At 35.8% G+C, this 72,089-nt stretch overlaps 3 protein-coding genes across 3 annotated transcripts; all 3 read right to left on the bottom strand.

The window, feature by feature from the left end:
* Positions 1-10,018: 10,018 nt before the first annotated feature.
* LOC129279674 (misshapen-like kinase 1) lies at positions 10,019-25,629 on the bottom strand. The gene is made up of 3 exons (XM_054915779.2): positions 25,156-25,629; positions 17,880-17,945; positions 10,019-12,163 (listed from the first exon to the last, which is right to left on the bottom strand). Exons 1-3 carry the CDS (start codon positions 25,201-25,203, stop codon positions 12,050-12,052), a joined length of 228 nt encoding a protein of 75 aa, XP_054771754.1. The 5' UTR covers positions 25,204-25,629; the 3' UTR covers positions 10,019-12,049.
* Positions 25,630-28,346: 2,717 nt separating this feature from the next.
* On the bottom strand, positions 28,347-38,300 carry LOC129278498 (PCI domain-containing protein 2-like). The gene is made up of 6 exons (XM_064111151.1): positions 38,229-38,300; positions 36,757-36,898; positions 35,987-36,087; positions 34,927-35,126; positions 34,173-34,296; positions 28,347-31,768 (listed from the first exon to the last, which is right to left on the bottom strand). The coding sequence occupies exons 1-6, from the start codon at positions 38,268-38,270 to the stop codon at positions 31,676-31,678; spliced, it is 702 nt and encodes a 233-aa protein (XP_063967221.1). The 5' UTR covers positions 38,271-38,300; the 3' UTR covers positions 28,347-31,675.
* A 5,117-nt stretch (positions 38,301-43,417) lies between these two features.
* Positions 43,418-59,985, bottom strand: LOC129266916 (PCI domain-containing protein 2-like). The gene is made up of 10 exons (XM_064111296.1): positions 59,885-59,985; positions 54,777-54,818; positions 54,142-54,263; positions 53,357-53,422; positions 52,242-52,283; positions 51,497-51,551; positions 49,588-50,600; positions 47,446-47,702; positions 46,644-46,946; positions 43,418-45,920 (listed from the first exon to the last, which is right to left on the bottom strand). Exons 1-7 carry the CDS (start codon positions 59,966-59,968, stop codon positions 50,376-50,378), a joined length of 636 nt encoding a protein of 211 aa, XP_063967366.1. The 5' UTR covers positions 59,969-59,985; the 3' UTR covers positions 43,418-45,920; positions 46,644-46,946; positions 47,446-47,702; positions 49,588-50,375.
* Positions 59,986-72,089: the final 12,104 nt, after the last annotated feature.

Below are 72,089 nucleotides of genomic sequence, written 5' to 3'. Positions count from 1 at the left end.
CAAAGACAAACAATTTTCACCATTAAACATTGAGATAAAATGATAATTCTTTGGTATGTTTTCATAAAGATTTTATAGTCCTTTTCACTAAAACCTAGGAAATCTTGGAATTTATCTAATCAATTGCTATATTTACCAATGATGATCATTTTTTTTCATTGGCACATGTAGCACTTGATGGGACAATATGTTTTTCTCTTGGAATCTAAAAATAAAGATATGGATCCATCATCTTAAACATTCAATCACCATACTCGATAATGAATATGCATTACATACATAATTTTTTTTTCATGTGAAAACAATGTTCAGTTTCAGTAGGTTATAAGAAATAGATATGTAGATGGGACAAGTAATTCGTGGGACAATGTTTACATTGCTGTTTAAATATTACATTTGCTAGAGTTGAATCGCAAAAATGATGAACACAGTTTTTGTTTTTTTTACCATCAAAACTGCCAAACAGTGCATATACATTGTGTTAACAAAGGCAATTTACAATTTACTTTACTTTTCATGATAATGGTATTGTCCATGAAAATGTTTTGATTGATGGATAACACTTGCATCATCATATAAAATATTCAAATTTGCAAAGTATACTATTCCAAGTAATTAGAATAATGGCATGCACAGATGTGTCATCATATGAGTGGGTTTCCCTTTGTGCTGAGTACACATGCATGACACAGTGAATTGTATTGTGGCATACGGGTCAATGGTATCCATAACTTCAAAGTTCAATAAATTTGTTTTTGTCAATGCACATGGCAAAAAATTGAATGCTAAAGCAATATACTGCATTGTATTGTGCCATTTGACCTGAATAGGAGTCATGTATACATGGACAGTATGTATATACTAAAGCAGGACTCCACCTTTTTTCTACTGGTCCAACCTGTTCATGTCTGACCGTTATATACAGTTTTTCCATTTTTTACTAGTCCGAACCTTAAAGGTCAATTCCACCCCAGTAAAATTATGACTTGAATAAATATAGAAAATCAAACTAGCATAGTGCTGAAAATTTCATCAAAATCGGATGTAAAATGAGAAAGTTATGACATTTTAAAGTTTCGCTTATTTTTCACAAAACAGTTATATGCACAACTCAGTGACATGCAAATGAGAGATTCGATGATGTCCATCACTCACTATTTCTTTTGTTTTTTATTGTTTGAATTATACAATATTACAATTTTCACCAATTGGACATTAAGGACCAACTTAACTGAGCCATAAGATGTTATAACAACGGTAATACCACGTGTTCAGGGAGGAATAAAACTTTGTCTCACTTGACAATGAGGAGAAAATTAGAATAATTCATATTTCCTATAATAAAATACAAAAGAAATAGTGAGTGAGTGATGTCATCAGTTCCCTCATTTGCATACCGAACAGGATGTGCATATAACTGTTTTGTGAAATTAAGCGAAACTTAAAAATGTCATAACTTTCTTATTTTACATCCGATTTTGATGAAATTTTCGGTGTTATACTTGTTGGATTTTTCTCTTATTATTCAAATCAACTTTTTGCTGGGGTGGACTTGTCCTTTAAATTTACTGGTCTCCAAAATAAAGAAAAATATTAAAAAGGACTCTAGTTAATTTCGCTGTTTTTTTTTTTGCTTTTATTGCCCCCCCCCCCAAAAAAAAAAAAAAATACAACAAACAGTTCATATACACACACACAACATCATTCATAAGAGCCATTTCTTAATTTTGGAGAACCATTTTTATAATTTACAAAAGAGGAGAAATATTATTTGTATCAGTTTGATATATATTTTTACTACAGTCACTGCTACAATTACTGTGGTCATGTCGGACCAGTAAATCTGGCTTTTTCTGAAAAGTTACTGGCCTGACAGCAATTTTTACTGGTCTGGGACCGTTGGACCAGTGCCAGTGTTGCACGCTGACTAAAGGCCCAGCGTTGTTGAGGCAGTACAAGGTGGCCCATAATTTTCTTAAAAACAGGACCTGGTGTACACTGTACAGTGTAGGTCATCTGATTGCAACAATTTACAAGTATAGTTTTAACAATGGCTTCCAGAATACCATAATGAAAACATGTACCGGTAACTTGTGCTAATCAACTACAAAAAAATGCTGAAATACGCTTTGACATTTAAATTCTAGCCCAAAAAGACGATAAACAGACAATTGATTGACACTATGGATGGCTCAATATATGCCACAACAGGTGATCTATGAACAGCCAACCTTGCCCGTCATAATTTGCAAATTGAATTAGTCATTCTATTTGGTGAACAAACTTGGTTGGTGATTTCTATGAAACCCTACAATACGTTGAGACAAATAGACCCCAAGTGCTTGTATGACATTGGGTCATATGGGTGATCAGAGTCATGATCAATTGCAGATTGCTCTAGACCCACTTGGTCTACTTTCCATTAGGTATCACACCCTACATGGTTTAATCCTACTTTGTCTAAGGCTGCGTTTATGCGACCTCAAGCCAGAATCACAATATCACAGAATCAGCGTTTAGACGACCTTCATTCCAATGCTGTTTCTCCTCAGATTCGGGCCAATCCAGTGCGCAGTTTGACAGAGGAAGTTTTTCGCACGTGTTTCGGCTCTCGAAAAATCTTTTGCTTCCAGAATTCAGTCTATACCTCATTTTGTTTACTTCTAGCATATAGCTAGGGTCCATATGCTTCTATTCATCTTGTTAGTTTATCGAAAATGGTGTTCGGAAGTGAATTTCAGCGTAGATCCAATTTAATATTGATACTGTATACTCAACAACAACTGAGATCATTGTCTGTCCAGTTAATTCATTTACTAGAACTTGAAGTTGAAGACATGACCAAAAAATGAAAAGTAGTGGACGATGCGATGACCAACACAGAACTTGAACATGACAAGAAATGCATGCGTAGTACATAATCATGTACATACAATGAGCATATAGAGCGCCTTGAGCTTGGCAAGAGTCAAACCGAAAGTAGCCCGACACAACAGTGAGGTCATAGAATCATGATTGTAATCACGATATCGTTTATTCGAACATTTTTTAACGTGATTCTGCAGAAACGTCTTTCCAAACGCCCCTTTTTTCGTGTTTCATGTTTGTGATTCTAATCATGATTATATTCAATTTCGACAATAAAACGCAATCGTGATTCTGCAGAATCATGATTTGAATCATGATTCAGATCATGATTCTAGGGTAAAAAAGTGGCGGATAAACGCACCCTGTATGTACTACCAGTTTCATTTTTCTACTAACAATTTGGTCTAATTGGTGGCATTTACCATTTTGTATACATGTACATGTAGTTTCCAGTCATTTAGGTTATGTACAATGTAACCATTTCATAATAATAATTGTACATTAATATTGCGCAATTTCTATACTCAACTGCGTATTACAATAATGTTACTAAATTACCCCGGCTATAGCAATGCTGCCTACAGGCGCTCTGGCATTCAAGGAATTTCTTCCTGCAGGGTACCCATTCACCTCACCTGGGTTGAGTGCAGCACAATGTAATCATTTCTTTGAAAATCGGATCGCATCAAATCGCATAGTATACAAATAATGAATGTTAATATGAGTGCAATGGACAGAATACTTCATGAGGTGAAGGATGAAATGATCCATTTAACTCGGCTACGCCTCGTTGAATGGATCATTATTTAATCATTCACCGAATGAAGTATTCTGTCCATTGCACGAATGAAAAAAACATTCATTATTTGGTTTATAATATGACACCTAAAAATTGTTTTTTTTTTCATATGATATTGATGAATTTCGATGCAAAACATGCTCATGCAGTGCGAGTTCGGTCTGTTGATTGTTACGTCATTACAACATGCGCACTGCTGGTGCCTGCAGTTCTACAGCTGCAGTCTCGGTGCGCGCGTGCAATGGACAAAATCGTATGGATCAAAAATTGCACGATGAATGGATCTAAAGTTGCACGGTTGATGACGTCATTGCAAAAGGGGCTGAATGAACGATATTAAACAACCAATCAAATCACAAGGATCTACATGTATCTAGGTGTCATATAATGTGTGCTGGGCTTAAATGAGAATTAGATTAGAACATCATGTCCATGCAGGCCAATCAGCAACTACATTGTACATGTAAATTGATAATAGACCAAATGGGTTTTAATATCTCAAGTGATAAACTTTATAGGAAGCAGATCAACAGCATGTATAAAACAAATAGGCCTACATGATTTGTACATGCATGGTCCATTTATTGACACTGTGAATTGTTGAGTTTACCAAAACACAGGTGAATGGCCATCTGTGGCTGTCATGATATATATGCAAATTGTATTAGTCATTCTATTTGGTGGATAATGCGGTTGATTTCTAAGAAATCTGTTGTTGAGATTGATACATGTCGTATCTCTGTGGATAGATACCTACATGTATTACATGTATATCAATGGGTCACACAGGTCAGCTAGCAGAAAGGAAAGTTCATGCAAAGGACAATATTTCATTTTCAACTGATAAATAAACTATGGACCCTAGTAGCTAGGGTACATGATTTCACTTGCAATATTGCATATTATGTTAATTTAAAGTGTATATATGCAAACATAAAAAAGTATAATTTTTTTCCATCTGTTGTCAGATATATGTATTTTGTCATCAGCCATACAGTACATGTACATACTACATGTATTATCTTTGATCTTGTTTTCGTCTTTCCCCTCTGAGAGGCTGTTTGTATACATGGAGGCCAAATGATGATCAGGGGCCCATAACACACAGCTTAAATAGCAATCATCATAGAACACTTTTATGACTGATTGCATTGACTACAATGTACATGTACAATTAATCGTGAAAATCAAGCATACGATTGATCGGTAACTTTTGCGTTTAATACTGGATCCAGGGTCGGAATTCATTTGTAGGGGCTAATACTGAATTGGGGGGGGGGGGCTATTTCTTTAATTTGAAGGGCTACATTTTCAGCACAACAAACAATTACGAAGTTAAAATGTCATGCAAATATCATTAGTCCTGAATTGATCGTGGCAGATCTTGGGGGGACTCTAGAAAAGATAGTCACCCTAATGCTTTCTTTCAAGGGAATTTTAAGGGCAATTTGGGCTGCAGTAAGGACAAAGTTGCCGGTCGACTTCGTTTATTTCCTACACTATATTACATGTCATGTAGAATCTCTACTGGGTACTGGTTGAGCAATCCGGTCTGGCTTAATGACCGTCTGTCATTACAGCTAATCATGCACAACTGATTGGAGGTCGTTGACCTGTGACGCATGGGTTGGAATAGAGCAAAGCTTCACATAATGTTCGGGCATTACTCATCGAAATAATCATAAATTATCTGGGTGCTCGATTCCTGAGGGAAAGAAATAATGAAGAACATTCAGCCGTCATAAGGCCTACATGATGCATGGCTGTCAATGGGGAGGATATGAGATGGGTATTTATCACTGCAATTTGATGAGAGAAATATATCAAGGTGCTTCTTTATATCAAGATGGAAAGCAAAACAAGCTTTATATAATTAGAAAAATCTGGAGTGGGCTCCACTTATACCTTAAAATTACATTTCAGTCTCATTCACATGTATGTACATGTATCTAACCTTTAGCGGACATGGAGCATGGGATAGGCCTACAGTAAATGTACCAAACTGTAGCCTGTAGCATAATTAGCCAAAATTTGAAAGGGCCAGCCAGACATGGCGTATGGGGCAAATTTTCTCCAAAGCGAGCAAAAATTGTTACCCTTTCAAGACAAAACTCACATTTTGCGAGAGACTTTGACATAATACAGATCGTATTTCACTTTTTCAGCCTTTTTCCCTATTCTTCTTGGTCATGAAACTTTTTGGGGGGCATGGCCCCCAGTCCCCCCATCTGTACGCCAGTGGCCTAGATGTAGGAATAGGGGACACAGTACATCATCGGAGAACATCTTTATTTTTTAACCAGCATTACTTTTGGTACTGCTGAAAATTAATTTTTATGTTTCCATTGACCAATCATGTCCTGTGGGGTTCAAAATTGTCAATTTTGGCAGCCATCTTGGAACTTTCATGACAATCATTTTATTTCTTTTTTTACTAGACAAGGGATAATAAATAATTATAAATGTAGGGACAGTGATTTTCCGCGATCGCGGAAAACGGACGGAATTCACGGAAAGGGCCTTTTGAAACGGAAAGTGGCATTTCAAACGAAAAATCACAGAAAACGTATTTTCCCTCAAAATACACAGAATAGCAACATAAATTACTCCAAAATCACAACAAAATGAGAATATTAAATGGCCACAAAACCCCAGACAACACGAATCTCACTTCGCTACTATCATGACAATTCAAACATCGTGACTGCACTCGACATCAGCACACTCGATTGTACCCCGCACCCGTACCAGGCCGGCCGGGTTGGGCTTCACATGCACACATATCGTTCAACTACACGGTCGTGTGTTGCTGCCCTCTACGTTTGAAGATGTAACAGCACGATATCGTGGTCTTAAAATCCAAGATGGCGGATTGGCAAAAGCCGTTGACTGATGATAACGATGTCCAAAAACCCCCAAAATTATCGATGAAATATCATTTCACCGTGAAATAATGCTAATAATGTGAAAGGTGAGGATGTATGCATGCTATTGGGTTTGTACAAATATTTTATGCACCCGCATAGATCCGATTAGAACGGATTCTATTGTGTTGTTGGTACAGTAGCAGATACAAATTTTGACCAGTGCTAGCCTAGTGTATGTGTTGTGATTTTGCTATTCAATGTGTAAACGCAATTGTCACTTTTCCGTGTCTACAAAGTCTATGGGGAAACGGAATTTCCGTTTTCTGACATGCTGAAACGGAATTTGAGATTTTCTGAAACGGAAAAGGCAATTTTTTTAAACGGAAAATCACTGTCCCTATAAATGGTGAAAATTTTCCACATGATTTTGAATTTTGGATAGTAGAAACTGATTGCAATCATTAACTACACAGCCTGAGATACAGTTTTGAGAAAAAATTGGATTTTCATTTTATACATCATGCCAAAATATGCATGTTTTATTCAAAAATGTAAATGAAATTGTCATTTTATCTTTCTGTTTCATTGTGAAACAATGAATGCAAAATGTTATACATGTACATGTAGCTGTTTTGACATTCATGCATAGGCCTACAGTGTATAAAAGGTTCAACCCCTGGCAGGAGATACATGTTCATGCATTACCACATGATATTGTACATGTAAGTTCTAATATAACTTCAAGTCCAAGACATGTACATACATGTATTTTTGAGGACCTAGATTTGAGAGACTTGGACCCCATTCCCATCTACATGTACGTCCTTATTATTAAATAGTTTTGTGGAAACCAGTTTAATGGAAACTAGTTTAACATGTTTAAATGGGAATGCTCGAAGCCAACTTGTACATGTACTGATCTTAAACTCTTCCAAACCAGTTTGGAAAACCACTTTGAAATATTCGAAGTGGCAGGATACATATAGGCGGGCCCCATATAGGCATTCTACACACAGTGTGTACTGAGGAGCGTGCACACATTCCGTGCGAAGATCACTTCCCAACAGTTGTGCCCTCGTCTACGCTTAAACAAGTTTAACGAGGCAATGCATGAAAACCACCTCACGATGTAGTTTTTCAAGACCGCTTTGCCTTGTTTTAAAAACTTGTTTAAGCGTAGATGTAGACACAACCGTTCTTCGGGAAGTGATCTTCGCAAGGAAAAAAGTACAGGAATGAGTGCATGCTCCCCAGTACACACTATGTGTAGAATGCCTACCCTGCGGTTTCGAATTTCGTGCGAAATGTTATGTGACTCCACTGAGAGTGATCCCACGGCAACAATACCACTTTACATTAAAAAGTGGTTCTGGAAACTGAATCAAGAGATAGAGATGGACACCGTTCTTACTACCGTACCTTCCTAAAACTAGTTCACTAGAAACTACATGTAGTTTAGTGGAAACTAGTTTAACTTGTAGTGAGAACGGTCGAAGCGATCTTGGAAGCAATCTTCCAAACCGGTTCAGAAAACTACCTTGCGATGTAGTTTTTAAGATTGCTTTGCCTCGTTAAACTGGTTTTAGCGTGAGGACACAACTGTTCTTCGGAAAGTGATCTAACTGATCTTCGAACATTTTGAGCGCGCTACTCCACACAACAGGTGTAGAATGCCTACGGTACGGTTTCAAATTTCGCGCGAAACATGTCACCCCACTGAGAGCCTTTCCATAGCAACAAGATCGCTTTACGTGAAGTGATTTTGAAAACCACTTTGGTGTGATCAAGTGGGAACGCTAGCAAAGCGATCTTCCAAACTGCTTCCCTGAATCGGTTTCCAGTAAACTAGTTTTAGAAAGCGTAATGAGAGCGGCCTCACGAAGATGTTAGCAAAGTGATCTTCTTTTAACTGGTTTAAGGGAAACCAGTTCAAGAAAGTAGATGAGAACGGGGTCATGTTTTAGCGCCATGACATCTTTCCAAATCAACATTGCCTGGCTGGGTATCTGATTCCATTATGATGGATAGCTCCAGCTGCTTATCATACGTGATCTGCATACTGTACACACACAAAATAGAAGCAATATCATCCAGAATATGGACTGTGTACCAAAAGAAAGTAAAAAGGAAGTGCACTCTTGCATCAACTTGATCTCTAATATTCAAAGCAGAAAAATGCTTTCAAATATATGGATTTTAGACAATTTTGTGATGTCACAAGCAAGCAACTTTCTTCCCCTGTTTGTCGTACTGAAAATTTTATCAAATTGAAAATGAGAGACTTGTTCAGACAAGTGAATACTACATGTAGATACACATGTAAATAACACAGAAATTCTGTTTGGTTCTTATACTTTTCATGTAAAAATTCATGGAATTCACCTTTGCAGAACGGAATTTAGGTTTTTGCTGTCTACATTTTCAGTGACAAAACGGAATTTCCATTTTTAGATCAAGTTGAAACGAAATTGCAGATTTTCAGAAATGGAAAAGACCATTTTTGAAACGGAAAATGACTGTCTCTACACATGCATGGAGAATAAATACATGTTTATTCAGACATCATTAGCCAATTATGAAAAATTGACATACACCTGTATGCCAATTTATGGAATAAAACTAAAGAGAGACATTCGTAGACACAGGTACATGTACATTATTAGGCAAGAAAATAATAAAAGCAATGCAGCATGTACATGTACATGTTTTCTTCTACATGTACATTATCGTTCAATATTAAGTGAGAACAACCTGTGATAGAAATTCTTTAGCATTAGATCCCAGTCTTATGGCAATGTCATTTTTCATTTCAACTGTGTATTAAAGTTGTTGCAAGATGATGCGCACCTGCGCCCTGAAGTGGCAGTTAAACTATGGGTGCGTTCAATGTCAGTTTCCAAAATTAAACGGAAACATGGATCATGATTGAAAACTCAATTATGAAACATCGAACACAAACACAATCAGTGGTGCACTGCTCAGTGTCGAAAATATAAAGCCGTTTATATGCTGATTGTCTTTAACTTTCCCGCTTTCGTTAGCGCAGCTTTAGTGCGCAGTTTGACCCATCACAAGAAAGGTTAGTTCTTGCACCTGTTTGTGTAGGCTTCCACTGCAAGAGAAAATTTAAACATGTTTCAAAACTCAATTGTGTTCAATGTCACATTCGCGATGCTCAAGGTTGTAAAATGCTGATCGCGTTTACAAACGCATCTTTTTCGATGTTTAATGTTTCCTCCGAATCGTGATTTGAAAGACGTTTACTTTTACGACCGGGAGTAGAGGACATTGAACACACCCTTTGTTTCTCATTATCCATGTTTTGTAACCACGTTTTGAATCATGATTCATGTTGCCGTTTATATAAATTCGAAACCGTCATTGAACACACTCTACGTTGTGTGGCCATCACATGTAGGAATCAATCCTACTAATATGTACAATGTATGTGAATTGAACTTTTATATTTTATTCATTCTATTTTATAAATTTGATGACTATTCCATATGCCTTTATATACACAAGTCCACAGATGCATTAATTTAGAAGCCTATATGTAACATGAATGATACCTGGAGTGGATATAAACTCTACATGAACTTTCATACACGTACACCTTTTTTATGTCTCTCTTCCTCCAACATACATGTACTTGTTGTTGGAAGAATCCTTGCTTTAATTACAATCATGTGCCAAATGAGAGTGTTTACGGTACATGCACTTCCTTTTACATGTACATGCTGATCTAGACAAGTTGCACGTAGTATGATCTACAGGATGTACAATGTACTCCATGTACCAGTATTTTAACATGACAAGTACTTCGAGTATTACACATGAACACTGTATATTCATGTCTGTGTATATGTACGTGTAGGCATTTGAATCATGATACTATATTGTACATACATGTACATGTACACATCCCCTGTACAGTTTTATAGACTATGGTACTGAAAATAGTTGATTTTTATTTTCCCTAAATCTGTGCGCTCAATATTGGGAAGAATTGCATTTTGAAAAAAAAAAGGAATGCACGGCCCAATACACATTGACACCAGTCTGATGGTCCCAGACCAGTAAAATAAAAATCCAATTGGACAAATAACATACAGAAGAGCCACACGTACCATAAAATAAATCATAATCGCAGGCGATTGCACCAGCATTTGTTTTGAGGCCTGTTATTTTTGCGAAACCTTTTGTGGGTGATCTACTTATGAAAAAAAATTTACCGACAGTTCTTGCTAGTGTGGATGGCAGCCAAGTTTAGCCAGCGCAACACAACCAGAACAATCCAGCAAGAAGCCCCCCCCCCCCACACACACACACACATATACACACAAACAAGCAAAATCATCCCTTTTATGGATATTAAAGAAAATTTAAAATGCAATCTCTCAAAAAGTATTAAAAATATTCCAAGGTGAAATGAACTGTACATGAAATTTTAGTCAGTGTAAACATACAGAAGGGGTAGTCTTGGAATCGCTATTCTCGAAGTATCATGTCACAAAATTCAATATGTACGAACACAGCCCAGGGCCTTGGAACCAGGGTTAACCAGAGTAGGAAATACTGGTGTTAAATACCGGTAAACACCACCTCGATAATTTTTGAAGAAAATGGGAAATACGTCTGTAGTAGGAAATGCAGGGAAATACTAATACTACATGTATGAAATATAATTCTTGAATATTTTCAGGTATCGCCCAGGTGTTTATCAAGCATATTTATGTATTCTAGTACCAATTCCCGCTACCTTCCTGTAAAACGTACATGTACACCTTAAATGACAAACCCACCTCAACAAAAAGTTGAATTATGAAAAGAGAAAAAACCAACAAGGAAAAAAATGAAAATTTCATCAAAATCGGATGTAAAATAAGAGTTATGACATATGTCAGTTTTGCTTTAATAATTTCACAAAACATGAAGATCTTGATCGGTATGCAAGTGGGGGGACTGATGATGATTTTCTCCTCATTTGTCGTGTGAAACAAAAGTTTATTCCTCCCTGAACATGTGAAATTACCATTGTTTTAACATTTAATGGTTCAGTGAAGTTGGTCCTTATTGTCAAATCTGTAAAAATTGAAATATTGTATAATTCAAACAATAATAAAAACAAGTCAGGGACATCATCATCTGTCTCATTTACATGACAGTGAGTTGTGCATATCTTGGGAAAATAAGCAAAACTTCAAATGTCATAACTTTATTATTTTACATCCAATTTTGATGCAATTTTTCAGCGTTAGGCTTGTTTGATTTTTCTATATTGATTCAAATCCAATTTTTTCTGTGGTAGACTTGACCATTAAGTACTTTAAGGCATTAAAAAATTTCCCAGTATTTCCCACCTGGGTGGATGATAATACCTAAAGGCTAAATTTCCCTGGGAAAATGCCAACCCTGCCTGTACGCTTTTAGTGATTGACTGCGGTGCTGATTCCTAACATTGATGATATTGATTATTAGAGTTCGTCAATCAATCATGAAAGTCAGCCTAAAATCAATCACTACGCTTGATGATTACAGGACCCATGATATGAATAGATATCAGACTCACCTCGGTGACATCCATCACTTTGATAGCAGCAAGTTGACCAGTCTTGACATGCCGACCCTGGAGACGACAGCAAAGACAATAATAATAGAAAATGCACATTATTAAAGGGTATCGTAAAATACTAAACCCTCTTCTGACCATATTTCTATAATGCTCAAACCTAGTCCTCTCGTGGACCACTGTTATATTTAAAAATACATGTATTACAATAATGATGTGATGCAAATATAAAGCGTAACAGGGCCCGACATTAGCAGTGGCCCGGTGGCCCACGAAAAAAGAGTATACTAAACCCTCTTCTGACCATATTTCTATAATGCTCAAACCTAGTCCTCTCTTGGACCACTGTTATATTTAAAAATACATGTACTACAATAATGATGTGATGCAAATATAATCAATGTGCCTTGTACTGGGCTCCAATATTACCGGTACACGTACTGTAGGGGCCAGGGGCCTACATGTACATACAAAATAACCATGTCTTTATTAGTTCGTTTACATGTAAAAGATTGGATTCCATTCGGCACTAAACGGTAACCGTACTATGCTTGCAAATTACATGTATTCCACACTGTTACAAATGTGATGCCTTTCAGAGCCGATCCAGAGCCAGCTCTGCACCCACAGCTTATTCTACATGTACATGTAGCCTACATGTTTCTTAAGATTTGAATCCCTGTTGCACATGGCTGGGAACCTGAAATTGTGTACTATAAATGTGTATCTTATCCAGACCAATAATTTTGCTACACACATTTGATTTAATAGCATTTTGGACATTAAAGATAAATTCCAGTTGTGGGAATGATCTCAAAATGACTTTTACAGAATTTAATATAATGATCACCAAAGTGTCTGTTTGTATGAATAAAAAATATGTGCCAAAGGATTCTGGAAGAAATTGTGTAATTGCTGAGAAATAAGCAAAATAAGCGCGGATTCGGTCACTTCCGTCGGGTCTTTATTCCAGCAATAATAATACACTGTCCCACGTGTGCCTATCTGTGTTGGCAATCTTCAGTGTGATCGTTTTTTAGCTAGATATTATGATTTCACAAAGTACAGTTTATGTAACTGTACCAGATCTAGATCCACGATGATATATCAATACTTTACCTTGGTTTTACAGACTTTCTCACGAAATCAGCGTTTTACTGCAACTACGTTCATTTAGCTTTAAAGATAGCTAAAAGCTCTTGAGCAACAATTTCTGTATACATGTAGTGCTACATGTACAATACATATAAAATCTGCTACACAAGAGAAGTTTTGTGTAGCAGTCTTTCAAACAAGTGGAGCAAATTGTGATGCGAATGATGTGATACCAGGAAAATAATAACTTATTCCCAGTTAAACTGAGAAAACATCCATGATAATGTAGGTCTCTACACACGTCCATGTACATGTAAGCCTATATTTTTTGCAATGCTTATGAATCCCAATTGGCAACACACAGAGAGGTGAATTTTATTTCCTGTTTTGTTAGATTCTTAAATTACAATTTTTATCAAATTACAATATATGTACATGTAGGCCTACCTGTACATGTACATACATGTACATGCACCATGTAATGTCATTGAAGAATTTGTAGGGCCTGCATGTGCATCATTGCCCCTTTGAATTAAAACAAATAATGTACATGTTTGATGGGGGTTTATTTCTTAGAAATTTCCTTTCTTTATAAATTCAACTATTTACATCTCTAAATCATTTTGGTCCGTATGTGAAGTCAGGTTTAAAGCTAAATGAACGTAGTTGCAGTAAAACACTGATTTCGTGAGAAAAGTCTGTAAAACCAAGGTAAAGTATTGATATATCATTGTGGATCTAGATCTGGTACAGTTACATAAACTGAACTTTGTGAAATCATAATATCTAGCTAAAAAACGATCACACTGAAGATCGCCAACACAGATAGGCACACGTGGGACAGTGTATTATTATTGCTGGAATAAAGACCCGACGGAAGTGACCGAATCCGCGCTTATTTTGCTTATTTCTCAGCAATTACACAATTTCTTCCACAATCCTTTGGCACATATTTTTATTCATACAAACAGATTATATTAAATTCTGTAAAAAGTCATTTTGAGATCGTTCCAACAACTGGAATTTATCTTTAACTTAGACCATGGTCTAACTCTGTGCTAAAATTATGGGGAGTCAAAAATTCTGTTTATATTATATTTCATGTTTGCTAATTTTTGTTTCATTTTGCTTTCATAACAAAGAAAAATACTTCAGTTATCATTCCCAGACTGTATGAACAATTTGGGTGCCATATGAGTAATAATTAATTGAATGTCTACTGTAAGGGATTTGTGCTCCAATTGGTTCTCCATAGTTAAACCACAACTTTAAACCAGGGTTTAATTTGAAGTTGAACCCGAGTACAGAATACGGGCCTTTGGGTTTATAAATGATCTATTTTACAATAAAAATACTTGGGAAATTTCTTTGCATTTTCACACAAATTTTGTCATACATGGAGTAACTACAACTAGTATGTAATAATAACTTTTGCACGCTTTCCCCCACACAGCATGCAGACATGAATCAACAGTCTTCTCGCTCAGGCAGGAGCAACAAGAGACAGACAAAAAAAGAGAGTAAAGGTATTATGCAAATATTATTAGTGAATCAAGTAGCATTCGGATCAGGGCCACAACATGCACCCATCATTTCCATATTGATTCAGTCTGGATTTATTCGTGCTCTCCCGATGATTCATCGATATCGACAGACTATATAGTCTCTCTCCCACACTCGAGTAGCCAGTAGAACCTTTATCACGTCATCAACTCGATTTTCTTTCACATCTATAATCGTCCATGTTTTCCTCTGAATAAATCACAGCCAGTTTCTGTTTCACACACCTGTATAGAAACCCATGTACATTTATATAACTCTTAATACTTTTGTTTCTATTTGAGCATTTTATGTACATCATAATTATTACCCCGATCATACATGTAGGTTCCTGGCATACCCGCACACAATGCATGCCCTTTCTCCACTCACTGGGGAGTATTCCAAATACAGAATACATGCAGATCCTCTGTCATTTTGCACAGTTAGAGCAGCTGATTTCTTTCATTGCACCATACACCCCCCTCCCCTTCTAAAAAGGAACATATAATTCCCGATGTGATGTAAGGGGCACATCAAGGCCAGTCAGTTGGTGTACATGTACATGTATGTATATGTAAACCGCACTCATTCCGCCCCAAAGCAAATGGCAATAAAAGCAATAAAAGACAGCAAAATAAATTTAAGTTTTCCTTTATTTTGGGGGACCAATAAATTTGGGGTTTGGACCATTAAAAATGGAAAAAATGGGTAGTCCTGATACATGTACTGTACATGCAAATTCATGCAACTCTACAGTCTACACATCTATATAGGCCAACAGAAAGAGGGATGTGAAAATGGTAGTCTGGCAGCATTTGTCATCACCAACTGTTTAATGTGTACTTCAGAAAATTTGCCAAATTTGACTAGAGTACATCACCCTCATGTGTTAAACTTACTTCACAAAGAACAACTTTCAACTCTGTGCAAAACTGCAAATTTATACAAATTCCCAAATTGTCCTTTCAACTCAAGGGCCACAAAAAATGTCAAGAAAACAATTAAACGTAAATGATAATTTTTTTTTCTAATAAGTTGATAAGAAAATCTGATGAACAACAAAGCCAACCTGAACAAAAGTTCAGAAGTTCACTTATTCAAGAATTACTTATTCAAGAATTGCCAAGTGCTTGTTCTGGCATCAGACCAATGATTTTCTCTTTTTTTGGCAGGGGGGGGGGCTGTCCAGGGGTATTGGGTAAATACATGTATCCTGGGAAATTGTCCTAGGTAAGGGAAAATATGTTCATGGGAAATTGTCCAAGGGTGTGATGTCTCAGGGAGGTGGGTGAGAAAGGATTAACTTCTCACAGGGGTATGGACATGTACAGTTCTAGGCCCCCCTCTATCCTCACCAAAACATATTTCTTGACCAGTTTGGGGGTTGGTTGTAAAACAGGGACAATTCATTTTCCATTATTTTGTTCTAGATGGCCACCACTTTTTGTCGATCCAATGTACATACTAATGTTCGTCGCTCCAGACCTACATGTACATGTATTGTATGTACATGTCAGTTTGTATTCCGCCTACTGTACAAATAATGTAATTGCATTATTGCAAGGAGATGATGGTCGGGGGGGGGGGATTTCTGGGTAGTAATTGTCCTTGGGGTTGTTTTCACAGGGATAACATATTGAAAATGGTAAAAAAGAAGTGCTAATCTAGAATAACATTTTCCCATTTGATGGATAATTTTAGGCCACCATTACAAAAGAAATTTGACTGGGCACTACAATGCATTTCTGAAGTAAATGCCAAGATGCAAGGGGGGGCAGGGGGGGACAATCGCCCTGCCCCTGTAAAAAAAAATAGGCACAGGATGCATTCTTCCACCCCCCCCCCCCACCCACAGGGAACAAAGGGGGAAAGACTCAAAGAAGAAGATGCATATCCTGTCAAGGTGTCACCCATCTGAGTGTGGCAGTTAGTATGCATTTCTGAGAAGGCCCTGGTTCTGAATGATACACATTTCTAGTGTACATTATGTATCATAAAGAAAAAAAAATAACAAACACACACAGTATACAGACACACAAACTTCTATACTATGTAAGCCTACATGTATGTGTACCCGTATAAACATTTGTACAGTGTACATGTACATGTAGGCCCTACATGTATTTGTTATGTGAGTATGCAGCACAGTGTGATGTCTGGGTGTGCACTGTCTATGGTACATTTTCATGTGATGTACCAATCTTACATGCATTGCACACAAACAAATCACAGCTTGATGGATGGAGTTCACAAGCAGAGCATGCAACTCTTTGTCCAAGGACAAATTGTATCTTTATTCAGTAAATTTTTTTACATGTAAATCACATACAGAGAGCAGGGAATTCTCACAAACATTTCCCTGCAGAGAGTGTGCATGTAAAAATAATAATAATAGGCATTTATATAACGCCATCTATCTAGAAATAATATATTCCGAGTCGCATTGTTTATTATTATTATCACCCCGGCTTTAGCTCGAGCTGCATCATTTACGCATCTACTGTAAATACCTAATCGTTGATTTCAAAACATTAGGACTTCTTCACAGATAACATGACTAGGCCTGAGTCATGCCAGAATTTTTTTGTTCTGGAATCCGCCGGTGTTGCGCCAGTCGGAATCCGGTATCCCGATAAATGAATTCATTAACGGGGAAGTACAAAAAAGTCCCAGATTATACAATTATGATTTTATTTTTAAACAAACATTCATTAAAAAAATAACGAGAAAAAATATTATGAGAAGACAGGAAAAAAACTTGCCGATGTTTACGTGGCCATCTTGTTCTCTTTGTTAGTAGCTAAGCTACAAGATGCATATAGAGTCTGCCGCCCTCTATATGCGTCTCGTAGCTTAGCTAATAACAAAGATGTACAATGTATGACTAGCACTAATCATCATAAATGTACATGTACAAAATGTAGTTCATGCAATTCTGTTTCATGAAACCTGTAAAGTTTCATGTTTATGATTATATTTATTGTTGATATTGAAACCTTTATGAACTTGCTTGAGCAAATTTGTACACAAACCTTTAACTTGTCCAAATCAATAACTTTCCCGCAAAAGGTAAGGCTTTACAATATCAAACGATGCAAAAAAAATTCTAAATGAACTGGCAAATTTGGAAACAAACCTTATAAACTTGTCCATAAGTTCCATTTCCCACTACTTCCATCAAGTCAAAGATGCCAGCCGGATCCTGGAATAAAATCAAGATACAAAATATAAAGGTCATAGGGTCATGGAGGTCATCAGGTCATGGAGTGACAGGTTTTCTTGGCATGTCATATGGGCTAATAATCTAACTTTACAATCTTGTTGAATTAAATTCAATTACAATTCTATAATATTTAAACTAATATAAAAGTCGGTACCAGGGAATAATTTTGCTTTACAAATTTGAATAGCATTTTTGGTCATAAGAGAAAAGCTCTCAACTAAACTAATGTACAGTCCTACACGTGAACATGTAAAAATATGCTATAAAAAAGACTTTTATGCATAGCAGTCTTTCAAAAATGTGGAGCGAATTGCGATGCAATACCAGGAAAATTATTCCCTAGGTACATATTAATCTGCAGTCTACGCATCATTTACATGTGTAGAGTATAATAACTAATTAAGGAAGTTATATAACCTACATTAATTAACGGGGCCTGGGACCTGTTGGAATCAACTTTGATGGTTTCCACATGGGGATATTCAAAATAGTGTTGTACATGACTACATGTACCAATGCTATACATGTTGCAACTGATTTGGGGGGGGGGGGCTTTTTTTTTGGGGGGGAGGGGGGCAATGGATATTGATCACATTCACACACAATTAAAGCAATCAATTTTAAATATCAGTCCAACAATCTTTCGCTTATATTTATGTTTTGGTGACATGGCATACAATCCTCGGTGGAAGATCTAGGGGTGGGGGGGGGTAGGGAGTTTAACTCCTCCCTTCCCCCCCCCCCAGGCTGCCAAGTAAAACAAAAACAATGTGCATTATATATAAAAAAGGGGAAAATTGAAAAAAAGAAAGAGCGAAGGTAGAAAAGGGATATATATATATAGCTTTATTGTTTTTCCTTCTTATTTTTTTGTCAAAAAGAATAAAAACCTATGTAAAGGAGACATTTTTCTCCCTTTCTACAAAATTCTGCTTCAGTGCTCCACATGGGAAAAATATCGAAATTGGTTTTCTCCTTTGTTTCCCCATACCATTTTTCTAAAGTTCTTAAAGCACTTAATATTTATAAGCGAAATTACATATTTTTGAAAAAATAAATCACAGAGGTTTCTGTGCTTCGCTTGTATGGGAGAGGAAAAATCCCTCTCCTTTTATCATCTCTTTACCATTTTAAGCTCTTTTTTTCATCATAATCGAGTTTTATATATTAAGAAAAATCCAATGAATGCACTTTTCTGTTTTGGAGAAATTTCAGAATTTCAGAGCTTCAGCGTTATTTGCGGGAAGGAATATCTTCTCCATGTACATGTACTCTGTTTAGCGAGTTAAAGATAATCAATGTGGCTAATTTTTTTGCTCTCAAATCTGATCTGACCAAGGTAGGCAGTTCATACCAAGTTTGGCACTTTATACCACTCAAGGAATGCACTTTTCTGTTCTCAAAATTTATATAAAACGGTTTAGCTTCCATGCTTCGCGCAGGAAGAGGAATTATTTCAAATTCCTCAATTTTTTCCCATAATTTCTTTCTCTTTTTGAACACAGCAATCAAGACAATTCAAATTCGAGCTGATAAAGGTACTACATGTACATGTAAAAGACGCAGGAGGCGTCTTCTTTTGATTTGAATTTGATAATATAGGCTATCAACTATTTTGTGAAATTAAGTGAAACTCTAAAATGTCATAACCTTCTTGTTTTACATCCGATTTTGGTGAAATTTTCAGTGTTATAATATAATTATTGGATTTTTCTCTTTATTCAAATCAACTTTTTGTTAGGGTGAACTTCTCCTTTAAACTCATACACCACCATCTTGGCTTTTGTCATGCAAAACTTTACATGTAGATATTCGCACCAGCACTACAAGAACAAGAGCTTAATTTATAATGAAATAAGAGTATGTGAAAAGTTCCACACATACACACACAACCAGTGTGTTTATCTTCATCACCTTGAAGCAGCAATTACTCTGGAAGAAGAAATCAATTGCTAAAATGGAATCCATACAATTGAATACATTAAAGCCATACAGTGTTTCACTTTTCCAGCTGAGTATTAAAGTGGCCCATTGACATTAAACAACTGCTTTCCACTTAACAATAGCCAAGATGGCTGCTTAAAGCCAAGATGGCTGCAAATCTTAAAAATTGAGAATTATATACCGGTATCAAATTAAAGGAGAAAATAAGAACATGATGGTGTAAATCATTTATCATGGAGACCGATGAAACTCTGTTAATTGATAGTTTAAAGTTCTCTCTCTGAATGCTTCAAACATGCAGAATTACGTCCGCAAAATTGGGGTTTTTTTATGACGTGCATGAGTGTACGAGAGACGTGATTGGCTCTCCCACGTCAAGCTCCACTTGCATGCAAAACCTGTTGCGAGGGTACGTTTTCTCCACACTGTCACTGAATACTTTGATCACAAAATGAAAGAAAACCCAGAAGTTTATCTAGATTTTGATTTTCAAATTGATGATTTTGAAGATGAAGAGAATGATGATGAAGTTTCTAGCTCTAGAACAACAAAGTGACGTGGATGGAGGTAAATTAGGGGAATTACGCCGGTGATGATGAGTCGGACAATTCATACTTGCATGCCGATTCGCTACCAACTCATGCAGCTGCTAGCTGCACCGCGGGTCAAATCCATGAAAATGAATTCCAGCATGACCACATCCAGACAGAGTCTCTTCCCTCTATCAACAAAGTAATGAGAAGGAAAATAATGATATAACTGTACGTACAAACAAGTGAATATATATCCGAACCTGAAGGCAAATCAACTCAACGAATAGCAGCAGACGATATGCACCGACGATGAACTTCACGTGGCTGGCAAGCAAGCTCGCCCTGTGTTTGTGATGGTTTGTTTACAATTGCATGCGATCTAGGCGGATGATCTTTTCTATCTAATTTTAATTTACCTCAATTTTTTGCCTCAAAAAAGGTTTTATCGTAATTTTAAAAATAGTACCAGGTGTAACAATAATTCCCCGAGTTTCGTAATTCTGTCAAAATAATGAGATAGAAATTTTATCTAACAGAACGAGTGACAATCTATCCCAGCCACGTGAAGTTCATCGTCGGTGCATATTGTCTGCTGCTATTCGTTGAGTTGATTTGCCTTCAGGTTCAGATATATTCACTTGTTTGTAAGTACAGTTATATCATTATTTTCCTTCTCATTATTTTGTTGATAGAGGAAAGAGACTCTGTCTGAATGTGGTCATGCTAGAATTCATTTTCATGGATTTGACCTGCGGTGCAGCTAGCAGCTGAATGAGTTGGTAGCGAATCGGCATGCAAGTTGAATTGTCCAACTCATCATCACCGGCATAATTCCCCTAATTTACCTCCATCCACGTCACTTTGTTGTTCTAGAGCTAGAAACTTCATCATCATTCTCTTCTTCTTCAAAATCATCGATTTGAAAATCAAAATCTAGATAAACTTCTTGTTTTCTTTCATTTTGTGATCGAAGTATTCAGTGACAGTGTGGAGAAAACGTACCCTCGCAACAGGTTTTGCATGCAAGTGGAGCTTCACGTGGGAGAGCCAATCACATCACTCGTAGTCGTACACTCATGCACGTCATCAAATTTGAGTCAATTCAGAGACCGATGCGAGGCATATTTCAGAGAGGCATTATTTTTAGCACTTTTTAATTGGCGATTTCCACCTTATGTATTATTTTCGTTATTTTTTAATGACCAAATGATAATCCCCACATCATTACTTTTCCACTGTCACTGATATATAATAAGGCCATATTCATAATCAATATATTTCTCCTTTAACCTAAGCAAATTTTCTCGCAGTTCCTGAAAAAACTTTTGGTCTTCCTTTTCATGAAGAGAAGTCAAGATTTTGATAACCATTTTGTCAGAACAAACAAAACAAAGTGATTATTATCATATTTTTATAAGTTTTATTTTATCATCTGCAAGCTCCCTGGGTTAATTAGGAACATGAGGAATGTTTCTTTGACTTTGTCTTTGCCTTTAACTTTTAAGTACCGTATGGGTACTAGTATTCAACCCGGCATAATTCAAAGATTTTGACATATTCCCCAAAATATTTAGAAATGGGGAATTTATCTTAATTTCATACCTTTGTTATTTCCAGGGTAATCTGTTGTCGATATTTTCTTTGTATGGCCTAGGACTGAATCAAAAGTTCATGAATATTGTGAACAACTTCTGCTTCCATCAACATGTTCACGAGCCTACTCGTCAAAATAACACACTCGATATTCTTCTAACGACATACCCATCGTGTGTCACCAATACTGAAGTAATCCCAGGGATGAGTGATCACGAAGCTGTCATTGTAGACATTCAACTAGGAGTCAAGACAAACATGAAAAAACCAAGAGAAGTCTACTTGTTTAAGAAAGGGGACATACCATCACTCAAAAGAGACCTTCGTGATAGTTGTAATAGTTTAATGGATAGTATCGAAGATAGGTCATTGGATGATAACTGGGCACTCTTCAAAAAAGCCATTTTTGAAGCCACAAATTCTCACGTTCCTAGAAAGCATCTTAAAAATGGCAAAGACATACCATGGATAAATACCAAAATTAAGAGGAAAATTCGGAAACGTAAACGCTTGTTTAAGCGAGCTAGAAGAACAGACCTGGCAGATGATTGGGAGAGTTTTCGTATCCTACGAAACAGCATTAGGCGTGAATTGGATAATGCTCAAACGGAATATATTCGAGGTATTCTCAACACAGAGAATCTGTACACCGCCCCCAAACGTTTTTGGTCATTCGTGGCTCATAAGCGACGTGATCGCAGTGGAGTCCCTCCTTTACAAACAGAAAATGGACTGGTATGTGATAGTTTACGGAAGGCTGAAATTTTGAATACCCATTATGGATCTGTATTCACCAAGGATGATCCCTCAACTGACCAACACATCAACTTTACCCCCTACCCGGCTATGCCTGCTATTAGAGTCAATGGCAATGGAGTGCTTAAACTTCTAGAAGGGTTGGATACCCGTAAAGCACGAGGTCCTGATGAGATTCCCACATACATCTTGAAAGAATGTGCAGAAATCCTGACACCAGTTCTCACAGGAATCTTCAACCAATCATTGAAAGAGGGGAAATTACCAGCTGACTGGCTAACAGCAAACGTCTGTCCTGTATTCAAGAAGGGTGATCAATCACTTGCTGTAAACTATAGGCCTGTATCTTTGACATCAATTCCTTGCAAAATACTGGAACATATAATATTTCATCATGTTATGGCACATATCGATAGCCACTCAATTTTGAAACATTATCAGCATGGCTTTTTAAAAGCCCATTCTTGTGAGACCCAGCTTATAAACACAGTTGAAGAAATCATGCGTTGTCTCGACTCTGCTCCTGGTAGTCAGGTAGACATGCAGATATTGGATTTCAGTAAAGCTTTTGATGTTGTGTCGCATCCTAAACTCCTGCGTAAAATAAATCATTATGGGATACAGGATTCGACCCTTCGATGGATTGGCACTTGGCTTACTGGTCGTAGTCAACAAGTTCTTGTAGATGGAGAAAAATCCCAACCGATCCCTGTCACCTCCGGAGTGCCGCAAGGGACCGTGCTCGGTCCCCTTATGTTTCTCTTGTACATCAACGACATTGGAGATCAAGTTAGTGCAGAAACAAGGATTAAATTATTCGCTGACGATTGTATCCTTTTTCGTCACATTCGAGGGGATGAAGACCAGGTCCAACTTCAAAAGGACCTAGATTCTCTAAAAGAATGGTCAACTTCATGGCAAATGAAATTCAATCCATCTAAGTGCCAAACGATGCAAGTGACTCGGAGTAGAAAACCAAGGGCTTTTTCGTACAGAATGAATGGAGTTAGTTTGTCATCTGTCAAGCAAACCACCTACCTTGGAGTTCATCTTTCTAGTGATATGTCTTGGAACAGCCACGTCAACCATATCGCAAGTGATGCAAACAAGATTCTTGGGTTCATTCGTAGGAATTTATCCAGATGTGATAGTAAAGTTAAAGTTGCTGCGTATAAAGCACTGGTACTTCCAAAACTTGAATATGCATCAACCGTATGGGATCCACATCAAGCATGCCTTGTAGATAAATTGGAGATGGTTCAAAGAAGGGCAGCACGGTTTGTCTGCAATGATTATCGTCACACTACAAGTGTCTCTGAATTAATCAGATCACTTAAATGGCCTTCTCTTAAACAACAAAGAAAGGACAGCAGACTAACCTTATTCTACAAAGCTGACCATAAGGAAGCCGCTGTAAACATCCCTGAATATGTGGTGGAAGCGCCAAGATCAGTAAGAGCCAACACCAGCCGATTGGTACCACTTCAATGTAGAACAAAAGCTTACCTCAATAGTTTTCTACCAAATACAATAAAAGACTGGAATAATCTCCCACCAGGGATAAAAAACCTCAATTCCACACAGTCCTTCAAATCATACCTCGAAAGGTGTCATTCACCAGAGTAAATTGCACATTGCACGGAAGCGACATCACATCTAGACGATAGTGCTTCTAAGCGATGTCTGGATTACCCTTTCTGAGATTCTGAGATTTGTCAATCTGTCGACTGTATGCGCGGAGGATCGAATTATGCGGCGATGGCCTTTTGCACTGAATGGTACTAGTATTCAACCTAGTGAGGATTGATAGCAAATCTCAAAAGGGTTTAGATTGCTAAATTAGATCTAGATCTATGTAAGTCTCTGGCTTTGATTAATTCCGTGTTTGGTCTCATCTCAAATGGTCTAGTCCATAGTCGGATGGGACAAGGGCAGATTGAGAGACAGGGCCATCTTTCATCGCTAGGTTGAATACTAGTACCGACGGGTTGAATACTAGTACCAAAATCCGTCGCCGTATAATTCGATCGCCCGCGCACACAGTCAACTGGTTGAAGAAAAAAATAACGGAAAAAGAATAACCAGCATTTGCTCTTGGAAATAAGACGGGTCTGAAATTCAGGTAAATTCTATATTTCTATATTGAGGAAACTCTCCAAACGGGTTGAATACTAGTGCCCTTACGGTACCTTTTGTCTTTGTTTTGAATTTGGTGGCTACTTTGTTTAATTTGTTTCATTTTGTTTTGTACTTGTAGATATCTAAATCATTAATAAATGCTTTAAGTTTTGACTTGTTTTTGTTTTGTTTTATTATTCTTAATTTAATACTAATAATTAATACCACCTCCTTCATGTCCTTACCCTCAAACTGGAGAGATCAATATCGTCTAAACTTCGCATTGATGCCATTTTTGTTTTCCACCGCCCTGTACGTCACAGCTGCGGCCAAAATAAAGAAGCTCTCTGCACAGACTACTACTGCAGATACCGCGGACCGCTGGTGCTGCCTCTGAATTCCACTCGGGCAAGCTAAGGCCAAGGGCCGTCTTGGACTGGATCGGTCGCGTGTTCGGAGGCAACTTCCGTCTAACTTAAATCACCAAACTTTCGTTACTTCCTGTAGTAAAATCCAATATAATCTCACAAGTTCACTGGCACGGGTGCCTTCCATAAATCCACAGAATGGCTTTGGAGACACTCATTTCTATCGAGTGGTACATTCGGAGATACAAATACAGTCAGAACCTGAGTGAGTCATTGTTCGACATGGACAACCCTGTACCGTACTGCGCTTCCTGACTGCATAAAGACTGTCGTAATAACACTGCACTGCACACCGGCCGTACCGTATGCATTTGTATACATATTCAGATGAGGATTTGATGTCAAAAAGCAAATTCCAAATCGCCGTTGTTTTCTCTGGCGGAACTGAGAGGGCTCACTGCAAATCCAACTGTTCTCATATCATTTTCAGATTGTGCCCAAAACTGATATTTTTGAGAGACCCAGAGGTTACACCAACATCAGTGTATATAGGCACCGAAAACCCCGAAAACGGGAGGGGGGGGGTCGCCCCGCCCCTGTAAAAAAAAAATCGAAAAATGAATAATAGGCACAGAATCATACAGATATACCATACTATTAACAAAAAAAAAGTAAATATATTTTTATGCACACAATGCATTTTCCCACCTCTCCCCAAAAAAGGGGGATAAAGTCAAAACACAGGAGGAGGAGAAGGAGAAAAAAAAATAAAAAGAAGAAGAAAGAGGAGGAGGAGGAGGGGAAGGAGAAGGAGAAGAGGAAGAAGAAAAGAGGAGGAGGAGGGAAAGGAGAAGACGGAAGAAGAAGGAGGAGGAGAAAAGGAAGATCGAAGAAGAAGCTTAGAGGAGGAGGAGAAGAAGAAACTGAAGAACAACATCAACAACAACAAGGAGGAGGAAGAAGAAGAATTAAAAAGTATCACATATTTCATAAAATGAAAAACAAAAGAAATAGTGAGTGATGCAGTCCCTCCCCTCATACTGGGCAAGACGTACAGATAATAATATTGTTTGTGAAATTAGGCGAAATTTTAAAATGTCATAACTTTTACATTTGATAAAATTATCAGTGTTCTGCTTGGTAGATTTTTATCTTTTTATTCAATTTAACTTTTTGTTGGGGTGGACTTATCCTTTAATTTGTTTGTGGTCACCATGGTCTACAATCTTTTTTAATGATTCAAAATAGTCTCCCTTGTTGTCTTCTTTCAGTTGTCTTTGGGGGTCTCTCAATAAACTAGAAAGGTTGATTACCTTGATCTTTGAAGAGCCCCCCCCCCCCCTCACCCTCTCTCGCCCCCCATTCTCTCCCTCCCCTCTCCCCCTTTCTCTCTCTGTCTCTCTTGCAGTGATCACTGAAAGACTGTATGATCTGATGACAGATAACAATACAGTATCATTGAAACACCAACTTAAAAAGTTCATAAAGAAACCACTGAAAGATATGCGTGGAGATCACCGAATGAGAATTTGTTACATTAATGATTAAAGACCCTTCAAACTTGCAATGGAACAAAATATGTAAGATCAGAAGGATATACATATATATTTTTTTTTTTTTGTTATGGTATGTTAGCATGGCTTGGTTGGTATTAAGCCCCAATTCTACAGCAATAAAACAGCTGTAAGACGAATGATGAACGATGCCCGATCTTTCAAATGTTCAATTCATATACAAATTGGCCTAAAAACCAGTATGCATATCAACGTTATGGATGTAAATCTTATCCCCTACACCATCAGTTTACACCCCTCTCTCTCTCATACACTTCCCTATATTCTCTCCTTAATTTCATTCAATTTTTTTTTTTGTTTAAGCATATTCATACTCAAGACAATAAAAAATAGCAACGGATATGAATATAATTATGATTATTTTGTCCATTTTTATTCAATCTCTATGGAAATGAGACTACAGCGCAATTGGACCCGAGATCCTTTCTCTTTCTCTCTCTCTTTCTTTCTCTCTCTCCATACTGTTTGTTTTCCTTTCTCTTATCAACACACTCGCATAACCCCCACTAGAATGCAGATGAGGGGGGGGGGGAGCTTGAAGGCCACGGCCCCCAAAAGTTCATCAGCAGAGAAAAAAGTGAAAGAATGAAAAGGAAAGAAAAAGGGTGATACGTCATATATCCCATGTCAAAACCTATCCCAAACATTGATATTTGTATTAAAAATGTCAAAAATACTTATGATTTTGTGACTGACGTTGACATAATATCCAGAAAATTATATAAAGTCTATCCTTTTCCTTTCATTTTCATATATATATGCTTATATTTGAATATGTTTGCACTACTTAGTTAATTCAATCTTTAGTTATTGTAATTTATAAAGAGGTTTGCCATTCTGCATTTGCTGCAAAGAAAGTTTTCTTTTGAACCATTTTCAATGAAAATTTGAATGAATTTCGAGGTATTTTATCATGATTTCTAATTATTGGTGGTCTCAGTTTTTTCCATGGTCCTCTACACTGTTTAAAATTTTAAGCATATTGCCTGCCACTCTACCAAGTTGATTACACTTTTAAACAATTGTTTAAACTTTTTTTTTACTTTGTTTCTTAAACTTGTTTAAAACTTTAAACAATTGTTGTTAGAGTGACAGGCTTAAACAATGCACTTAAAATGTTAAACATTGTAAGAGATTCCTTTAGTGGTAATTCAGTGGTCTCTGAATGAAGCTGTTATTAGTATTATAATCAGGGGCGGATCCAGGATTTTCCCTGAGGAAAAATTTGACAAGCAAAAAAAAAAAAAGGTTTTCATTTTCAAAAGGGAGGGGGCACAAATATTAATTGTGCCTCTCAAGGGGGGGGGGGGGGCACAGGCCGGCTTTGCCCCCCCCCCCAATCCGCAAATAAATTATAATCTTCTGACACAGAAACCACCAATGAGTGACATGCACAGAGATTGCTGAAAGATCAAAGATCATTGATTTTTAGATATCAAGTAGGCAAAAAATAAAGAAAAGGCTGACAAAAACAATACACGATAGACCATCGAATAATGGATTCATTATAAAACATGTATTTATAGAAAGGCCCCAATAGAGCATGATTTATATACATATAATCACAAAACCTAACTAACTTGACTTTATACACAATAAGGTGATACATTACAACAACATGAATGAGTGTATTAAAGAAGACTCAAATGAATAATGTACTTCATAGGGAAATCAAATCCAAATAGAAAGTTCTTTCAAAAGAAAAAGACAGAAACTGGAGTTTATGGCTCCAATACACAACATGACTGAACTGGGGAGCATTTCATCAACATTTTTGACTGACAAGTTGTCAGATCATACAACTTTCCTTGATTCTGATTGGTTGAGGAGCACTGTAACTATGGTAACTGTCAGATAAAACGTCTGACAAGTCCTTTGATGAAACGCTCCCCAGATTGTTTTATTTTATGAGGACATGTGATCTATGTGATATTTATGACCTGTGGGTAAAGGTAATTATAGACGAGAAGTGTCCTTACCCCTTTTCATAATCTCCTCAACAAGTTGTAAATTTGAGATTTATAAACATCATTGGGATCTCATATTTCAAACAGCTATAAATGTGCTATTTCTAGTCCATTTTTTTTCTTTGTCAATTTTTCACCATTCTGTATTTCCTACTTTTCCCCTTTACACACAGTGGCGGATCCAAGGGGGGGGTGGCACATCTGGCCCGTGCCCCCTCCCCTTTTGAGTGCCACAATCAAATTTTTTAATGTTAATATGCCGTTCTTACACTAATGTGCCCCCTCCCGTTTTGAAAGTCACAGCATGTATTTTCAGTAGGAATATGTCGTTCATACACAAGGACCATTTTTCTTTTTTTTCATAATTGTATGTGGACGAAATGAGCTTCAATCTTTGGTGAAAACCTTTTTTTTTTGCTTGTCAAATTTTCCTTGAAAATAAGCCCCCTCCTCCTCTTTTGAAAATCCTGGATCAGCCCCTGTTTACGTATATCATTTTTCTATTAACAAGGTTGGATTCCCCATTTGTACAGGAAATGTATTCTTCAAAGGACTCACTGCCACTCTATTGGTTTAAAGGGGAATCCAATCCAAACAAAAACCTGTTTTTAGAGGAAAATTTAAAAAAATGGGACAAGTTGTTTGGTGAAAGTTTTAAAAAATATCGGACAAACAATATGTAATCACTATACCAATGGAGACTACAAATTGGCCCCATAAGTGATGTAAGGCAAGGACTACTCTTCCATGTACTCCAATACATGAAATGACTGAAATGTCTTTCTTTTCAAAAGTTTTACTTCAAATTATACTTTTCTTTCATGAGGACATAACACCATATACTACATGGGTTGTCTTAATTTACTTACCCTGTTGCCAATTTGAAATCTACATAGTCTAAGGGATCTCAATTATAAAGCAGCCATAACATTCTTATTGATTGTCCGATTTCTTTCAAACTTTCACCATTCTGTTTTATTCATTTTTCTCCTTTCCAACACAACATTTCATGATCAAGGCTGGATTCCCCTTTAAGCTAGCCTTTTGAAGAGGTTGAAGAGGCCTCGTGACTTGGCTACATTCCTTGTCAAGTAGTGGCTGAGATGATGAGACTAGCGGTCGATGAAGAGAGTTGGCGAAACCCGGGTAAACTAGCGATTTCAGTTACTGAGCTCGCACTTACCCGGCCTTTTTTCAGTCACTAGGCATCTGATATATTATGAAATACCTGGAGCATTGTCTAAAGGCAAAGATTAAGCCTTGATAGCTTATAATTTATGAAAATTGTAACTTATACATTTTCTCTTTCTATCAATGCAAGGAGACAGACCTTTAATTCATGAGAAAAATGAAATTCAGTAAAAAAAAAACAACTTGCATTTCAAGAGAAATGAGAATTATTTGAAAACAACTTGATTTAAATGAATCCTGCCCGTTTGCTCACAAGCATAGAGGCATCATGGTAGAGAGTTTATACAGGTTCAAAAATAACACTGTCTAACATGTAGAAGCTTCCCTTCTAGCAAAACAGTGGTAAGAACGATCTAACTTTCTAAGCTTTTGGTTCTCAAAATAGTTTCCCAGTACTGCATACAAAACATAATGCTAATTTTTCAGTAATACATGTGTGTCTCAGTATAAGTTCTATCAGTATTTTGGGATTTATATATAAATCAGCAACACTTCATCCGATAAAATCAGATTCTACTCATGTTTTTCACATTACGGTGAGATGCACAATTCATGCAAACAAGTTCTATCTCAGAGTACAATGTTCAGTATTCTTGTCATTATAGATTTCTCGCAGATATTGACAATCAAATTCAAACCTTACTTAAATCAGTGAAATAAAACTATGGAAATCGGATGGTTATGACATATTATTTTGTTTTCTTGACTGGAATCGTAGGTATCGTTTCATGGTCCCCATTATTTGATGCACACTTGTTTGCCACTGTAGGCATAAGCGATCCCAGGGCAGGATTAGAGCATTGGACTCATGATTGAAAGGTTGCGAGTTAATAATAATAATCCGCTTTTATATCGCGCTTAATACCTCGGAACGGCGTGTCTAAGCCCTCTACAGATATATTATTACCCCGGTCATCGGATTCAATCAGCCATTTCCGCACACAATGTGTGCACATCCTCCACTGAGTCCACTCCCTCGGGAGTACTCCAATCAGTCGCCGGTGAGGCGCACACAGTACTGGACAAGCTACAATGACTTTCACATCCTACCGGGTACCCATTTAGCACCTGGGTGGAGAGTGGCAAAGTGTGGATTAATGCCTTGCCAAAGGACGCCAGACCGCGGTGGGATTCGAACACACGACCCTCTGTTTACAAGGCGAGAGTCAGAACCACTACACCACGGCTCCTCCACGTTCAAATCCTAGCTCTGCCATTATCTCCACTTTAACCAAAAAAGGTCCAAGCGTAATTTCTGTTGTCTACAACGGTCAGACTGATTAGCCTAGACGTAAAATTATTTCATATGTAATTGGTTATATACCAGCTTGGCGTTGATGCAGCAGGAAGCTGCTTTGCCGAGTTTCTACAGGAGTTATCTCAACAGAAACAGTATTATATTGAGTTTGCAAAGCTGTCTTGAGCTCGACGAAGTAGTGACAACAATACTCTGCTTTCACAGCGCTTATCCTCTTCATATATCAGAACAAAGTTTCCAAGTGCTTTACAGAAAGTTGTCTTTGACACTGTCAAGTATCACTGGTCCTGCACGAAGCAGAAGCAGCCTTCTAAGCTAGACGAAGCAGTAGCTATATTTGATACTCTCCAAGCATCACAGTCCTTGATAGTTCTAAATGTGATGTCTAAACTGACACCAAGAAGACGCTATGACAGAAACGAGGAGAGCGGAGGAAAAGGATTCTGCTTGCTAACAACCAGTTTTTGGTGCTGATGAGAAAGGTAGCCTTTGATGTAGTTCTGAAACAGAAAATCAAAAAAAGGTCACAGAGATTACCATGGTAGCATTATGATTGTTCTTTTTCATTTCAAGAGCAAATCAAATGTTACCTTGAAAAACGAATTAAAAAAAAAATCTACTTACACATGTCTTGATTTCATCTTATTGACTTCACAGCAATTTTACATTCTTATAATGTAATTATAAAATGGAATGGCGACCAACATTTCAGGAAGCCTTACCAGACATTGGCTCGTATTCTCAAAAGAGGCTTCAATTGTACCATGGTAGAAAACCTTGGAGTATGCAAATTTGTGAACACAATTACGCTTATTTCATCACATATATTTAAAGTTGAGTTATAAATGCGGGCTCTTGGCAAAAAACACCAAATTGAAGCACGATAATACCAGAAATTTGCATAGTTTATAATTTGGCACCATGGTGCAATTGAAACCTCTTTTAAAGGGATGGTCCGGGCTGAAAATATTTATATCTAAATAAATAAGAGTAAAATTCACAAAGCAAAATGCTGAAAATTTAATCAAATCGGATAACAAATAACGAAGTTATTGAATTTTAAAGTTTATCAATATTTTGTGAAAACAGTTATATGCACATTATCATGAATATTCATTAGGTGGGCTGATGATGTCACATCCTTTCCTTTTTCTTATGTTATTTACATGAAATCATAAATGTTTCATTTTGTCATACATGTGTAAATGATGTGTCTCCATTATGATGAAATAAGTCGTGGCAATAAATAACTAATGCACTTAATCAGTTGGGCATTTTCACGGTAACTGACGATACATGGCACTTTAGCAAACTCCCATCATTTGTTGTTTTAGAGATAATCATACACACAATGAAAAGTGTGTAAAATTGTGCTGTGTAACGTCAGTTAACCGTGAAAATGCCCAGTTGTATATCCAATTGTTTTAGTTCTTGGTAGAAAATTTTTGAATAAACCTAATTTCATATAATAAAATACAAAAGGACAAGCGGCGATATGACATCATCAGCCCACCTAATAAATATTCATAAAGACATGCCTAGAACTGTTTCACCGTAATAATGCATATCTTTAAAATTCAATAACTTTGTTATTTTTCATCCGATTTTGATCAAATTTTCAGCATTTTGCTCTGTGAATTTCACTCTATAAATTCAAATATAAATATTTCCAACCTGGACCATACCTTTAAGAATCCGGACCATTAAGACTACAGCAAAAAAACTCCAGATCCCATATCGGTGACTTTAATGTGCTTCCCCAGAGCTGCCAAGTTGTATTTTGCATTTTCAGTATTCTTATCCCCCCAAATCAGTATTTTGACAACAAAATCAGTATTTTTACCGTGTGAGATAAATATTTTGTATTTTTCCCCAAAAAAGTGTATTTCATAATAAAATGCTTGGCGCACTCGCCCATCACGGCGCTCAAGCTGCATGCAAGCTAAAATGTGCACTGCTCTTGCAGATGAAAAAAAAAAAGCATTGAAACTTATATCTCACCCTGGTTTTTACAAAATGATTGAAAAAAAAAACAAGTTACCTGAAATAAACATTTATCTAATAACCATATTTGTGTACATTTTATGAAATAGAGACATAGAGATGATTTTTCTCAATAAATTTTGATTTTGTAATTTTTTTTTTTTTTTTTTTTTTAATACAAAAAGCATATTTTTTAAAGAAAAAACGTACCGCCATATTTTGGTTGCAAAAACATACTAAATACGGAAAAATCGTACTACTTGACAGCTCTGCTTCCCTCATATAGAATCCTTTTGCAGTGTAACATGGCTGTCTTGAAAATGCCATTCACACTCCTTTTTAATACTAAGTAGCACACTGCATGAATTTGTCATTCACTTTGTTCACTGATCTAGAAATCCCACTGCTGGTCTAGTCACATCTGCACCATGTTCTTTATTTCTTCTTACATTTTGAGGAGGAATCATTTTAAAATTTGCTACCTGTTTTATCCCTCTTGTTGTATACTATTATCAACTTTAAGCTACCTGGGTACCGTCTTACAAAGAGTTGCGATTGATCCGATCAATCACAACTATGGGCCAGCAACATCTATTATGTATGTTTGTTCAAAATATTTTCTAACTATGCTGTATTTTCATGCATTCATTTTTTTCTTGAAAATTCACTATGCTTCTCTTTGTTTAAAAAGGACATTGTGCAAATTTTCTTTTGAAAAAAATTATGACACTGATGGATTTCCATAGAGTTACAATGGATTGGATCAATAGTAACTCTTTGTAAGACGGGCCCCAGAAGTTACTGGATCACGGATCACACAAGTAAACTTCGTGGGTTACATCTGGGAACTTTTGGTCACTGCTGACTTTGAATAACAAGAAAAGGAATGTCAAAAAACAAAAAATTTCGCTGTACTCTTACCTTGTAGATGAGGTTTGCCAGGATGCATTCTACCTCCTCCTTGTCTACATCTTCCAGTCCTGTGAATTTGAGAGCTGTTTCAAACGCATCGATAGGTACCTGATGTACTTTCAGCATTAGTTGTCTGCAATGATAAATGAAGTGTCTTATATATATATATATATATATATATATATAAAACAGCCAAAGCTGTTGTACATGTATACCTTCACACATTATATATATATATGTATACAATGATCAAAATTTTCTGTCTACTGGGGCCTGTTGCATAAAAGTTACCGTTATAGTAACTTTGCCATCCAATGGTAACTTGCATGGAATCCTTGATTCTGATTAGCTGTTGATCAGCGTTACCATGGTAGTTACTATTGGGTGTCAAAGTTACCATAATAGTAACTTTTATGCAATGGGCCAAGGTGTGTTTATTCTGTGTCTTATTACTTAACATATTCACAGATATTTGTAATTCTTTGCATGTATGTGTATTGATGGCTACAGTGTATGTATAGTTTCTGAGAATTAAAAATATTCCTTTTAGCTCTTAACAGCTATGCTATAAAGTAACATTGACATCAGCCTCTGCCCAATATGATCTTGAGAAAAATGCTGCTCTACCTAAATCAAAATATCTCCTCCGTTATGGGGTAGATTATGTCTTTGTATTTTGCTCTATACATTGTCATTTTAAACCAAACTTACACTTTCTTGAAAAGATTCCTGTATGTGATAGTCTGTAGTTTCTCTAACTTACACTTTCTTGAATAGATTCCTGTACGTGATAGTCTGTAGTTTCTCGATGATGAGGTAGACACCACACTTGATGAAGAATGCCTCGTTCTTGTTCATAGCACTCATCAGGAGACGGAGATCGCCCATCTTGGTTGCCTTGGCGATATCCGCAAACTGCATCAGATCGTATTTATTCAGAAGGGATGTCTTTGGCATGTGACCCTGGTGTGCCAAAATAAATTGAATAGTAAAGGTATTTATTCCAATAAAACACACAATCTATTCAAATAATTTACTCAAATAAACTACAAACCTCATATCTTATCTTATAAACAAGTGTGTATAAAAACAATCATCAAAATATACAGGGACGATATTCACAGAATACTGAATCTAACAAAACAAATTTTACCTGACCAGTACCTTATTTGTACTTCTGATGCTATGTGTACATCATAAATTAATGTTGAAGGCATCAGTATGTTTCTATTTTTGCAAATTTCTGTGAGTTGAGTTATTTCTTTGTCAGTGGACATAGTCAATTTATTGGCTCAGTTATAGCTTATTTTAAACGTAAAAGGACTTGGATATCTTCATTTTGACCCTCCTATTAAGATGTGAGATAGGAGGGGGGGGTGATCCCCCACGATCTCCGCCACTAAATGTGCAATCACAACAAAAATCGGCATCCAGGTTACCCCTGGGGCCCGTTGCATAAAACTTTTTACCTGAGAAAACTCAGGTTGTTTTTACCGGAATTTATGTCCTGTGTTAAAGTCAATGGCAGAAATCAGACTAACCTTAGTTTTCAGTTTTTACCAGAGTTTTCTCAGGTAAAAAGTTTTATGCAACAGGCCCCTGGTGTTATCTACAAAAGTGAATATTGATCTAAGTAACTGAACTGCTAATTTGGTTTACAAATCCTTTTTAGGATTTTGATCAAATGCATGTTTTCACTTTTCCCACAACTTGAGCTTCACCCTAATTACTGCAGCCATAAAACAATAAACATTCATTATTCAAAGATAATTTATCATAATCTGTTCTTCTTTCATAATGACACTAGTTTCCAGTGAACTTACCAGCAACATTTTGACTGGTAGAAGATAGATAAGGATGAGACGTTTATTTTGCCGACTGGAACGATGACACCGTTGGAATGCAAATGATAGGTGCTCCTCGGCTAAACAATGAAATTGAAGGAATTAAAGAAATAACTGTGGTTAGTATTCTAAGATACACTTGCCAATTTCAAGTTTGGTGTTAGTGTTGGAAGCACAGTTTAGATTAACTTCTCTTGCTCTACCACGTAATTTCAGTTTACAGAAAATATCTAAATCACATCAAGAAAAGCCAAACCCCAGATAGAGTCATCTTAAGACCAGCCTTATTTAAAATTTGGTTGAGGTACCTTATACACCATGTGATTTTATATTTGGTGTTGGAAGCACAATCTAAATTACCTTCCCGTGCTACAACACCTAATATGAATTCATAAATATGATCCAAATCACATTATTATGTGATTTCAAGTTTGGTGCTGGTGCTGATGTTGGTGCTGGAAGCACAAGCTAGATTATATTCCAATCCTCTATAAACACCTATCTCATCCAATTTGAAATCCTTGATTTTGATTGATTGTTGACAATTGTAACTATGGTAGTTACCATTGGATGATAAAGTTATTATAATAGTAACTATTATGCAATGTGACTCAGATCATTGTCACTCCTGTATGCATACTTGGACCAAGCTTGAAATGAACATGCCAAAATTCTTTAGTTACTGCAAGAACCCTTAATAACCATGGCAATCATCTTTGGTGGACGGAGGCAGAAAAATGATCACTGACCTGCTTTGAAGTTGCTTTCAAACATCTCTTTCCTGCCTACATAGTACTTGTAGGTGACTAGCTGTGAGATACTGAAACGATCTTTGAGAGATGAGCCATCTATTGCCCGAATGAGAGGTTTACATAATGGCAGCTTGTTGATCTGAATAGGATTTACAAAAAAAGCACCCAAGTCAATGACAAACACCTCTCCAGAGTGGTAAGAGGCTTAATTATAATTAGCAACACATAAAAATTGAGTTTTATTACTTTACTGATAAAACATATATTAAAATCATTTGTATGAATCCAAGAAATCATACCTGACTTTATTATATGAGATAATTGGATGTATTTTCTGGTTATGTAAGATTTCCCACATTTGGCTTTTACCGAAAGATATTTCACTATAAAACCAAGAAATCATACCTGACTTTATTACATGTGAGATAATAGGATGTATCTACTAGTTATTCTAGAAATCCCACATTTGGCTTTCAGCAAAAAGATATTTCACTCAAAAACATGCCTACGCATGCATGCTGTAACCATCTATCCTAACTTCCTTAGCGCGCTCCTCGGAAACTGAGTGTATCAATCCATCTTCTTGGAGAGATGTCCTAGCAACATCTGGGGTTCATTGCAGAAAGAGTTGCGTTTAAACGCAGGTCAAAAAAATCAATCGCAAGTCCCAAATGCGCGCTGTTGATTGGTTGAAAATCAAGTTGCGCATGATTTTTAGAGTTGCGAATGATTGCAACTCTTTCTGCAACGGGCCCCAGGACATGTTACATGGCAAGGAGACGAGACAGAAGGATGGGCACATGTTGACACATCTTATTATCTTATAAATATTGAATTTAAAAAATATAATTTTTCTGATTTACCTCAATAATTAGACATTACCGGTAGATGTGTCAAGATGGGAGCAGCCCACTAGAAAGGGCCTCGCATGACCATTACATAGGCACCCATCAAATTAAAAAAAATACAGATAGTAATTTTAAACTCTAAGGCCCATATTCTGAAGTCGTGTTTAATTTAAACTCTTGTCTAAAATTGTAGTTTAACTATGGATAACCAGTTGTGTCATAAATCTCTAACAATACAGGTTCAATGTATCAGAACATTTGACTCTCAAATCATTTTTAACTGCCTGGAAAGAATATCAATAAGATCCTGTTTTCACTGTTAAAGAATTAGAAAGCATCACACTGAACATAGGAAATGTACAATGTAAGCAATATTTCAACATGTTTGGCTACCCATAATTTTAGACCCGAGTTAGACCATGGCATGGTCTCAGTTAAAACCAACTTCAGAATACGGGCCTAAATATCCTTGCGAACGAGGGGTTCATGAGGACTAAGTAATCATCAATATCATGCATTTAAACATCATGTGCGTGTTTGTGGCAACACCCCCCCCCCTCTCCCTTAAAACTATTAGAAACATGAAAATTTAAAAAGCTTGAATTTGAATCAATGCTTTACCTTGAAATAGACCTTGAAGAGTTGGTTGACTAGATAAAGCATACCCCATTTCTTTGTATCTTCAGCTGATGCTCGTCTACAATGTGAAAAAGGTACAAAACAATAACTCATATTAAATTCTGATGACGTCTTATGATGTGGGTTGTTTATAGTTTGCCCATGGTGCATTGATGCATTCCATGTTATCCATGCGGTGGTATTCACTTTTTAAAACCAAATTATAGGCATTTCACAAGGCAATTTTGTGTAATACTTCGTGAGTTCCTGATCTTAGTGCACAAAAATACATCTGCATGTTTCAAAATATAGGTCATTGGGAATATAGGCTTCATACAAATGGGGGAGGGGGGAGGGGGGAGGGTGTTTAACAAAGATTTAAATCTGACTATAGTCTTGCGTAAGTGCCAATACGCACATGAAGTTTGATGTGTGATTTCATTGGTGTTTACATGGTAGCATGCATCCTCTGAGCACGGCTGTTTCACTCCCATAGGCTATGTACAAAATAAGCCCTTTCAAGTACGCGCGCACGAAATCCGCGCGCGCTGCCCAGCCAGCTGATATGCAATTTCAACTTTTACACTCCTCGACCGTCTCGACGATCAACTTTAAAATTTTCATTCGACACGTCTTAGAAAGCTACATTTTTGGTGGTTTGCCTTACCTTTCAAGGTTATTCCTTTCCATCGTCATATGGCATCTCCAAAATATCACGAGAAATCACATTCCAAATTTCGAAAATCCGCATCATTTTGATGATATTCACATAAATCCTGAAAGTTCCACCCTAATTAGAAACATTTTCAGTGCAATCGCGAATGAGCCTGGGACTGGGCTCTTGCAGAGAGCGTCCATTTCAGGCTCAATATCTTGAAAACCACTACTCCGATTTTGGTGTTCTCAACGTCTCACAAGATATAATGTCTTGTTAAATAACATATCCGATTGGCATCACAAACCCATCACTAGTTTTCTTTTAATTCTACTTTTGCTACCCAGTACTTCTAATGCACGTCAAATACCATATTTGGTCTTTGACGTTGCCAAGTTTCTTCTGGACATTTAAAGCACGATCATTGTTTCATTTTAAGATTTGTAAGGTGTATATTTCATGAATAAAGTATTAAATATAAATAAAAAAAAGTTTGTTACATGTTTTAGATATTTTGTGTTAAGTTTTGTCAGAAAAATTATTACGATATGTTGAATTTACTTTATCTAGATTTGAATCCTTGAAATTTATAAATCCAAATTGGCAATCTCTCACCGCAAAATACGATTTACTATTTATTTGTAAACAAAACTAATTGGACGTCATCGATCACACTTTGAATGGGGAAATGGGTCTAGATCTAACGTTAGGTCCAAGACCGGACCAAACACAGCGAGACCACATATACAAATGCATTTGTTTTAGAGGAAAATTCTACATGAATTATTTAATTGCTCTTCTCATAACCAAGATTTGAGAGAAATGTTGCAACTAGAACGATTCACGTTCGTCTGACCGCATTTTGTGATCCTTTTCAGACTTGATCATGCGGAGTCTATTTTAGAATGGGAGATCGAGTCGACGATACCAAGTACCTAGGATCATGATCGATCATGGAAAATAATTGTTGCCTCTGGCTGTCATATCATATAAGGTGTGAGAATGTATTGGCCTATTTTTTTTAAATTTGCATGAATTGCTTAAGTTGGCGGTCCTAAAAAAAAAATAGGCAAATTTTTTCTCATTCAGAAATAAAAATTATATAACTTGTTACAGTAGCATACGCATGAATATTTTAGGGGGGGGGTCAAGCTGAATGAAATGTTGACGACCCCCCCCCAAAAAAAAAAAAAGTCTTCACCTCCAATTTTCGGTCGTTTCCTACCCCCCCAAAAAAAAAAAAATTAATAAAAAAAGGTCTTCCAAAAAAATTTAGTGTTTTTTTTTTATTGTTGGGGGGGTTTCAAAAAAAATTTAAGGGGGGTTGAACCCCTGTAACCCCCCTCCCCTGTGTACGCCACTGACTTGTTAGAACTGAACAGTTGGACCAGATTTCAGGCACAGATCCAGAAAGGGGGACCGGCCCCGGGGTCACCTTTTGAGGATAAGGCAGCCCCCCCCCCCCTTCTGGAAAGTGGTATTCGGGCCGCGGAACGGTTTTGAAAGTGGGGGCTGACCATGCAATAATCATATTTATATGGTAATTTTTACGTTTTTGTGCATGGTTTTAGAAAGCCCCCCCCCCCCCCATTTCCACTGCCCCTGGTGTTGGCTAGTATTATTGTCACTGATTTTTTTTAATCACTTAATTTGTTTATTTTTTTTAATGGAAACTATGTTTCTTCTAAGAGTGGAGGTGAAATATTACCCCCCCCCCCCGTCATAAATACCCAAGCAGATCCAACCCACAATTTCTCAGAGGCAGGTCCAGCATTTTTAAAATCAAGAGGGTGCAAAGGGCAAAATCGAAAATTGAGTGGATGCAGATGACAATTTTCTATGCAATTTCCTAAAACTTGGCTATATAGTTATAGTATGTTCAATTGTGATTTTTTTTTTTTAATGATGGGGGGATGTGTTCCTTCCAACCCTGCCTTTGACTCTGGTTTTTCATAGTTTCATCAACACTGCCTTTATACTGTTTCATTAATTGTTTGTTGTCAGTGATCAAGGATTTTGATATACCTGGGCCCCATTGCATAAAAAGTTACCATTATCATGATTTACCATGCAAATACAACTTGTATGGAGTCCTTGATCTTGATTGGCTTTTGATTAGTGTTAACGTGGTAGATACCATTTGATAACAAGGTTACCATAATACTAACTTTTATGCAATGGGGCACTGGGGTAGACAAAATTGAGGAAGGGGTGGCGTACTGATGACAATGTTCTTTCATTTGGATAAAGATGCTAATCAAGGAGTCATTCTCAAAATATAGCATGGAAGGGCAGCATACACGTACATGTACCTCACCCTTGTGCCTTTATCCTTGATTATATTAGATTCTCAAGTAGTCATTGTAGGCCATCCCTTGCTTATAAAAAAGAGTAATATTATATAAACAAATTTATTCAAAATTTACAATAAAATTGCAGTGAATTACTACATACTTTAGGAAGTTTAGATACAGATAGAGATTCATTCACATTCATCTATTTATTGAACATTTGAAAATTTGCCCTCCAGTGACATTACATGCACAAAGATATACAATATATAAATAAACATCCAGACATTAATTTTACTTGAATGAAACCTACCAATAAAATATTTTAATAAGCATGTATAACAACTGATATGGAAATGAATTATGGACTAACATGATGAATATGGGAGAAATAGCCTAAAACTTAATTCATGATAGCCCAAGATTAGAATACTTTATAGGTGTTCGGAAAAAAATGTGTTTCAGACATAATCATTTACCATTACATGATATGGATACCCGTCATTTTCTGTTTGGATTAGATTCCAGGAGGTAAAATTCAATGTCTACATGTCTGCAGTTGGAGGGGTCAATGAAACCCTCTTAACTTTATAAAAGCTATAAAATATGAAGGAGAAGGGATTGAACCCCTAAATCAAAACCCTGGTCACTTCTTGGGTCTGCATTATATACCCCCCCCCAAAAAAAAAAAAATGAATAAATATATATATATGAAATAATCAGTCATTTGAAAATATAATACTTGCAGATTTCATGTGATTTACCACTCACACAGCCACAAAAATTGGTTATCTATTGTTGTATGTCTATTACAGTGTACATGTAATTTTTAATGTTTAAAAAAAAAACTGAAAAATGACTGTCACCCTCACATGCCCGGCAAGTTCAGTACACCGTGGATAAAAGTTTTTTTTGCAATGATACAAGACTTAAAAATATTATAAATATGATTTACAAATCAGATAAGTGACTACTGGTAATTGATTAGTTTGGATATAACATGCACATGTAGCTCATTCCTGTATATTTTCAAAATTGTAGAATTTGTAAAAATGATCTTAATCTAGTTGTTCTTTGCATTTTAACTGACTAGAAATGTAAACCTTAGTCATAATTCATATTATTACACAATATAATACATTGCCATTATAATACACATTTAAGTTGTTTTAACCTACTATAATACATGCTATAACTTCTTTATCAATATACTTCAAATTGAAAAAGTGATGCCTGTAGTCTTTGAATAAATTTGAAGTAAAATATATCTAAATTATTGGAACTAAATTTTTTTTTAAAGTTTAATGTATATTATATTGGCTGATATTTTCCTACCAGTCGAGTATAATTAGACATGTCATGAATAGTAACTGTAGAGGGACATTCCAGAAGTCTGTTTTTTTATAATATTTGAATTTAATCTTATTCAATTAGTGGCATTTAACTCGACAAATACTTTGTTCATCATCCACCCATTTCCATACCAAACTTCTGAAATGCGACCATATTGAATGCATAATAATGCAGGCAAGAATGCCAGAGATGTCTTACTTACATTAAAAATCCATTCATGTTAATACCCTCCTTCTAAATAAATTTGTCAGCTTGCATTCAGAATTTGATCAATTCTAACTGCATATCAATTCAAACAAATATAGCGCAGGCAATTTTTAAAATTGTTTAAAATGCTTTGAATCGTCTCTTCTTCCAGATAAATGGTGCTGAACTTATCTTGGATATTTTTGGCATACTTACACCCGGTGGATGTTTGGGGTGAATTCTATCTTGATCTTCAAAAGTACATCAAAGACTGCAAGAATTTTTTCCCCGTATCCTACGGTTGCACACTTTAAAATTTCTTTGTAGCATGTACCCTTCCAGCAAATATTCTGCACATTGATGGTGGTACATATACTTGCAAATGTTTATCAAAACTCTTATTCAATTCATTTATTTTCTCTTTCAATCTTTTTACATTTACAATGATAGTTCAATATACATATTTACAAAATATAACATTTAAATCATTTTTATAATACAATAATACCATGAAATCGAAAGGGAAGGAGACCAACTAAAAAGCAGAGCTTGTAGGGTGAAGGCCCCCTTTTATAAGTAAATTCTATGAATAAAAAATAAGATAAAATAAAGAAATAAACAATATATATATATATATATAATGAATAAAACAAATAAACTAATAAAAATAAATAATAATAAAAATAAATGATTCAGTATACCGGTACACTGTATACAGAAATCATAACACGATCAAACATATATACAAAGAGAAATTAATAAACACATTTACATAATTATTAAGTTCTGAATTACATTACTTTGGGAAAAAACGATAATCTAATATGACTTCAGAAGATATTTTTTAAGTTTTCCTTTGAAATTTTGTATTGAATTACCTTTGAAAAAGAATTCCATAATTTTGGACCAGTAAAATCAAATGTCTTCTGTGCAAACGATGTTCTATTTAGAGGTAAATGAAATAAAAGGAACTCGCCTGGCGAGTGAAGTGCTTATGAATTGTATCATTTTTTACAAATTAAAAGGTAACGGTAATTGTGTATTGATTAACTTGTACATTAACTGTCCGAGTTGAAAAGAATATAAATCTTTAACGTTCAAGACTTTATTTATCAAAAACAGAATATTTGTATGTCCCCTGAATTCTGCATGACTAATAATACGAATCACTCTTTTTTGTAGAATAAAAAGTCTATCAATTTGAGAATTCGCTGCGTTACCCCATGCAACAACTCCGTAATTCAAGTAAGGTAAAATTAACGTTGAATACAATGATAACAAAATATAATGGGGTAAGAAGTAATTTATTTTTCTAATGACACCAATGTTGCGAGCAATGATTTTACAAATATTATCAATATGTGCTTTCCAAGAAAGTTTTTTGTCAATGATCAGTCCCAAAAATTTAGTAGATCACACTCTTTGAATGACAGTATCATTTAAAATTACATCTTTTGGTACAGTCGTAATCTTGTTGCTAAATAGCATGTAGCTAGTTTTTTCTAGGTTAAGAGAGAGTTTGTTAGCTTTTATCCAATTAGAAACATTTTTTAGTTCGTCATTGAATATTTGCGTCAATTACTCTTATTACTGACATTGTTTAATAATTACTGATAAAAAAATAATGAATTTGTCAGATTTGATGGAGAAATATTGAATTTTGAAAAAAGTGGAACGCCTCTGGCAGTCTCGCCTGCATTACGCGATTTAATATAGCAGCAGTGCTAACTTTGAAAACTACTATAAAATAATCATTCACAAAAACACCATTCATATAATGACATAATACCACGTTCATTGACCATAAATGACATTTGAACGGTGACTTAAGACTCGTCAACTACACCCATGTCCACATTTCATTCACTCTATCTATAAACTTTCATGATGGCAATTCAACAATTACCCCAACATTGCCTAAGTTTATTGACCTTAACTGACCTTTGACCTTGGTTTTGTGACCTGAAACTCACAGGGGATGTTCAGTGATACTTGATTACTCTTATATCCCAAGTTTTATGAACTAGATCCATAAACTTTCAGAGTTAGGATGGTAATTTAACATATACCCCCAACACGGCCAAAGTTCATTGACCTTAAATGACCATTGACCATGGTCATGTGACCTGAAACTCGCACAGGATATTCAGTGGTACTTAATTAATCTAATGTCCAAGTTTCATGAACTAGATCCATAAATTTTCAAAGTTATGATGGTAATTCAACAAATACCCCCAACTTGACCAAAGTTCATTGACCCTAAATGACCTTTGACCTTGGTCACGTGACCTGAAACTCAAGCAGGATGTTCACTTTTACTTGATTAATCTTATGCCCAAGTTTCATGAACTAGGTTCATATACTTTCTAAGTTATGATGTCATTTCAAAAACTTAACCTTCGGTTAAGATTTTGAAAATAATTCTCCCAACATGGTCAAAGTTCATTGACCCTAAATGACCTTTGACCTTGGTCATGTGACCTGAAACTCAGGCAGGATGTTCAGTAATACTTGATTAACCTTATGTCTGAGTTTCATGAACTAGGTCCATAGACTTTCTAAGTTATGATGTCATTTCAAAAACTTAACCTTAGGTTAAGATTTGATGTTGACGCCGCCGCCGTCGGAAAAGCGGCGCCTATAGTCTCGCTCTGCTATGCAGGCGAGACAATTATAAGCAAAAGATAGAGGATCCAATAAGCCACTTTTCCTGACTAAGCAATTTTCATTATCCTAATGAACGTACATGTAGTATTACCCAAGGATCAGATGTAAGTGTGCACATAATTGATGCAGAAATAAACAAATGTGACCAAGTTGAACAAAAACTTGACCTTTTGACCCCAACTTCCTTTTGTAGTGAGTACCTCAGTACATACTTAAGATATAATGAATGTAATGTTTCACCGTGTCCAATTTGTAGCAAGAACATTAGATGATTTTACAAGTAGTTCCTGTTTTCTAACTATATCTGAACTCGAGGTTTACTGTGTTTGTGGCAAAACTGGCCTCCTATAAACATTCACAGGAGATGTTAACAACAATAAAGGCCAGTAGAAGTAGAATGTCAAGAAGCTCTTAAAAAAGCTGGAATCGCACTTGAACCAGCTATACAATATATTGTAGATATTCCAAGATCCATGGAAAGAGCCTCCAGATTCGTTTGGAAGAAGCTTCTGGAAGATGGTCATGCCGAAATCAATGAGATACCTGGAAGAGTAAGTAACTAAAATTCTTAGCACTGCAAAATTAAATGACAGAATTATCTTAATTCACAGCTCATCACCTGTACAAATGCAATATACTACTCGTTTATTTCTTTGAAAGAGGTAAAACATATTTTTAAGAATGGTTTACAAGTTTAGATGTTGATCTACTTATAGTTGGAAAAAATATATATCCCCTTCCTTATGATACCCAAATCACTTTGATTTCTTATCTTTAAACATTTTCTTCCATATTGACTATTTCTGACCTTTTAAATAATAAAAACTGTGATAGCAATTGACATAATATTCAGAAAGTAATATGTTTCACCCCTTTTACTTTCCTTTTTTTTAAATCCCCTTTTCTTTGTGGTGCAAATTTTGGGGAGCCATGACCCCAATCTTTATGCAAGTGAGTGGGGGTATTTTATTTCAACCTGTGTAGTGGCAGATGAATTTAAAAGCACCAAATTTGAATTTTGGGGAAAAAATTCTTCTAGTGAATGGCCATCAAAATATGAAATTAAAATTGTTATATATATATATGTTTTACAGCGTATACATGTGAAGAAAGCTTCTTCTTGTAAGTCATTCAAAGAGATTTACATAACGAAGAAAAATTTGATGCAGCAAAGATGTTGGCCATGATGAATGATTTGCACCTTACTTGGTCACAGTACAGACAAATGAATAGGTAAATTTCATTGAGAATTAATGTCATACTGACCTCATTATCTTATCCATGGATAACCACTGAAGTCCTGACCAGTGAAGACCTGGCTCAAGATCTCTGGCAGTGCATGGCTCCTCTGGTGGGGGGGGGGGGGGGCAGACCAAATGTATTGCATCATCTGATCTCTCCACAGTCAAAGGTGGTTTCTCCATTACTGCTGTAGCCCCATTCCTGCATAAGACTTTGCACGGTGCAGTTACAGTCTGTAGGTAATTAAGAAATGACCAGGTTGGCCAACCCTCACTTGAACCATGGATAGTCGACAGTGATTCACTAGGTCCATAGCAGAGTCACAGACTGGAGGTGGTTAGACAACAGAAATAGAAAGAAAAGTTAGTACTGGAATATTGCTTTATTTTGAATAGTTTTAATGATCATAATGATCTTAAAGAACATAAAATCAATAAATTCAGCTCAGGGACCTGGCCACCAAGGATTATTCAAATTTACCATTCGCACCCCTAAATGACAATAATCTGCTGCCAGATTCATGATTCAATTCAGCAAAAGTGAAAATAATAAATACAATCATAAATCTTAGCCGGAGACAGAATAAAGCATTTGACTTGTACTAAAAACAAGTTTTTGAGCAAATTTTGATCTGATATGCACTTGCATAATTGTATAATTTTGGAAAAATGTGCCGATTGTCACAAATATGTGGCCTTAAATTTTGCATTACCGGAAGACTCGAACAAAAAAAAAGTACCGGTAATAAAATATCTTGAAAAATGTTGGAGGCCAGCCTTTTTTTAATAGCTAAAGCTATTAATTGGCAGAAATTATCAAAACCTACCCAATGTTCATGTTCCATCATCTTTCCACAGGAATGGATTTCTCACAACTCACGATGGGGCAATTCCTGAAGATGGGGTGTGGATTAAGTTTGGGGGAGATCATGGTGGACAGGTGGAGGCTCATTTAAGTTGGTGATACAGAGGTCTGCAATGTGGAAAACCCAATGCCTCACAGAAATCCTTGTTTGTTGGATGCTGTGAAGGTCCCAATTCCATCTCATCGCTTCAGAAAATGATTTATCCCATCGCAAGGCAACTGACAAATAAAGAAGAGAAAATGTAGAAGTCAGGATATTGGAGATATAAATTTCGAATTATTATATTTTGTAACGTCACAGATGTGTATCATGTGTAGATCATTAATGAAAATTGTGTGATATAATTTTTTTTTTTTTTTATATTTCATATATAAAAAGTGAAATAGATGTTATATCTGATGTGATATAGGCATGATTCAGATTTAACCTCTGATGTAACATACATGTTTTTTTTTCTTCAATTTTTGAGACTAGTGGAACTACCCAGTAGTTGAAAGGATACATAAAATAAAAAACCTATAATATATTGGTAATAATGTCATTATGTGAGAAATTTGATTTTTTAGATTATGTTAATTTTTTTTTTCAATTCAATTCATTTATTCTTTTCCATTAAAAAACAACAAAATATGTACATTTGAAATACACATGTATATACAAAAATAGATCAAATACATAAACATAGTAAATTAATATTGTAAGTAATAGAAATAAATGGAAAATGGAACACCTGTAGAAAGCTTTTTTAAAAAAGCTTGTAAATGGCAGGAGTCCAAAAGTTAACAAAATACAAATATAATAATGATAACAATATTAGATGGCGCATGTATTTGAATTCAACGTCTTGCCCCCCTATCCCCACCTGCCCCGTCCCCATCCCCCTATCCCCACCTGCCCCCTGTCCCACCCCCTACCCCCATCTCTCTCTCAGGTAGAATTCAAAATTAATATAGGCTAAAATCTAAATTGAAATAAAATTAATATGGCGACACTAGTAAAAAATGCCACCAAAGAAGCGAGTGCAGAGATAAACCATCATATATTTATGTATGAATTATAATTATAAATGAATATTTTGGTCTGATATAATAGAAAATTTGAATTTACCTGACCTATGTATGCATAGTACGATACAGTAAATTGTTGTACATAAATGTAGCAATGCATGATATTATTAATATTGATTCACTGAAACTGGAAGATTTAGAAATACATGATAGAGAAAATAAAGAAATAAAAAAAAACTTCCACACCCAAAATCCTTCTTCATTTCAGACCCAAACCTTCCCTCCCCTGGCCCCACCATATAGACTCTATGCAGTACAGCATAATTTTAATGCAACCCCCCCCCCCCCCATTGTATCTGAAAATAAACCTCAAGGCTCAATAAGATTCTACCCCACCCCCCAAAACAAAAAATGATCTAGAATGTATAGGGCCTACTTAAATATAATCTAGTGTGGTGTAGCCCTTATTAAACACAGATAGAGATACAACATTGTAAATTTGTATGCAAAAAAAAAACATTGCAAATGTTGTCATAATGATAGTCAAAATTAGAGTCTAGATCTAGCTCTACACTACACTACAGACCGTGAAATACCTTTATGCACGAGTCAAAGTTAGCTCAGCTCACATACCAAGAGCAGCTGACTATGAGCGGTGCCTGACCACACAGCCAGGCGGCCCGCGCCCCGGCCCTGCCCGGCTTCACCCGCGGTAGCAGCTCATACCAAGCGCAGCTGACTATGAGCGGTGCCTGACCACACAGCCAGGCGGCCCGTGCCCCGGCCCTGGCCGGCTTCACCCGCGGTAGCGGCACGCACATTCTATACAAACAGAATATGCAGTATCGAAAAATCAACCTAAAATAAATTCTACTGATGGGTCCAACTAAAAATTGCGCCAGATAAATCTTAAGTGCTTTGAAAACAAAACTACAATAAATATGAAATACTTACAAACCGGACTTTTTAAATTTTGGACTTTAAAAAGTTCCATAATTAGGACAAAATTCGCGAGTTTACATTGGATTATGCAAACGCACACATCATGACAAAATGGGAAAAAACAGAACAAATATAATCACATTGCCATACTTACGACTTCAAACATGGACAAAAATGTTTTCTCCACGGAATTTTTGCGAAATAAAGAAACTGTTGAGGATAGACAGAGAGAGTTGGTCGTGTCAGCGCCAGATGCCACAACATTCGCCAAAGTTTTTTTTCATCGCATTTGAAGAGATCGTGGTACAACAACGTTAAATGCATATGCGTACTCGGGCCGCAAGGGGGCGCTAAGCTTATATTCACTGTGAAACAGCCGTGTGAGCCTGATGATGTGTAATATACTACAAGCAACTGGGAATACAAGAGCAATTTTTAGTCAAACTTGCCATGCTACCAATCAATGATATCACAGTTTAAATATCATGTGCGCACTGGCACTTAAGCATGAATGTAAGTCACTCTTTAATCGTTTTAAACACCCCCCTCAGTGGGTGTTTCATAAAGCTATATGTAAGTTAAGAGCGAATTTAAGAATGACTGGTGATCCTTTCATGTGGTAAATGGTATACACCAATATGTTCATCAGCGATGGTTTAGCACGTAAGAAAGTTTCACCAGTCGTTCTTAACTTACAAACAGCTTTATGAAACATCCACCTAGGCCCCGTCTTACAAAGAGTTACGATTGATCCGATCAACCACAACTATGGAAAGCCAGCAACGTCTATGGAAAGCCAGCAACGTCAACATCTAAAATGTCTAAAACATCTAAAATATTTCCAAGATGTGATGTATAATCATTCATTCATTGTTTTCTTACCAATTCAGTGTGCTTCTCTTTGTTTACAAAGGACATCATGCAAATTTTCTGGAGAAGACATTATGACATTGTGGGACTTTCATATACATGGTAGTTAAAGATGATTGGATCAATCGTAATTCTTTGTAAGACGGGGCCCTGGTGCATGAAAGTGAATAGAATGGAGGCATAATATACATACCCATCAGCAGCACACGTTCTAAAGCAAGCCATCATAGTATCAGCTGCTTTCTCTAATAATTCACCAGGTTTTCCTTTCCCTTTCTTTGACAACTGGGTCTCAGCCTGAAAAAAAAAATGACATGCATTTGCTTGTAAAAATGTTTAACATTAATATCTAATGATTATCAGAGATGATTTTTTCGTTTTTCATTGAATGCCAAGCGTTAAAAAAAAAAATTATTTCCAAGAAATGTTTTAACAAGGTTAACCCTACATAGCCGAGGCTATTTCCTATTGCTCAGATGTATGGTATCTCGAGTGCGTAGTTTGGGTGCACTGTATCCAGATTGTGCCTGGCATTGTATTTGTCAAAACCTACGGCCGCCACAGGGTCATCCTAAGGGACTGTGCATCATCAATTTTTGAGCGTCGTGGCCCAGTGGATTAGTCTCCAGACTTTGAAACAGAGGGTCGTGGGTTCAAATCCCAGCCATGGCGTAGTTTCCTTCAACAAGGAATTCATCTACAGTGTGCTGCACTCGACCCAGGTGAGGTTAATGGGTACCGGCAGGAAGTAATTCCTCAAAAAGCTGTGTGCACCTGAATAGGAAGCCTAGCTAAGCCGGGGTAATAATAATAGCAGGGCCCGCTGGGAGAACAGTTTTCGGAACTGAAGTGGCTACCCTCGGTAAATATACCGATATTATTATTATTCAAAGGACATATGGTAGTCACATGATTTCTGTCTCCATAAATTAAAAATATCCTGTGTGGCAAAGCTTACATTATGTGACTGTTACAGTATAATGTGACCAGATAAATATTGAGGGGACCCTATAATTACTGCCGGCTGTAGATATTCTAGAATCCACGGTAGCCACGGCAAATGAATTTGAGGCATCAATCACCACTCATGATAAAAGGGGTATTCAGACGTGTGATCTTTCGTTAATGGTGATTACTATTAAACGTAATCCAATATCATGAATAACTTTTGAATAATTAAGAGTTATACTTACACTGTTGGCAAATAACCTCAGATCAACTATGACCACATATAAAACAGGTAGAGCCCTGAAAAGAGAAAAAGAAGATACTTCATAAAATCAATTTAAGTGGGAATGTGAAAAAAGAATGAAACAAACTTTTAAAATTACAACAAAAAACAAGCATCTTTCAAATAATTATAACTAGATGGATTCTCATTTTTGTGCAGCTTAAATTCTTGCTTCTGCGATTGCCTGATAAAGAAGTATATACATTTGACCTACAATTTGGAGACTATCACTCTCACATAGCTTTCATTAGTGAAGTGAAGCACTTTCATGCAATATATTTATGACCTTTGACCCAAAAGATATTTACCAGCTCATTATTCCTTTTAATGTTTTTTTTTCTATATAAATTTTAGCTGCACAAAATTGAGAATCTGTTTGTTTACAATAATGTAAATGATAGTGCTTGGATAGATAAAGAGAATATTCTGTTAAAAGATTGATTTTTTTTATAGTTTATATGTGAAAAAATTGCTATCATTATCTGTCATTTCATCAAAATTTGTAAGGCCAATTAAGAAAATTGGACAGTGGTTGTCCTTTTTTTTCTTTGTGACAAAAAATGGATTTCAGGTAGAGTGAACTTAGTGAATTTTCCATTGAAATAAGAAACTTTAAATCTAATAGGAAGATATAATCAACTAATACCATTTTATTTAACCACCCCCACCCCTTTTTCCATTGAACTAAAAATCAATATCAAACTTACCAGTTTTCATCTTTTTGGCTCTGGAAAGCTTTGTTGAATGCTCTGTAATGACTCAGGTAAAGGATTTATAAAAGTTGGACAAAGTTCACAACTACATCAAAGGAGACTTCAATGTAAAAATGATGAAAAATCAGGAGTGATTTGATTAGAACAAGGGAAACACCACGAGTTGTCTCAATCTGCATTTTACAATCTTGGGGGGAATCCAAGCTATGTCATACCATTTCAGAAATTAAAATGTCACTCTTCAAAATGGTGAACTACATGTATATTAAAGTTAGAGCAGAATTCATGCAGAACACCATGGTTTACTTGAATAATCATGTAGACCATAGGAAACCAAGTAATAAATAGTTTCAAAGATGCTTCTTTGGATGCCTCAAATTGAGAAACAAGAGCCTCTGAATGACCTCTCTGAGACCTAAGACTGTGCTTGCATCAGTATTGCATACTTTACAACATTTACAACAGTGCACTCGACAGTTATATCCAGCTTCTTTTCCCAAATTTAGGTTTAGGAATACAATGGAAATGCCAAAGTTTCAAAAGCTACAGCGTTAACAGTTCTCATAGATGGACCCACCCATTTTTAAATACAATTTTATGCAAGGACCTATCGAAAAACAGCTTTTGCTGAATAGGTCTTGCCGTGTTGAAATAAATAAGATGAAATGAAATCAACCACTACATGCTTAGCTAAGAGCATAAATAAACAAGTTTTAATTGATATGTTATTATCATAAACAATGCTTTTTTTTCAAATTAAACAATGCTTTTTTTTTCAAATTAAAAAATGCTGTGATGTCATTCCACAAACTTTACCTTGGAATCCTGGATTAAGATTTTGATAGTGATGCCGCTGTTAGACAACAAGCATATCGTCGCCTTCCCGTACAAAGGCCGTTAGCAGCGCTCACTGCGCGTCGCCTTCCCGCACAAAGGCCGTTAGCGCGCACTGTTCACTGCACGCTAACGGCCTTTCTGCAGGAAGGCGACGCGCATTGTGCTCTAACAGCCTTTGTGCGGGAAGGCGATGATATCATATCAGAATAACGTACATATATATTCTTTTAAATCATAAAATTACCAAATACAAGGAATGTAGCAAAGGATACTGAACAACAACTTTTTGTAGTGAGTATGCTTCAATGAAGTCATGATTAGCCACACACCAACAGCACCTGGAGGATAAAAATAGTTAAAGTTAACTTTAACAATATCATAATAAAAGAAAAGTAGCCCTCCCCCCCACTGGTGAATATCAATTCACCAATGTTACTTGTCTTAAAAAATAAAGAATATTGAAAGAATAGTAGTATATAAGAATATAGGTCTAAATAATAATATTCAATTCCATAGAAAACATAATTCTTTCATGACAATATTAGACAGAACTCAAAGGCATATCATTAATTGAAAATCAATTATTACAATTGAGTAAAATTTCTCGGGTCAGTAATTTGTTGCTGGAGTGTTAAAACCTTGTATCTATAATAAAGTATAAAAAATAAATTAGGACTGCTCAAGAAAAGCTAAATTATACTAGTTCGAGTTTAGCATCATAAAAGGAAACATTCTACTGCCTAGAAAGATTTCTTGATCTAAAAAATATTACAGTTTTAAGACAAAATGAGGTTACCATCATCATCATATTTCTAAAATACAGCTTTTTCTGAGATGGGCCCCGAACATTTTTAAATGTTGATATTTAACAAAGTTACATGCCCCAACAACATTTTTTTGTGTGTGAGTGATGGACTTACTTCAAAGCAGCTATCATTAAATCATATAGAAGATTAAACCATTGATCACACATTAATTGAAAAAAATGAATTATTCAATGAAAAATTGTAATATTCAAATTGCTCTAGTCACTATTTGTATTTTGTGAAGGACTTACTTTAGATGGGCTGCTACCATTTCATCATATGGAGGCTCAAACCATTGTTCACACTGTTCCTCTGGACTCTCGAGTTGAAGTCTGGGATTGGCAATGTGTGGATGCTTGAAAGAAAGATGGTCCTTTATGGTGGAGTGAAGCAAGAATTTAAGACTATTATCATTATTACTTTATCTTTACACTGTATTAATATTCATTGAGGAATATCAACAATAAAATACAAGAGAAAAACAATTCAATAAAACAGAGACACAGCAGTCACAATTTCATCACATCGGGTGGAGTGAAGTAAGAACTTAAAGACTATTATTCTTATTATTTATTAAGCGATATAAAAAAAGGAAATATGCATGATGTAAATAGACTTCTTCATTTGTGTGTGACAACTGGTAACCGAAACTCAATTAAGATGTCTCTGTAATGCTGAGAATTATCATTGTTAATAATTTTAAAGGTGAATATTTCAATCAGTGAACACTAATGTAAAGTGAAAATTTCTACCATGACCAGTTATTTTAATCCCTCCCACCCCACCCCTTTTCAATTCTCTACCCCACCCCCTCTCTTCTTTTTTCACTCCCTCTGTCTCTTCCTCTCTCATAGACGTTTTAATAATTGAAATATTCAAAACTTACAGCAAGAAGGCTGCCATCTCTCCTTTTGATCCCGTTTTCTACCTGCAATTTCAAACAAGAAAAATTTGCAACATGAATATGCCTATTTTATATACATCACAGTCCTTGCTCCAGTATGCTATCATTTGGTGAATGATCAGTTGTGCAACAGATTTCTAATGTTTCTGGAGATTTTAGTTTCAGATGATGTATGAAGTTGTGCATGGTGGTGTAAACAATCGCGGAAATGGTTTACGGTACACAATGTGTAAAGTCCTGGAAGGACTGAGCTAAAAGTGGATAGAAATAGAAGTGAAATGGAAAGGTGAGAAAGTGAAGATTGGGAAGTCAGACTCTGTCAGAGTATTGTTTTTGGGATGAGTGTAGTCCTCAAAGGTCAAGTCCACCCCAAGAAAATGCTGACTTGAATAAATAGAGAAAAATCAAACTAGCATAGTGCTGAAAATTTCATCAAAATCGGATGTAACATGACATTTGAAAGTTTCGCTTACTCTTTACAAAACAGTGATATGCACAACTAGGTGAGTCAGTCGATGATATCCACCACTCACTATTTTTTTTATTGTTTGAATTATACAATATTACATTTTTTATAGATTTGACAATAAGGACCAACTTGACTGAACCATATAGCAAGGCTCGACATTAGCGGTGGCCCGGTGGCCCAGGGCCACCAGAAATTCACCTCGGGCAACCATTATTGATAAAATATTAAGTTTTGGTGGCCCGAATCGGGCAACCAATAATTTTCAAAGTAGCGCAATTTTTCTCCCGATTTTGCACGCATTTATCAACTTTCTACAGTTCAAATTGCAACCCAGTTCGTCATGCGCCCTTTTTGTTGATCTACACACAAATACACACACACAAAGTTTGCATATTAGGCCTACAGCTATAGCATAGAGTAGCTATTATCCAGCCAGCCGCGCCGGCCGGCTGGCGTGAGCTTTGCATGAAGCCACGGCATACAGCTGTGCTCTAGATCTAACTCGGCCTATTCAGACTCCGGGAGCTGCAATAAAAAATGTTGCTGCTAAGAAATCTTCCACAGAACTTTGAAAATCTGAGTCAAAGTCACATTTTACACCAATGAAATGACATTCTACAGTCTATATTACGAAAATTTGGTGTACCCTGATTATTTGCAAGCATTAAAAAGAGGAATTATGACCTCTCTTTTGACTACAAAAGACCGATTTCCAAATGAATTGATACACATAAAAACACATAGGCAAGTACATCACAGTCCCACGTGTGCATTTGTATGTAAGTTGATACTTGGTTTCTTTCGAAGCTGTGTCTTTTCTAGCCAAAAATAAAGTTTCTTTCTTTCTGGTTTATAAATGACTTCTTAAACCACTCTTGAGAAAGTAAATACTTTGGGAAGGCATTTCATTGATAAGAAATGTGAATTTCCCCAACATTTTGGCAAATATAGGGAAGGACTTTTCTCACACTTTTTTTCCAGATATAACTTTTGCCGTTTTCTTATTTTTTTCTTTCATTTTTTTACAGTGGTTAAACCATTTATACCCCTTCCAATTGAATATGCCTGATTAAAAAATATGTTTCTACTGAAAATAAAATAACACAAACTAAAGGATATAAAAATAGAAATGTGCCATTCCCAGAAGGTGAGTGAAAATTATTTGCTTGGCTTTTAATTATATTCCAGTCAGAATAGACTGTTGCCACAGCTGTTAAAAATATTTGTAATGGCTTCTTAATTTTCCCCTTTTCCCCATGTTTTTATTAATTTTGTTTTATTAATTTTTCTTTCACTTTCTTTTCTTTTTTTTCTCTCTAAAATTTTTCTTATCTTTTTTTCCCTGTTCTTTGTTTTTTCTTTCATTTTCTTTCTTTTGTTTTATTTCACTTATTTCTTTTATTATTTTTGTTTTCTTTTTGTAATATACTTTTTGAAAATTATTTTCATTTGTTTCCCCCTTTTATGCATTGTTCTAATTTTGCAGCATATTTTTCTGTGATTTTCTCCTGCTATAATATGCTGCAAAAGAGAAAACAGAAATAAACTGGATTTGGGGCCTGCATATAATCTAGGTTTTAGGATTCAAAGAGGAAGAAATGAAAAAACATTGTTTTGTACATCTGAGTTTGCTATGCACTATTTATTTACTTTACCATTATGAGTGTGTGTCTATATGGAGATTTTAAAAAAAAAGTCCACACAACCTGCGAACAATAAAATTCATTTATTCTCTTTCAATCACTTCATTTTTACAATGATAGAAACAATTTATATTTTACCACAAGCCAATTAGCAAAGTAAAATAACAGCAAACGAGGTTTACATACAAGATGATAAAGTGAAAGTAACTTAGTGGTAGTGGCTGCAGAATTAATATTTCAGAAATTTGTTTTAGTAATTTTTAATGTGTTTCTTTATATTTTTCGGGCCACCAAACTTTAATATCTGGCCACCAAAAAAAATTATTTGATGGTTTTGGTGGCCCGAACGGGCCACCACCAAAAAAAGTTAATGTGGAGCCTTGCATATAGTATTAAACATTGCTAGTTCTACATGTTCAGGGAGGAATTAATCATTGTATCACTTGACAATGACGAGAATATTAGAATATTCATACAATAAAATACAAAAGAAATAGTGAGTGGATGACGTCAGTCTCCTCATTTGCATACCAGCCAGGATGTGCATATAACTGTTTTGTGAAATTAAGCGAAATTTAAAATGTCATAACTTTCTTATTTTACATCCGATTTTGATTTTCAGTGTTATGCTTGTTGGATTTTTCTCTTTTTATTTAAATCAACTTTTTGTTGGGGTGGACTTGTCCTTTAAAAGGACTGTAAACCAGAAGGAGTGGAAAGCCGAGTAGTAGGCAGGGTGAGAGACGGCTGGCTTGAGTCGACGAATAGACTTGTATAGCAGGAGCAGTAGAGAAAGACTTGACATTTCAGGCAGGTTGTCTATCCATCTTCAGTGTCCCTCTTTTTTTAAATCCCTTTCCTTTGGCTTTCTAATGGCAGCAAGTCAGAATCGACTGTGAATATTTACTAATTAATTTTGCCACATATCTTTTTAAAAAGAATCAAGGGCTTCTTTCATTTTCTTTTTTTTCTTTCTTTGTATGTGTTAGCTTTTGTAAGACAATCTCCCATATTGGAGACTTGCTTTGCAAAAGAACAAAAGAAACACCAACAAAAGCGCAATTTTTTCCACCCAAAATTCTGTCTCACTGAGCTGAGGTCAGAAGCCATTTGTTTTGTGAGTGGATGACAACAAAAATCCTTATCAAAACAAAAGTAGACGGTTAATATTTAAAGTAGACGGTGAAAAGGGTTAATATCATGAGGAATCTGCCGATCACATTATTATTTGCCGCCAAGGCAATCCTTTTGCAGCAAATGTAAATAAAAAGGAAATTGGTCTCCCAAAATGGAGACTGTCTCTGATATTGGATACCCTAATTCTTTACACAAGTCTCTGATATTGGAGATAATCTTTCTCATGGGAGAGAGTTTCCCATATTGGCCGTGCGCCTCTACTGCCAATCTAGACCAAAAGCTTCAGTCTCTGTATTTTGGTTGTTCCGCTGAACTGCGTTGGCTCCACTAAGTTAGTAAAATGTCAGAAATTATTCAATAAATCCCCAGAAACGAAACGACGGTTATTCCCGTCTACTGCCAATCATGCCAATTGAGCGGTCTTGCAGTGGCAAGTCTGTCTAAGTTCTAACATTAAAGTTGACTCTTGACCATGTTGACTTGAATCCTTTTGCCAGTTTGGACTTTGGGAGTGATCTTCTATATTCCAACAATCGATCTTTTGTTTTGCCATTTTGGGTTTTGTTATTTTGTCTTTTTGAATTTGAATGCTGTCAGCTGTCACAAGACTCAAGAGGAACTCTTTCCCATTCCCAAGGCCAAAACCTATCCTCAATCTTCTTGATCTTGTAAATCAAACTTTGGCGCTAGTGTAGTTTCGCACCTCCCCGTTTAATGGTTTTCAAACATGTACAATCTCACCCTAAATAATTCACAACCTAAAATACTTGCATCTGAGCCTCCAAAGTCCAGTAGAAGTTGAATATTTGCCGTTTTGACACTTTTTTACAAAGTTTTACACCTATTTCGGAATCACTCGGTCGCTCGATCAAGCTCAGTGCTGCACATAAGCAGCCCTCTTTCAGCTTTCAACAAGGCTCTACATTATTATTTCTTATTTCATCGCTAAATCTACGTGTATTCACATTTTTCAAATTTCTTATTTCATTCAAACAAGCACACACACGCACACCCCACACACACCTTCACACAACAAACATCAACCACTCTGCACAACCACTACCGTAATACTTGGTGCAAGCTGAAAGAGGGGAAAAAAATCTTTTTGAAGATACCATAGAAAAACTCGCTCTTCTTGCACTTGATGCAGAGGTTCGAGGCTCGAGCCCTGGTCACGTCTTTCGGATGGTGACGTTAAAGGTCGGTCCCAGACGAAAATAATCATATCTGATTGATACACGTCTGACAAAACTCAAATACACACACACACACACTTCACTAGGTGGTACGTACTGTACGCGTACCGACTTGCTGTGCAGCGCTGAGCTTCAAGCGACCGAGTGATTCCGAAATAGGTGTAAAACTTTGTAAAAAAAAGTGTCAAAACGGCAAATATTCAACTTCTACTGGACTTTGGAGGCTCAGATACAAGTATTTTAGGTTGTGAATTATTTAGGGTGAGATTGTTTGAAAACCATTAAACGGGGAGGTGCGAAACTACACTAGCGCCCAAACGTTGAATCAGGGCCTGTGTCTGCAGACTACCCCCCCCCCCCCCCCATCCACTACCACTCATTCAATGAACCACTGCTGGCACTGGCATTTGATTCGTGCGAGTAGCGAGAGCAACTAACGAACATTATATTTCGATTCCAACTCCATTTTCAATGCATGGGACCGTTCTTACAATCAGATAATAGTTTCAAACTAAATTATTCGTCGTAATATGTGATAATAACAGTCATTTACCCAAATAAAATGATCCTATACAATTATCTACGATTTTTTCCTATTACAAGCAGAAAAAGGGTCGAATCTCCAAACTTTAAAGATATACTAACCTGTTGCAAATATTGATTCAAACTTGTGTGTGCCATGATTTTGATGTTGCCGAGCGCCGTATGTACAGGATGAAATACTGCCATCAGCAAAATGCAGATCATCACAAATTTTAGAAATAAAGGATTAATAAAAATATAATTACAAATTAACAATATTTTTTTCTAAAATAATATTATTTAAACAGAATATTAATTCATAGAATTATCAAAAGCTTTATGTTCGCGTGGCAGAATTTAAAGGGAAGCTGCCGCCGCTGACGTGTGCACTGGCGTTTGACTCGACGTGAGTGGAGCTGAGGATCGAAAATTTACAATATTGCTCATTTTTAAATTACTATTTACTTCAAATTTGAAAACTCAGACTATTCGTCACCATGCCTAGCAAGCAGAGAATGAGGTTACAAAATGACAAAGCAAGCAAGAACGTGGAAAAGAGGGGGAACGTACCGAAAACATTGGTGAGTATTTTTTTTACAGTGATGAGTGTCATTGGCATCGCGCAGTGCAGTGACAGCCCCTATCATTGGCCTGTGCAATTTCTTGTGCATGCAAGTGAATTATTATTATCACGTTTTCTTGTCAATGAAATGTCATGTCATTTGAATAACTCTTGAGTAACGCTGTCTCCCACATGAATAACCAGTCCCTCTTCTCCATGCCCTTATTTATTAATAATAAAGGACAAGTCCACCCCACAAAAAGTTGATTTAAATTTTAAAAATAATTTAACACTGAAAATTTCATCAAAATTGGATGTAAAAAAAAGAGGAAAGTTATGACATTTTAAATTTTTGCTTAATTTCACAAAACAGTTGCACACCCTGGCAGGGCGCGACAAACCCGCTTGCCCGGGGCAAGTAAAAATGACGTGCGGGCAAGCATTTCTCAAAATCGAAGTCAATTGCCTGATCGGGCAAGTGGTTGTTTTGAAAATGAAGAAGATAAATTGACAGTAAAGTTTAATAATTTTTTGATAAATTGCAATTATCGGCCAATTATCTATCATACAATGTCATACCAATTACCAGTAAAAAAAACAGTGGAAACATGTCAAATCAGCCCCAATTTATCGCCAGCGGTCCCGTTCGATGGCACTCACACTAATAATACGAGGTTAGTATATATACCAGGGTGCTACATAACTTTTTAGAAGCACTTGCCCAGTCGGGCAAGTGAATTTCTAAATAGTTGGAAAATACTTGCCCGAAAATACATTTCACTTGCCCGAAAAAATCCTTTAAAATATTTTTTACCGCTTCATAAAAATTGCTACGATTTTAAATACCATTGCCCCTTTCCTCTCTTTTTAACGTGAACTATTATTGTACCTTGTAATATTTTTTTTTCAAAGTTATTTTACCTCCTATGACCAAAATTGGTGTCAATACACCATTTGATTAATTTTCTCTCTCATATATTTTCATGTGCTTTTGTATATGACCGTGACACAAAATAAAAAAGGAATCACTGAAAATAACTAAAGAAAGAAGGAAAGGAAGGAAGGAAGAAAGAAAGAAAGAAAGAAAGAAAGAAAGAAAGAAAGAAAGAAAGAAAGAAAGAAAGAAAGAAAGAAAGAAAGAAAGAAAGAAAGAGGGAAGATGAATGAATGGGTGAAGGAAAGGATGAAGGAGAGAAAGAAAAAAGGAAAGAAAAGAGATGAATGGAGAAGAAAGAAAGAAAGGAAAGAAAAAAGGTTTCCTTCATTCTTTGAAATTAATAAAGAAAAAGGGAACGAAAAGAACATGAAAGGAAGGGAAAATGAATTAATGGGTGAAAGAAAGAATGGAAAGAAATAAAAAAAGGGGGAAAAGAAAGTAAAAGGGAAAAATGAAGAAAAAAGATTTCCTGCATTTTTTTAAAGAAAGAAAGAAAAGAAAACAAAGAAAGAAAGAAAGGGGACAAACAGGAAGGAAGGAAGGAAATAGCAAAAAAGGAAAGAAAGAATAAGGAAAAAGAGAAGGAAAGAAAAAATAAAGAATGAAAGAAAGAAAGGATGAAACTTTAGTGGAAGGAAAGAATGAAGTGAAGAGAGAATAAAAAAGAAGAAAATAATGGAAGAAGGAAAATAAAGAAAGAAAGAAAGAACAAACAGAAAAAGGAGAGGAAGTGAGAAGGAAGCAAAGAAAAATTAGAGGAAAAAAAAATGAAGAAAGAAGGAGTACATGTAAGAAAACAAAGGAAACAAATAAAAATGAACACAGAGAGAGAGAGAAAAAAAGATCAGGAAAGAAAGCTAGGAAAATTTGAAAAGATAGATGGAACAAAAAAGGCAAGCGGGAAAGATAAAAGAAAGGATAGAAAAAAAGAAGAAAAAAAAGAAAGAAAGGAAGGAAGCAATTAAGTAAGGATTAAGGAAGGAAGAAAGACAAAGAAAGAAAGAGGAAGAAAGCTCAAATTTGAAACAAAACAAAAAATGCAATCATTTAACAAAAATCTTGCTATTTGTTTAAAATATATTTTAGAAATTGTTGGAAAAATTAACGTTTTAGAAATAAATAAAATTTCACAGAGAAACATTGAAAAACTTAAAAATCAAATCAAATGAATCATCGCGGCATCATGGACTTGCACGCATCTTTCTTCCCACTACACCGATCACAAAAACACTCAAAACAACGACTGAAACTAGTTATGAAAACTCAATAACTTGCTCCTCCGATCACATCACCAAATCAGTAATCTGAAAATCCATATAAGTATAACAATTTCCCGCCGATTTTTTGATTATTTTGTTGGAAAAACTATTTTTCATGTGAGCTTGTTCACTTTGATTCGAAGTTTGATCGGGGATAGTACCGATGTGCACAGCAGCATGGAGATCCATTCATGCCTGCCACACAGGCTGGAGGCTGGGCGCACCAGCCACATGTATGTATGCTGACTCTGTGTGTGTGTTTTTGTGTGTAGATCCCAAAAAATGTCGCAAACTGGCTTGCAATTTGAATTGAGGGAAGTTGTTAACTTTGTTTTTCTCTCTTTCTCTTCTGTATTTTTGAGTGTGAAGTATGGGGAAACTTTGTAAAATGTCATTTCACAGTGAGAATTTTGCTTGCCCGATTCGGGCAAGTAGTTTTTGTCTTTTCTTCAAAACACTTGCCCGACTCTAACTTTTACTTGCCCCGGGCAATCGGGCAAGCGCTTATGTCGCACCCTGTATACTAACCTCGTACAAGGGACCGTGTTTGACCCTGGATTTGAAGTAGTCGGCAAACATCGCTTCATTGCTGAAGTAATATTTGCCGAAACTCCTTCTCGCTACGCACCGGGGCTCTTTCCGGTAAGTAGCAATACATAAAAAAATTATACATATGATTTTGAAATGATTTCATGATAAAAAGAGCAAATTTCGCTTACCTCGGCCTAGCAAGTGACTTCGTTTGTCTCTTCTACGGAAATACAAGGAAGCCCGTTGGTTGCGCTAATAAATTTCACAACCTTGATTCAGCTCCTCGGTAATTTTATAACTGTGTCTAAATTCTTTGAATGTGCAATTCTTATGATTAATTTACTAATTATGGGCACCAATAAATGAAATACCTTAAAAAATATAATTCAAGATTACTATTGGCGATGATAACACTTTTTTGCAATTAATTTAAAACGATGACTAAGAAAATAAAATTGAAAAAAATACACATGCCTGGAACGAAACCAGCAGTACAAGCTTTAACGAACGTCAATAATACGGTATACCAAAGTCTATACAATGAAAAGATTGGACACTTCATGGACTTCGCGTAATGCCTTGCGTGGATTTGCGTGTAAAATAGTGTAGGTGCCTAGTCTTTCCCTTGTCGTGTCTTTGATATGAATATAAATCTTGCGCCCTCTTTAGGAGAAAATTAATATCCACGCCAACCAATTTTTATCTCTGTGAAATCTTCACTAAAGATCAAGAAAATATACATATTTTTTTAAAGAAACTTCAAGGAGAAGTCACGGAAGGATCTAAATGATTCGGTAAGTGTCATAGCAGAATGTGAAATACCAGATTTTGCGTGATATTTTATGTGGGCAAAGGCCCAATCTATTTTCAATGTGTCGTGTGTGTCGTGTGAATATGACTGATATTCCTTCGCACGCGAGACGATATGAACCCATGGGTGGGGGCTGCCATCTTACTTTCTAAACTACACTGTGCGCATGCGCTACTAATCGACGAAGGAGCTAGCTGGGGAAATCCCTCTTGCCCTCTGAGCGCATGCTCTAATACATCGGCGCTACAGTACATGTACGGATGTACACGAGCGATCGCGCTGAATGCATGCAAGCTTCGGACTGACTCGGCCAGGACCAGGGTGACCAGACGTCCCGTATTTTATTCATTTCTAAAACAATTTTGGTTTTTTAAATATATTTTAAAAAACACCAAATATCATTAGGAGTTTTGTTATATGATTGGATTGTTTTTATTTGCTTGAAGTTTGAACTTTTTCCTCTTTCTTTCTTTTCTATCCTTCCTTCTTGCCCTTTTTTGTTACATATCTATTTTTATTTCCTGATCCTTTCTCTCTCTGCTCATTTTCTTTCTTTCCTTCTTTCTCTTGCCTTCTTTATTACAATTGTACATTTCCTTTTTTTTATTTCCTTCATTCCTTCTCCCTTCCACTCGTTTTTATTTTCGTTCTTTCTCTCCTTCCATTATTTTCTTCTTTTTTTTTCATTCTGGCCTCCCTTCATTCTTTCCTCCCTCTCTTTCCTCCTTTCATTATTTATTTCATTTTGTCCTTCTTATTCTTTTCCCTTATACTTTCTTTCCCTTTCTTCCTTCCTGTTTTCTTCTTTCTTTCTTTCCAAGAATTAAGGAAACATTTTCTTTCCTTCATTCTTTCTTTCCTCCTCCTTTTTTCTTACTTCTTTTTGTATTTCTCTTCTTTATTTTGACTTTCACACATTTATTCATCTTCCCTTTTCTTTTTTTTTTCTTTCTATATTCAATTCAAAGAATGACGGAAACCTTTTTATCTATTTTATTCTCTCTCATCCTTTTATTAGAACTTTCTTATATATTTTTTGTGATTTCCTTCATTTTCCCCTTCATTTTTTCTTCTCAATTCATCTCTTTTCTTTCTCTCCCTCATTCTTTCGTTCACCCTCCCAATTCTGTATATATTTTTCACAAGTCTAACACTGTGTAGCCTCCTTTCTTGATCTTTTTTTTTGTCGATTGTCCCGTATTTCATTTTGTGAAATCTGGTCACCCTGGCCAGGACTCGGCTTCAACTTCAAACCAAATAAACAATGAGTCGTCAGACTAAAATAGGCGACTTTTGTCGTCGTGATCGGCGACCAGAACAACTTGAACAAGAGTCAAGAAAAAAAAATGCCAAGGGCAGCGCCAGTAAATCAAGTTCAGCCAGGACAGAAAAGAATCATTAAGAGCAAAATAATTTTTGAAAAAAAATCGGGCAAGAAGTAAAAAACTATCGGGCAAGCAAATTTTTTATCACTTGCCCGACAGGGCAAGTGATGAATTTTTTTTTTGTAGAGGCCTGCCCTGATCGGTATTTAAATGACGGGACTGATGATGTCACTCGGCTCACTGACACTATTTCTTTTGTATTTTATTGTATGAAATAGAGGGGTCATTTTTTATAGATTTGACAATAAGGACCAACTTGACTGAACCATATAGTATTAAACATTGCTAATTCTACAAATGTATTTCTAATTTTCTCCTCATTGGAAGGTGAAACAAGTTTTCTTCCTCAATGAACATGGAGAATTACAATTGTTTTAACATTGATGGTTCAGCAAAGCTGGTCCTTATTGCATTGTCAAATCTGTAAAAAATGAAATATTGTATAAATAAAGCAATAAAAAACAAAAGAAATAGTGAGTGAGGTACATCATCGACTCTCATTTGCATGTTGCTGAGTTGTGCATACCGTATACTGTATAAGCTTTTATTTTCGCGGGTTTTTTTATTTTCACGGATTTCGCGAACTGCTGATTGGCATCGAATTTAACAAAACCCGAAAATTTATTAGTCAGTGCAAATATCCCCAACAGCAAAGCTTTGCTATTGAAAACATCCTGTGAAGTGACAAACTTGAGATATGCACCTCTATATGTACAAATAATAAGGTTTAGAAAGTACAGTTAGTGATTCAAAAAGTTAGCTAGAATTTCACTTTTTTTTTTCTCAAACAAAATCAGAGCCTAAACTATTTTATCACATAATTCTATCGATATTTATTCACTCACTGTAATATTACAATGTATTTAAATAAATTGATTTTATTGTCATCTGATTCACTATATACACACGTATTGGCAGCTATTTGCATACTCATTAATATATTCATAAGTCACATGACCAGAGCTTTTACAGGTGTAAGATTCTGTTCACAAAATTCAACATTTTTGCACTGAAACCAACTTTTTAAAAAGTGAATCTAACAAAACACAACTTCAAAAGATTACTCTTACAGATCAAACTGTGACATGATGAATTTTCAGATCTAAAGGTACAAAAAAGAGAAATTTAATTCACCTTTTCCCACATTTTGTAACTGTTTTTACAGGGACATATTTATGTACAAAAGACACATCAGCATAGGGACTTGAGGAGCATAGTTTTGCACACGATTTGCACTAGTTTTGCTTCTTTGAAATGCTGTTGAAGTGTTTCGTACATCTTCTGACCGCAAATTTAACAACCTGCGAAAATGTCGGGATCCGCGCGATTAGCGAAAAATTCTGTATGCGAAAATAACAGCTTGTGCAGTAACTGTTCTGTGAAAAATAAGCAAAACTTTAAAATGTCATAACTTTTTCTTAGTTTACAATCCGATTTTTAATGAAATTTTCATGCTAGTTTGATTTTTCTCAGTTTTAAATTTGTCATTCACACTCCATATAGGATTCATGATTTTCATGTTAATATTTAGTATTTTACCTATATTGTGTTGTTAAATTTTTGAAATTGTATTAATGTTTTTATCTTTGGAAATAAATGTTGAATAAATGTTGAATTGAATGCTGCAATGTCTATTGAATAGAATTATGTGAGAGCAGTTAATTTGAGCACAAACAGCATGCTGATGAGCTAGGGTCGGCCTGGTGCCCGAAATATTGACATCTGTCTTGGCCTTGGTGGGCAGGTATAACATGAGACTATTTCCAAATTATATTCCAAAGGAAGTCCTTTTTTAAAAGTCTACATGTACAGTAATGGCCATGCTGAATGGTATACCAGTTTGTTCAAACTTGAAAGACATTCAAATGACAATTGCTCGTGAATTTGAATTAATTTTTTTTTTTCCTAACTTCTGCAGAAAAGTTCAGATGAAGGATATCCCGTCGGACCATGGTTAATTGGACTATTTATTTTCGTTGTTTGTGGTTCAGGTAAGATCAGTTAACAACAACAACAAAAATCAGGAGGCTACATTTTATCAGATGTTTGAATTAAGCACTAATGTGTCTACATGTAAGATCCAATACAATTTAATTTTACCCTATCAATTTCAAAATATACCCCAACAACAAGTTCATTGGAATAAGATATTAGAATACAAAGAAAGTGAGAGGGCACTTAATATTTTCATTTTTTTTTTTTTTTCAAATATCGACAGATGATGAAAGATTTAATGGTCATTATACTTTTGGAAGTTTTTATAAATGCTAGATGGTAGTACAGTACAATAAAAACATCATTGAACCTATTAAACTGGCTTTAATAAAACCTGTTGTCATCAATCCTTCATGTCAATCCAGTGAGATTGGTTGACTCAACACTGTATTTAAATATTTATCCCCATGTTTCTCTTTCAAACTGATTAGAATTTACAAACCTCATTTATATGATTATAAACTACAGTTTTCCTAGGGTTCTCACTTCTGGGCTCCGTAACACAAAGATTGGCGATCAATCGATATGTGAACTGACCAATCAATATCAATGTTCCATGTGCATTAAGTTTAAAATACTGACCAGGGACCAATCAGGGCTGTTCTTTCATATTTGCAATTCATCGCAAACCTTTGTGTTACAGAGCTCTGGTCATCTTACGATGAATCGTTAATCTTCTCTGAGGAATCATCACTCAGATATATCTTAAATATTTTAATTCTCACTCACTCTCACTCTGAGAATTTGTTTTCCTGTAAGGGAAAATGGACCTCTTATAATGAAGATTGGTGGTGCATTATGAAATGCAAAATTAGCTACATGTTAAGTTATAGTACATGTGTATTTTGATATACCGGTAACTGGAATTTTCTTGGATTGGTGAAGTAGAGAGAAGTTAAGTACTGTGTTAATGTGTCACAGTTTATCTGGAAATTTTTTTATTAATTGGCGCACAGCACCTTTTGGACTAGTGTGTCATGAATGCATACAATAAATGTATTATTTTTTATTCTATTTTCCTTTTTTTTTTCATTGCAGCAATATTTCAGATAATTCAATCGATCAGGATGGGATAGGAAATGGATAATCATATTTACCACCACCATCATCATGAACTTCATGGTCACCGTTATCATCGCCATTATCATCGTCATCACCATCTTCATCCGTTTGTCATCTTCATCATTGTCGGACCATTCATCTCCATTTAATCCTATTTGGGAGAAATAATCTAGACTGTTCAGCTTCAGCCAGTGAGCAGGTGGATCGTTTCCCAGGATGCATTGCCCTCGTTGTTCCCAGGCTAGGTTTCAGAGGTCACCAGTGAGTGGCAGTCCTTATCGACAGACAGCTGGACTTTGCATCCAACATATGGTCATCGCAAAGTGGAATGGATGCCCCAGTCACACCGATGAGACCAACCATCCAACATTACATATCCAGAATAATCATCACTCACCTGTCAGTTTGGATTCGATCTCTTGATGTGACAGGAGTATAATGGGTCGCGGCTTCTTAACAATACCCGTTCTTTATTATCCCTTCAACTCATTCAAAAGACAAATTATTGTTAAATTGATTCCTCATGTATGAATTCCATTGTACTCCTATATATCAGTCGTCAATATTCGTTTATATATGAAATACATGCCAAATGATGTTGATTTCTTGAATTAAAAAGGTAATAAATGGGAGCTTTCGGTCCAAGTTGCATCAAGTTCAGCTACATGTTATAGAAGTTAGGATGCATTGACATATTGAAACCTTTTTATTCAAATTGAGCAATATATATTATGACCTATATAGTACATATGAACAATTCAGTTAGTTTGAAATAAAACTTACTCGATTGAATTACCAATTATTGCAAAAAGGGTTCTTATCTTTATAAAACACAAATTAAAATTTACAATGCAGCAATTAACCCATGAAAGGAAAGTATGGTCAGTTGAAATAGTTATTGGTAAAAAAAATCTGCATGGTTTCTTTAATAATAAATTTCCAATGAATATATTCCCATTTTTAAAGTATTCTCTACATTCCCGTAAATAGCAAAGATAAGTGTATGGAACAAATCTTGTTATGTCTTGCGTTTTATGTCACAAATATTTCAGACTTAAGTGGATGTATTTTCTCTTTTTCTTTTTATAAGGGTCATTTGAGGGTTTTACAAATTGCATTTACTATTATATCCCATATAATGTAGTAGAATATTTGTATGTCTTTACTTGCCACATTTTTTGTGACAATTGAGAAATTTGTGATGAGATTATAGCTTTTGAAAATGCACAGGTGATAGAGATTTTTTCTTTTAATTCAAACCATTTATCTTAATTGCTTCCAATATGTCACTTTGCATATCTTTCTATTTTTAATGTGCACACATTTTGTTATGTTTCTACTTGTATCCTTTCTCAACATATTTGAAAGGAGTTCGTATACTACATGTTGTACTCAATTTATTAATGAGTCAGTTTCTTTATTTTTTCTTGAAAGAAATAGGGTAGGATTGTAGTTTCATAAAATTCATACGTTCATGTTCATACTTCAAATGCATGTGTATGACGGAATAATAGCAACAAGTTCTGAGCAAAAAGTGTCTGTAACATGAAAGTGAAAGAAACTTCAAAACAGACTCCCTAAAATTATATAGTGAATACTTTGATCTGTATGGCTTTATTAAAGTTTATTCACAGGTCTATTGCTACCATATCAGTATGTAATCGAGAAGTACATGTATATGGGTGATATCAGGCATTATTTGTCAGTCATAATGTTTATTCATGCCTCATATTCACAATAAACCATGTGTGCTTTTAATCGAGTAGATTTACCAAATTTAATTTGTTCATAATGTAACATTATCGAGTCTATAATCATAGTGACAAATCAAATATTCTGTTCGTGTTTATGTACTTCAGTAATGGTTATGATAGGAATGTTTGTCATTGTAAAAGAATATTCCCCATCTTTTTTTCATGATTTGGACATTCGTTTCAGGTTTTTTTTTTTTTCCTTTGGTTGTCATTGTGGGCTTTTTCTCAGAATTTTCATCAACGTCCCATTCTTTGATGTCTTCAAGTGGATGTCTCCTTCCTTCATGAATCAGATGTTGATTGTTTACTCACAGTTTTCTCTTTGGGGAATATAGTCTAATTATGTTGCTATTATAGTAGGTCATCAATGCCACTGATTTTATCCTGCTATTTTGATTTTTATGGATTGATAACTTGCTGAAAAATAAATGTTTTGAGTATGATTTGATTTTATCACGCTTACGAATCACATTGCTGTAGCTGAGAGAGTTGCTTCGAAGAGAATGATTTATATTTTTATTGCATCTCGCCATCTGTGCAGTAGCACTTTATATTTCTTTATCAAACACTTTAAAAGATATCGTTTCTTAGATATAATGCACTAAGTCACTTCTATATTTTCACTTTCTTTTTATCAGAATTCTAAAAATAACTATAACATTTGAATTTAGGCACTGCAAGTCTTATCAATATCAATCCCCTTTAAAAGTTTTGTTTTGTCATGTTGATTTATATGCTGATTTCATTCATCCTTTTGCCTAAGCTGTGTTGATTTCTTGATTAATAACAGAGAAGCTATCAACACAGATCGCACCAAATTATTCACTTTCAGGTAAAAGATATTGATCATGTTGGGTTGTGGAGTATGGAGTTTGATTTTGGATATCTCTGTAAATAATTATTAAATATTGAATGAATCTATAGAGCTGCCATTTTTTCATTGTCAACTCTAAAGATATCTATGAACTTAAAAAGATTTTAAAGCAAATGGTATGAAGTTATTGTAGCAAAGAAATAAAAGTATAAACATTTGAAAGCAGCATGAAAGACAGAAGAAAGTAGTTTTATATTTATAATACATACAGTTATTCAGGTAGAAAGAAGTAGGTCTTGATTTAGATTTTGCACAATAAATGCCTTGTCTTTACAGTGATAAATGCTGAATTAAAAATATTACTACAGAATATTATCCTACTACCGCTGTCAGTTCACATAAAGTAGGTTTAGACCAGTTTTGACCATTCATTGCTACTGAGCCCTGTCTTAAAATGCATTGTGATTGCAATTGTGTGTGTAATTAAGAGATAGAAATTTAAGAGCAATCACAATTTGAGTTTGATGAAAAATATATTGCAAGTCTTTGTAAGACAGGGCCTGGGTACAATACCCCCCCCCCCCCATCTATCCTGGTTTTACAGTGTATATTTTTCACAGAGAAATTTGGAAGTTTTCCCCTTTTTTATGAACCACTCAATGTGGCAAAAAGCATGAGTTTAGTGCACTGCCCAGTGACAAAGATGTGCATGAGCCTTGTTCGTTATCATTTGTGCATGAAATATGTAAACAAATGGAATGGACCACATATTCAAAACCACCTTTTTCAATTTCAGGCCACTATTCACATTTGAAGACTATAATGGGATCCACATCATTTATTTAAAAAAAAAGAGTGATTCCGTTCTCATTTCAGGTATCACACTTCAATGCAATTTTAGTTAAAACTTGAATGCATACAACAATGTTGGCTAAATCAAGTTGTAGAATGTTTGCCTAGCCTTGCACCAACTCAATGTAATTCATAGATATCCTGGCATTATGTTTATCAATTTTATTAGATGATGCTGAATACATGATTGTTTATTTTTGTAATGTGCATGTAAAAGCCACGTCCAAAATGCCATATGCTGTGTTCTGCACGGAGTACTTTCATGATTCATCATTACACACAAGGTATCGGCCTAGCCTTAATTTTGCAGAATTTGTTTCCCATTGTTCACCATTTTTGTCCATTTTTCATGACTTATGTATCAAA

Source organism: Lytechinus pictus, chromosome 16 (genome assembly GCF_037042905.1).
Source record: "Lytechinus pictus isolate F3 Inbred chromosome 16, Lp3.0, whole genome shotgun sequence".
NCBI classification, from domain to species: Eukaryota; Metazoa; Echinodermata; class Echinoidea; order Temnopleuroida; family Toxopneustidae; genus Lytechinus; species Lytechinus pictus.
This window is presented reverse-complemented; position numbering and strand designations above follow the sequence as displayed.

Bases quoted from the DNA above. Each gene is read 5' to 3' on its own strand.
- LOC129279674 (XM_054915779.2), bottom strand. From the start codon at position 25,203: ATGGCATCAATGCGAAGTTTAGACGATATTGATCTCTCCAGTTTGAGG. The intron at 17,946-25,155 runs GTAAGGACATGA...ATTTTATTCCAG, and splicing joins TTGATCTCTCCAGTTTGAGG to GATCCGGCTGGCATCTTTGA. The intron at 12,164-17,879 runs GTTTGTTTCCAA...TGTCGTCTCCAG, and splicing joins CTTATGGACAAGTTTATAAG to GGTCGGCATGTCAAGACTGG.
- LOC129278498 (XM_064111151.1), bottom strand. From the start codon at position 38,270: ATGCTTTATCTAGTCAACCAACTCTTCAAGGTCTATTTCAAG. The intron at 35,127-35,986 runs GTAAGTTCACTG...TTGGCACACCAG, and splicing joins TACCAGTCAAAATGTTGCTG to GGTCACATGCCAAAGACATC. The intron at 31,769-34,172 runs GTAAGAGTACAG...TTTCTGTTTCAG, and splicing joins TGGCAAACCTCATCTACAAG to AACTACATCAAAGGCTACCT.
- LOC129266916 (XM_064111296.1), bottom strand. From the start codon at position 59,968: ATGGCAGTATTTCATCCTGTACATACGGCGCTCGGCAACATCAAAATC. The intron at 51,552-52,241 runs GTAAGTTTGATA...TTCTCTTTTCAG, and splicing joins AGCCAAAAAGATGAAAACTG to GGCTCTACCTGTTTTATATG. The intron at 50,601-51,496 runs GTAAGTATAACT...TTTTTTTTTCAG, and splicing joins TGAGGTTATTTGCCAACAGT to GCTGAGACCCAGTTGTCAAA.